Source organism: Panthera uncia, chromosome E1, assembly GCF_023721935.1.
Source record: "Panthera uncia isolate 11264 chromosome E1, Puncia_PCG_1.0, whole genome shotgun sequence".
NCBI classification, from domain to species: domain Eukaryota; kingdom Metazoa; phylum Chordata; class Mammalia; order Carnivora; family Felidae; genus Panthera; species Panthera uncia.
The window spans coordinates 732,735-802,484 of NC_064814.1; the positions used below are offsets into that span (position 1 = coordinate 732,735).

General features: G+C 56.5%; 2 protein-coding genes and 1 long non-coding RNA gene across 7 annotated transcripts in view; 2 read left to right on the forward strand and 1 right to left on the reverse strand.

Annotated features, from left to right (window-relative positions):
- Window positions 1-19,773: 19,773 nt before the first annotated feature.
- Window positions 19,774-22,756, forward strand: CD7 (CD7 molecule). The gene is given in 5 exon segments (XM_049635416.1): window positions 19,774-19,938; window positions 20,877-20,890; window positions 20,892-21,192; window positions 21,438-21,571; window positions 22,237-22,756. Coding segments are annotated over 5 exon segments (633 nt in total). The 5' UTR covers window positions 19,774-19,862; the 3' UTR covers window positions 22,345-22,756.
- A 21,643-nt stretch (window positions 22,757-44,399) lies between these two features.
- LOC125927624 (uncharacterized) lies at window positions 44,400-45,832 on the reverse strand. The gene is made up of 3 exons (XR_007459386.1): window positions 45,287-45,832; window positions 44,690-44,788; window positions 44,400-44,489 (listed from the first exon to the last, which is right to left on the reverse strand). It is a non-coding gene; the product is annotated as an uncharacterized LOC125927624 (long non-coding RNA).
- Window positions 45,833-54,827: 8,995 nt separating this feature from the next.
- The window catches only part of CSNK1D (casein kinase 1 delta), a 32,800-nt gene continuing 17,877 nt past the window's right edge, over window positions 54,828-69,750 (forward strand). For 2 of the 5 annotated variants that reach the window (XM_049635438.1, XM_049635437.1), the window contains exons 1-2: window positions 54,831-55,134; window positions 61,937-62,047. In XM_049635438.1, coding sequence (XP_049491395.1) covers window positions 55,059-55,134; window positions 61,937-62,047 — 187 coding nt within the window. In that variant the 5' untranslated portion in view covers window positions 54,831-55,058. Of the gene's footprint in view, window positions 55,135-55,379; window positions 55,910-60,226; window positions 60,656-61,936; window positions 62,048-69,750 lie in introns of those variants that run through there. The other 3 variants (XM_049635434.1, XM_049635435.1, XM_049635439.1) reach the window with 3 other exon arrangements.

Genomic DNA, 69,750 nt, shown 5'->3' on the forward strand with positions numbered 1-69,750 from the left:
GAGTGGGGCTGCCACATTTGATTTCAGAAAATGAGTCCTTTTTTACGTGTAAGCACGTCCCAAATATTGCACGGAACACATACTCCAAAATGGGGGGTTGCGTATCCGAGGTTCAAGTGTGACGGGGGGTCCATATTGTGCCTGGCAAGCCCAGAGAGCTGCCTGTCTCACCAGGGAGAAGTTTCTCCGGGTAAATTCCCCGGAACGACCGAACGTTCCTGCGCACGGGGCGGCACCACCGATGCCACAAAACCCGGGCCTGGCTGCTCTTGCACCAAATGCACAACGGCCACCGGGGGTTGGGTCAGTCAGGGGCCGGAGGAAGAGGGCACAGCCACCACTGGGCAGGAGGAGCTCGGCCCAGGGACTGCGGCTGCCCTCGGGGGCCTCCAGGACCCGGTCACTGAAGCCTGGAGGCCCAGATGGCCTCCCCAGTGGCGAGTTTTGCTGGCCGGGGTGCCGCTCTCGCTCTGGGTAAGGGCTGCTGTCCAGAGATGGCCAGGCCTGGGCTCCGCTCCTCACACGAGTGGACAAACGGGCAGAGCCAGCATACCAGGGGGCAGGAGTTAGAAATGGCATTGTTCAGTAGGTTAAGCGTCCGACTTCAGCTCAGGTCACGATCTTGCAGTTCATGAGTTCAAGCCCCCCTTCTGCTGTCAGCACAGAGCCCGCTTTGCATCCTCTGTCTTCCTCTCTCTCTGCCCCTCCCAGCTGGTGCTCTCTTTCTCTCTCTTTCAAAAAATAAATAAACATAAAAAAACAAAAAGCAACAGCATTCTGTGGGGCCTCTGCTGCCTTTGGCTCTGTGCCCAGAGGGCAGCCCGCTGTGATCGTGGCCTGAAGTGCAAAGTCCCCAGAAGCACATCCAAACTGCACTCAGATGACCCCTGACCTCCCAGTAGAGACGGGATTCCCCGGAGCAGGAGTGCCAGGAGGGGTTCAGCGGTGCAATGAACGGCGAGGGGGACCCCTGCCTGCCAGACCCGGCTCCCTGCCCTGCCCTCTGACCGCTGGACTGTTCTGAGGGTAGGCAGCCGAGACGGGCACTGTCCTCACAGATAAGCCTGAGGTTCAGCGTTGGCATCCGTGCCTTGAGCCTGGCTCAGATCTATGCCCAGGTCCAAAAGGAAGGGGCAATGATCAGTAGAAAAAGTCAGGTGGGGCCCAGGACAGCTGTGGGACCCCAGAAGGTTCAGGGTGGCAGGATGTGCAAGAGAACAATGGAAGCTTCCCCCTCCTCCGGTCCAGCTCTTTTTTTCTTTTCTTTTCTTTTAAAAAAATGTTTTTTAACGTTTATTTATTTTTGAGACATAGACACAGCATGAACGGGGGAGGGTCAGAGAGAGAGGGAGACACAGAATCTGAAACAGGCTCCAGGCTCCGAGCTGTCAGCACAGAGCCCGACGCGGGGCTCGAACTCACAGATCGCGAGATCATGACCTGAGCCGAAGTCGGACACGTACCCGACTGAGCCACCCAGGCGCCCCTCTTTTCTTTTTTTTGAATCGGCTCCACACCCAACATGGGGCTTGAACTCACGCCCCTGAGTATGATAGTTGCAGCTCTACCAACTGAGCCAGCCAGGCGTCCCTAGTCCGGCTCTTTTCTGGCAGGTTTTCCTGTGCTCCTATAAGGTGGAAGTTTGTGTCTGTTTTTCAGATTTAGTTCGAGTATATTAAGACTTGTCCATGGTCCTGGAGGTCTGCCCCAAAGCTGGAGGGCTCCTGATCCCCCGGCTCTGTCCCCTGGTGTCAGGGCCCAGCAGAGCTCTGCAGCCACTCGAGGGATCGCTCTGCACCACTGAAGGACCCTGACCCTCCAGGCACCTGGCCTGGATGGGGGTGGGAGCGGGGAGGACAGGCCCTCTCGTTCTGAACGACACTCGCTGACACGTAGCCCCGGCCTAGCGGGAAGCCGCCACCTCTTCCGGTCCACGCTCTTTCCCGCCAGGGATTGGAGGTGCCCTAAGCAGCTGTTCTCAGCCCAGAGCACGCAGACCACCCACAGCCCAGCCATGCCCAACTGGTCTCCCCCAGCCCCTCGGCTCTGCTCCCAGGCCCAAGCCCTCTTAGACCAATAACCCAGGACCCGTAGGGCAGGCCTGGGTACTGATGATTATTTTTGACCCTCTGGTGGCTCCAACGTACTCCCAGGTAGAAACCTGGCTCTGAGTGTCACTGGGGGTGGGGATCGGGGGGTCATTGAGGGGACTGCTCAGGACAGTCACAGCCTAGATGATCCCCTGCCTGCCTCAGTAGCAGATGAGACTGCCCCAGCTCAAGTCCAGCACCAGCTCAGGGACAAAGGCCTTGGGAGCGAAGCAGGCACTGTGCCTTCTTCTTCACCAGGAGGGGCCTGGTCTGTCTCATGTGTTGACCCACAGACTGTCACAGCGACATCTGGGCTGGCTCAGACACTGCCACCCAGCGCCACAGGGGTTGTGACAGAGGACATGACACCAGTCAAGGTGGGCACAGTTTGGAGGTGAAAAGGGGTGCGGCTCAAGTGTCCCCTTCTCCCCTGCCTGGAACCAGGGGATTTCATGGGGAGTCAGGACCTCTCCCAGCAAAAGGAGAGTGTGAAGAGTGGCTAAGAGGTGACTGCGGGTGAGGGAGGGCCCCCAGAGCCTGGGGGAGGGGTCACAGGTCACAGGAGCGGGGGCTGGGCCCCAGGAAGAGAAGCCTGGAGCCCCAGCCAGTGCCCATCTGGGAGCCTTGCCCTCTGGGGGCACAAGCTCCAGCCTCCCCGGAGGACACAACAGAGGACGCCAGGTGCTGGTAGGGAATCCGTGATGCTTCCTGGCTTGTCTTGTAACCGGTTAATTGTGATTAGAAAACACATGTGTAAATAGCACACCTAATGATGATGTGTGTTTCTCAAGGTGAGGCTAAAATAGATAAGATTTTAAAATTAGTCAATGTAAAGTGATTGTTAGGATTTGAGAGTACGAAGTGCATTAAAAACGGCAGAGGCTGGCGGGGTCGGCCCTGGCTGGTGGGCTTCCCTCGGTGCTTCCCAGGGTGGCCAGGCGGGGACTGCACCCCATGTCCCCAGGAGGCCGTGCCCTGGGGGCGGGAGGTCACCACCCCCCACCCCAGCTGGCTCATGTGACCGGGACAGCCGCCTGCCTTTCACTTTCCTTCTGCTTGTCAACATGCCCACTCCCTTCCAAAGTCCAGTGTGGCAGGCAGCACGTTTTACACGAACACGCCTTTGTTGAGGTGACCCCCTCTCCACGCCACCTGGTCCAAGCGAGGACCAGAAGGGAGGCCGGGGGCAGGCCGCTCAGGCCCATGGGGACTGAGCACCTCCTGTGTGCAGAGCACGTCCGAGGACCTGAGGGAACCGCAGAGGGGGTGTGTGTGCCCGTGTGGGCCTGCGTGTGCATGTGTGTGGGTGTGGGGGTGTCACGGGGTGCCGGGGTGACATCACAGCAGACCCCGCGGAGGCGGCGGCTTAGCCGGGCTGGGTGGCCCTGGTTCTGCGTGGAGGGAGGCCCTGGAAGGTGCAGGATTGTGAAAGAAGTTATTTACTTATTCTCAGTCAGCATCCCAGGGAGTTTTCTTACAACTCGAAACGTGACTCTAAACGTATTGGGAAGGATAAACCCCGACAAGAGTCAGGAAGATGTGTGGTGAGGAAGGTTTCGAGGGGAAGGGTCTCCTCCCGGCTACTGCAGACCCTTGGGCACCTCCCGCCTTCCCTGCTAAGTGCTGCAGTCACGCTTGAGCGTGGTGGACGCAAATGCACGTCTGGACAGAGGGCTCAGCGCCATGTCTGTGCTCCGGACATCGGGTGACCACCAGGCCACCAACGGGAGACCCTGCTGCTTGCTCAGCCGCCAAAACGTGGCGCTGGCTTCCGTGTTCTGGGACTGGTTCCGTGTGAATCGTCCACACTGCGTTCAGGACACCTGCCCGCTAGCTCGGGTGCGCCTTCACTTATCCCTGCGGGGTCAGAGCCGGGATCAAGGAGCTGTCCTCCCCTGGAGTGCGTCCTCTCACCTGCAGCCAGAGGAGAGCACGGCCTGCCGCCTCCCACCCCCAAGACAGGGACCCCGACCCACAAGGAGCACCAGGGAAGGGTGGGCACTAAAGTCCATGCTGAGGTCAGCCAGTGGCAGCAGAGAGCCGTGTGGGTCCACCGATGGCCGAGAGGCAAACGTGGTGTCCCCTGAGGCCGGGGGATCGTCTGGAGGCCACTGGGAGGGAAGCTCAGTCCCCACGGACTGTAGTTAAAAATGGAAACCCTGGGGGCCTGAGGCTTCCTGCAAGCTTGGGCCACAGGCCACACAACAGGGGTGACTCTCCTGCTGGCTCCCTGTGGCGCAGCCTGGTGTCAGGGATCAGACAGGGCCCAGGCAGAGGTCTCCCTCGGGAGACACAGAGGGCTCTGGCTAGGGGACCCGGACAGACCACCGGGACCAGCAAGCACACCCGTGGCCCATTGGGCACCATTTTGTGTCTCCTAATTTAAGAAAATCCATGTCGGGTGGAGGGGAAGGAAAAAGAAGGAAAATTTGTGTTCTGCAATTCAAGAAAAGTTATTTTGTAGAATTACTAGAGGGCCGCCTGGGGGGCTCAGGCGGTAAAGTTGTCAGCTCAGGTCCTGATCTCACGGATCATGGAGCCCCGAGTGGGCTCTGTGCTGACAGCTCAGAGCCTGGAGCCTGCTTCCCGCTTCCCATTCTGTGTCTCCCTCTCTGCCCCTCCCCCGCTCACACTCTGTCTCTTTCTCTCTCCCAAAAGTAAATAAACGTTAAAAAAAAAAAAATACTCGGGGAAAACTTTCGCAGATCTTATCTGAGGTGCCTGGAAAAAGCCCCAGCATGCGAAGTTTCGACGCCTCTTTCTAAAACCTTCCATTCACACAAGCAACATGTGACGGTAATGAGCTGTTCAAGCCTGATCACCACGATTGCTGACGGACAGCAAAACCAAAAAAGGACCGCCCCTGGATAGTTTCCAGCGGTGAAATCTCCACGTCTGTCACGTTACGCAGAGCAGATTCGGGCAGGTTTGGGACGGCCACCCTTATGCACCCATCAACAAATTCCAGTTCCAAGAAGACAGCTGATCACGTTATGCTAATGGACTTGTGGGGGACAGACCCGTAAGGAAAAATACAGAGAGAGCAGGACAGAAACCGCCTTCCAGCGTGACATCAGCTGACAAAGCACCCGGAAACTTGTGGGTTGGTAGTGTCGTGGCCCGAGGGCAGATGCTGGATGGAGGAGACGGGTGTGCCCCTCAATGGACGCCTCGGGCACAGCCCACTGTCCTGCAAGAAAGCAGAGTTGGACCCAGTCACGTGTCACTTGCAAAACGGCTTTGAGATGATTCATGATTCAAACGTGGAAGTCGGTCCAGTTTGGCCATCCATGGATCCCCCCACCTGGGAGGCCTCTGTAAGAGGACACTTCAAACACATAACACTTAAAAAAAATTTTTTTTAACGTTTATTTATTTTTGAGAGCGAGAGCTTGAATAGGGAAGAGGCAGAGAGTGAGGGAGACACAGAATCCGAAGCAGGCTCCAGGCTCCGAGCTGCCAGCACAGAGCCCGATGCGGGGCTCGAACCCACGAACCGTGAGATCATGACCTGAGCTGAAATCAGACGCTTAACTGACTGAGCCACCCAGGCGCCCCCAGGCAACACTTTTTAAATGAAACCTTGAAGCTTTCAAGGAAAGGACAGAATGACATAAACTCGTGGCATCCCGTTATTCCAGAAATAACCAAGGGAGAAGTAATCAAGCAGGAACACCTTTGCCTCACAGATGACAGTTTGTTTCCTTAAAACACAAGTCTTGCAAACGCATAAAGAGAAGACCCCGAGGAAGATGGGCAGAGTTTGCTAAGGTGGTGGCACCACGGAAACCCAGAGGGGAGCCGGGCTGGGGTGGTCCCGGCAGCAGGGGCCCCAGCGGGGGTGGGGCGGGGGGTGTGCCTCACAGAGCCCTGAAATCCAGGGCGGAGGCCTGGGGGAGCGTGAGCCGAGGCCTCCCCAAAGGGCCCTGCTGGGTGAGACCCAGATGCAGAGTAATGGACATGACCCCACACGCTCCCCCCGCACCCTGGTTTGTGCAGGATTGTCGGGGTCGGGAGAAAGCAGGGCGCGTGCGGCTGCGGGCTCGGGGCAGGGGACGGTGGGAGTGTCCTGGGGTGACCGTGATGGTGAAATTATGAAGCGTGGAAGTTTGGGGTTCGAGAGCGAACGGCTAAGAAAGAATTCTTGAGATATTTTTGGTGCAAAAAGGTGGTTTTACTGAAGCACGGGGACAGGACCCGTGGACAGAAAGAGCTGCATTGGGTTGTGAGGAGTGACTGATTCTACACTTTTTAATCGGGGCGGGGGGGTGGGTAGGGACAGCGTCTGTCCTCCAAGAATTTGGAGCAAGGCTTTCGGGACCTTGCGGGGCTACTGTTAAGGTTACTGTTAGTGTTTAATGAAACATGAACGTTAAGGCACAGGCCAGCCTCGAGCTTCTGTGTCTCAGGGATCAGTGGCCGTAAGGAGATTTAATTCTGGCTCCCTTCCTCTTGCCTTCGTTTCCCTCATCAGTAACAAAGGACTACAAACTGGGGGTTCAAGGCAACACAAGTTTATTTTCTCACAGTGCTGGAGATCGGAAACCCAAAACCCACACTCCCTCCTGGGCTCCAGTCGAGGATCCTTCCTGGTCTCTTCCAGCTTCTGGTGGCCCCGGGGGTTCCCGGGCCAGCGGCTGCACTCGTCTCTGCCCCCGTCGTCCTGCTGTGTTCTCCCTGCGCGTCTCTGTCTCTGTCCAGATTTTCCTCATCTTCTGAGGACACGAATCATACTGGATTCAGAGCTCACCCGACTCCAGTGCGCTCTCATCCTACGTAATTAGGTCTGCAGAGACCCTATATCCAAACAAGGTCACGTTCACAGGTTGTGGGCAGACGTGACTTTTGGGGGCCGCCATTCACCCGGTCCCCACAGTGAGAGGGGGGTCGGGGAGGGAGGGCCGGGGCAGGAGCCGTCTATGAGGAAGGATCTCCTCCAACAGGATTCCGCCTACGCGAAGTCGTGCGTGTGTGCTCGTACACGCACGAGAGCACACGCGGATGATGGGCTCGGAGACACCACGGCTCCTCCCGGGGCGAGTCTTTCAGGGGTTCTTTCTTCCTCACCTTCTCTCTGCCGCTTGCTCTTGTGTTGCGAACGTGGTGTGTGTGTAATGACTTGAAGAGAAGCCCTTCTTGCCACGAAAGTTAAACTGGAAATGAGTTTGGAAAAATCACACGCAGGTAGCCAGAGAGGCAGCACCAGCCCGCACCCAGGCCGCCTGGAAAGGGACCTCTCCTGGTGAGGCCTGCAGGACCCGGCTCCCGGGGAGCCACACCCCTACTGTCCCGGGGCTGGGGCCCAGCCACCAGAAACTGTAGCCTGTTGAACCGTCAGAAAGCACTGAAATAAAGCTTCTCTACGTGTGAGGGATGCACAGAGGGGCAAAACAGTGCATCAAAGAGCCAGGGAGCGATGCCCGGGGGCTGGGGAAGGGGACGCAGAACGTGGGGCTGAAGGTGCAGATCAGGGTCAAGGTCCAGGTCAGAGCCGGGTGTGAGCCTTCTGGCACAGCCTGCACCGGTGGTGAGAACGGTGTGCGAGGACCACAGGCAGTTCTGGGCCCTGAACGCTGTTACGTTAAACCGATGCCTGCCCACGGACGGGACACTGCCCGTTGGGTGTTGAGCGGTTGCCTCTAGTTCGTGAAACTTAGGAACATGGCTACTAGAACATTCATAAGATGCCAGGCCCCTACAGCACATTAGCCAAAACCCTCCGTCCAGGAGACTCGGGGTCCGTGTCCTCACAGAGGCCGCTCTGGGCTTGGCACGGGCTCCTGCTCACCGGAGACCAGAGCGCCGGGACTTAAGGGCAGGGGGCTTTGTTGTTGCCGACACATCACACTCGACGCGACCCACCCCAGTGCGGTGTCTGAACGGGGTGTCGGATGGGGGTCCCCAAAGGTGGGTCGGCGGAAGCGGGTGGAAAGAACTCACTGGAGGCGGAACAAAGGAGATGGAGGTTTAGTGAATACGCCGCAGGGGAGCGGCAGGCAGGGCAGGACTGCAGAGGTGAGGCTGTCTGCCGCCAGGCGCCAGGCGGTGGGAGGGGGCCGCTTTTAAAAGGGGAGGGTGAGGAGGCGTGGTGACACACGGGATTCTCCCTCTTTCGGTAACAGTGTCTGGCTGTAAGTAGCCCGTCGGTCAGTCAGGGCCTGTGGATGTTTCGGGGGGGTCGCCTGGCAGGCAGGTCTGAATTCAGCCAGGCAGTCGCCACGGCCCTTTCTGCATCCCACCCCTCAAGGCTCTTTCCTGAAAGCGACCTCCACATTCCCTCCAGACACATCGACAGTGACAGATCTTTGCACATGGGTGGCCGTCGCATCCTCAGCAGCTTCTTCCTGCTGAGCAAGGGGCAGAGAGATGTCCCCACCTACGCTTGTCTCCGCGCCAGGGGTTGGCGCAGTTATAGACCAGATCATGGTATTATATGATGTGCTGATAGGCGGTTAGGCGGCCAGGCCCGTGGGATGTGGGGGAGGGGACCCTCCGATGGTGTGGCCTGTTGAACTTTCGTTCGTATATGGAATTGCTGGATTCTAGAAGAGACCAGTTTAACAAAGAGACTGACGAGAGGGGGACCGGTAATTAGGAGTCCTAAGAAGGAAAGAAGCCACGAACAGATTTGTTTCCAGGAAAACCATCCTGGTGTTACCCGGTCCCAGAAGGGGTGAGGATTGTCTTGTGACAGCAGGACATCAAGGGGGGAGTGGCTCCAGGTAAGTTCTGATTTCTGACCAAGTAAAATTCAGAGAGGTCACCCTGAAGAAAAGGTCGAGAATGAAGCCTTGGAATTGGGAGGGAGAAGTCGTGAGAGTTTCGAGAGGAAAGCATTCAGGGAGTTTTCTAAGATAATATCACAGGATGACTGATTGCCAGGGAATGAGGATTGGCAGTGGGCCAGATTCATGGGCCTCGAGGCTCAGGTGTGAAGAGGCAGAGATCTCCACCCAGCTCCGGGCTGGACCTGGCAAGAGCTCCTCCTCGTCTGGGGCCAAGGCCGTCTCGATTCTGGGAAGATGGGCCCGTGGGGAGAAGCCGTGGAATGTTACCGCTGACGGAGTGGTCAGGAGAGCCTGATGGGGCCCCGTCCGGACGGCCTGAGTGGCTTTCTGTCCTGCGGGAGACGAATTCGTCAGAAAAACAAGTCCAGTTTTAACAAACTTGGTCTAATCATTTACATAAGCTCAGCAAGAATAGGGATTGATCGTATAGATCTCTTAAAATCTGCTTTGCTGGAACCTTTCATAAGGAGTCTGGATTGAACTCTTTTTTTTTTTTTAATTTTTTTTTTTTTCAACGCTTTTTTATTTATTTTTGGGACAGAGAGAGACAGAGCATGAATGGGGGAGGGGCAGAGAGAGAGGGAGACACAGAATCGGAAACAGGCTCCAGGCTCCGAGCCATAAGCCCAGAGCCTGACGCGGGGCTCGAACTCACGGACCGCGAGATCGTGACCTGGCTGAAGTCGGACGCTTAACCGACTGCGCCACCCAGGCGCCCCTGGATTGAACTCTTAGTAGCCTCTCCAGGCCAGAAGCCAAGCCAAATACTTGCCATCAGACCTGCCTACAATCCCTGAAGATTTGGGCAGATTCCTCTCCACGAGGTCCCCAAAGTGTCCTGAGGTTCCTGCACCTTCCAGGAGTGACCTTCTTTGCTCACCTGGCGAGGCTGCTGGGAACTCTGTCAGCAGGTATCTGGCCAACATTTCCAAGGGGCTTGATGGCTCCATGTTTCATAAAGTCCACCTTAGTTCCTTAGAGCTCTTTGGTCATATGTGAGTCTATGAATGTCACTCTCAAATATGACGTTCCAGTCGAAGCCTTGGTAAAATAACCAGTGTTCCCAGTGGTGTCCTGTTACAAGGAGACCAGAATCTTATCAAACCTCTGCAGAGATTATTAGTGCCAAGGAAGAAAGAATGCCCACTGAGAGTTTCTGAGTTTCAGAGGGTTCAGGTAGACAGAAAAGTTAAATGCCTCAGTCTGTTCACAAATGAATACTTTATCACATTTCTGTAAGTCATAAGTATCTTAGGAGAAAGTTTCTTTAATCTAGAAGAACAAACATTAGAGAACCAGCAATGTTTCCCGTAAGGGTCAGAAAACCATAATCATCTTCTTCAGCTCATTTAGTCCCATATTTCTAATTCTTATTCCATTTGAATGCAGCTTTTTAGTTCTGGAAACTCTTAACCCCGTTCAAGTTTCGTGAAAGATATTGACTACCTGTGTTTGTCAAAAGCCCTTTTTATGAATCTCCTAGAAGACGAAATGTGTTTTGTAAGAGCATCAGAACAACAGCCGTAAAAGACAACACTCAGAAATGGACATTGTTAACCATCTGATATGAGGTTCATTATGATGTAACTCATGAGAAAAGTCAGTTATTTCTGTGACACATAACATTTCAATAATCAGAATATCAAGTGATGACCTTCTACCAGAATGTAAAATGCCAAACAAGGCTAAATAGGATTACAGACCAGCAAAGACCTGATAAAGACAAAACTAGAAACTTTGGTTTTCCGGGCAGATAAAGAGAAAACAATGTTGTTTGCATTTTGTTATCAAGAACAGACCAACAATCCAAGGAAACTTGGTCTTTTCACCAGAAAGCAGAATAGCAACAGAGTTTTAAAATCCATTCATTTCAACCTTAGTCCATCCTGACCACACATAAAATTCCTTTCCAAGATTTCCCTTCATGAACCTTCTACAACTTTCTTCCATATTCAGATTTTGTCCCAAGACATTTCCCTCCAAACAACCAGTCTCATTTAGGACAAAACTACCTTTTTCCTTCAACAAAAATGTATTTCCATTCCTTAGATCTTTCTTACATGGCTCCTACTTTCCTACATACAGAGTCGTTTCCCTTGTTCCCATGAGTCTTAATTACATTTAGCAGAATTCTGCACTCTTAGAAACCTTAGTCTCCAGTGAAAACTAAATAGCAACCAGTTGTGAACTGTTATACCAGAATTCTTCAGATGACAAATTTATGGATACATTTAAGCACAAAGCATGTTTTCCAACAGACCCAAATATCCTTAGTTTCTTTGCAATAAGAAGTCAAAAGCAGATAAATCTTATGTTCAGTAATCAATGCTTTCGCACTTTATCCTATTTGGAAAAGACCTAGATGTCCAATGAATTCAATCCAATTTAGCATCCAAACAAAACTTGAAAATGTTCAGATTGCCAAGACTTTGAAAGTTATCTTAACAGTTACCCATGGGGGCACCTGGGTCACTCAGTCTGTTGAGTGTCTGACTTTGGCTCAGGTCATGATCTCGCGGTTCGTGGGTTTGAGCCCCATGTTGGGCTCTGTGCTGACAGCTCAGAGCCTGGAGCCTGCTTCAGATTCTGTGTCTCCCTCTCTCTTTGCCCCTCCCTTGCTCATGCTCATGCTCCCTCTCTCTCTCAAAAATAAATAAGCATTAAAAAAAATTAAAAACAAAAAAACAAAAACAAACAAAAAAACACAATTACCCATGAAAACTTTGAGACAGACAAAATTAACCATCATTTTCAGTCATCTTTTTGCTGACAAATTGTGATGGAGATAACATAGACGTACTTGACCCAAGTAGACCTTGGTAGAATAAAAGTTTCATATTTAATGCTGATAGCTCTAAAGACATGCTCTATCTTAATTAAACCAACAACATTAGTTTCAATACTGAACTGAGTTCCACCTGGGTCCACTTAAAAGTCAATCTGTTTGCTCCCCCTTGTCAGTTTTTGCCTGGGGCACCGGTGGGGAAGTCTGAAGGGGGTGGTCTTCACCCCTTGACAGGGAGGGTGGGAGGAGGAGCTGATCTGGGGCCAAGAAGGCGAGCAAGACCCATTCCACAGTTTTTGTGGAGGTCGGAGTTTGGGGACAGTGCCGTGAAGGCATGTATGGGACTCCCACCCATTTGGAGGAGTTCTGGCAGAGGACAAGCTGGAAAATAGCATGATAAGAAAGAGCTCCGTGGAGGGGCCACACCTCTTCATCTGGGAGTTTGTACTCAGGCCAGGAAGCAAAACGAGGAGATGTTCTTTCCCCAGACGTTGGGGTCAAATGTGTTCCCGTTTTTAAGAACACAGCCCGAGGGTGAGTCCGAAGAAAGAGAGGGGGTCCCGCGGCGGGAAAGACTGGCTGCCTGTTCCAAAGGGGGGTCCCGCCAAAGGGAATGGAGCCCCAGCTCGTGATTTCGGTCAAGGCATCTGCTGACCTGGGAAAGCACGGGACCTATACGAGCTGAGCGAGTCTGCTGGAGGCACCCCACCTCGGAAGGGGGCACAGCAGAGGGTACACCACTGCCTGTCGGGGCGTCTCCCGGCAACGGGGAGGCCCGGGCACCGTTCGGCCGGAACCGGTTGGGAAAACGAGGGGAGGACGCACCACTCAGAGACCTGGGAACAGGCGTGCGCACAGGTCCAGGTGGCGGCCGAGAGCGTCAGCAAAGAGCTCCCACGGAGTCCGTGACGCGCGTGGGTTCTCCCTGGGCAAGCTGCCAATTGTGCTGGACTTTGGGAACAGACCCGTGGACAGAGTGAGAAAGCAGAGGAAGCGGCCCTTTGCCCTCGTGGGCCCGGGCAGTTCGGCTTGTTCGCCCTCAGACCTTCAGACCACTTGGGGCCCCCTCCCCCCCGCCCCGAGGCCTTCGGTTGTCTGGGCCGTCTTAGGATCAGGCTGCCAAAGGCCTAAAAGAACGAGGAGAGGAAGGCAGAGGTCCCTCCAAAGGACAAAAGGAAACCCTTCTCCCTTTCAGGCAAGGTGGGGGAGGGTCCGGTTGGTTCCTCTGGGGGTTCGGATCCTCATCAAGGGGTAGCCTCGGCCACAGGTGGTCAGTTCCCCAAGGACCTAGAGTCCATCCACCAGGGAAAGTCCGGAGAGAAAATCCAGGGAGAGTCCTGGACTGGCAAAGTCTCCTCATGCAAGGTTCCCCCAAATGTGGGGGGCACAAAGGCTCCCCGTATGGGCCCCCAAATGTGGGGCGACATCAGCTGGAAGCGGGTGGCTGTTCGGGAAGGAGGGGGAAGAATTCACCCGAGGCAGAACAAAGGAGATGGAAGTTTCCTGCACACACCGCAGGGGAGCAGCGGTCAGGGCAGGACCGCAGAGGAGAGGCCGTCTGCCGCCAGGCAGTGGGAAGGGACTGCTTGTAAAGGGGGAAGGTGAGGGGCACCTGGTGGCTTAGTCGGTTAAGCGTCCAACTCTTGATTTCCAGTCCGGTCATGATCTTGTGGTTGTGAGATTGAGCCCTGAGTCCGGCTCTGTGCCCTGCACTCAGCGAGGAGCCTGCTTGGAGAATTCTCTCTCTCTCTCTCTCTCTCTCTCCCTCTCTCCCTCTCTCCCTCTCTCCCTCTCTCTCTCTCCCTCTCTCTCCCTCTCTCTCCCTCTCTCTCTCTGTCTCTCTCTTTCTCTCTCTCTCTCTCCCTCCCTCCCTCTCTCAATAAATAAATAAATAAATAAATAAATAAAGGCGGAAGGTGAGGAGGTATGGTGACATATGGAATTCTCTCTCTTTTGGTAACTGTGCCTAGTCCATTGGTCAGTTGGGGCCTGGGGATATTTCGGGGCGGGTCGCCTGGCGGGCAGGTCTGAATTCAACGGTGTGGTTGCTGTGGTCTTTTCTGTATCCCGTCCCTCAAGCCTGTTTCCTGAAAGCAGCCTCCACGGCCAGGACCCCAGAACCCTGTGTGGATGGAGAGAGAAGGAGCATCCGTCCATCAACCTGGCCCTCTGTCTGTTTCTCCTTGTCTGCCTCTGTGGAGGACAAGCCAGCTCGGGCCAGCCCTGGGCCCATGGGCACACCAGTGACAGGGTCCAACCCCCCCCCCAAGAGACAGCTCTGTACAGGTCATGACGATGGGTGACCCACCTTATACTCAGCACATGAGTGAGCCCTGAAGTTCGCAAAGTGCGAGACAGTATTTGGCTCACTGGTTGTAAAAAGTACACGTGACACTAACACGTGAACTCTGCGTGTTCTGCCCATTTCTCTGTAACCCTAAAACCGCTCAAAGACAAATCAGAAAGTCTATTTTTTTTGATCAAAAGGTCAACAAATACTCTGGCAAGCGATGTTAAAATACCTTTTTTTTTTTTTTTAAACGTTTATTCATTTTTGAGAGAGAGAACACAAGCGGCAGAGGGGCAGAGAGAGAGACCGGGGGTCTGAAGCGGGCTCTGCACTGACAGCAGTGAGCCCCACGCGGGGAGCCGTGAGGTCACGACCTGAGCCAAAGTCGGACGCTCAACCGACTGAGCCACCCACGTGCCCCTTAACATACTTTTAACTGGGGGCACACGGCTGGCTTGGCCAGTGGACCGTGTGACACTTGATCTTGGGGTTGTGAGTTCGAGCCCCACGTCGGGTGTAGAGATTACTCAAAAATAAAACCTTTAAATAAGTACTTTTAAACAGTTTAAACTGATCAGGAAAAAGGTCACATTTGATGGAGGCCAGGAGTGTCCACCGTGGACACTGGCATGATGGGACATGTGAGCCCCGCGTACCAATGGGGATGTGCCGGTCCCACAGGAGGGCTCCTTGGGCCCTTGTTGACAAGAGCACGCCCCCTGAGGGGCTCCCAAAAGGAAGCGGCCGCACCCAGCCACGGAAAGCACAAGGGTGGGGGGGGGGGGCAGGGGCGTCGGAAGCGGTCTCGGGACGGCGTCCGATCCCAGCGCGGTAGCAGACTTTCCGAGACATCACCCGTTTCCGCAGGGACGCGATTGGGCAGGTTTGCACATTTTGTTATAATTATGACGGTGACAGCAGGGCTGTCTCCCAGTGACTTCCCTCCTGGCTTGTCCGTGTTGCTCGCGTGTGTGACCGTGGCCAGCACTGCGTGTGTGATAAGGGTACAGAGAAAGGCAGGCTGCGTGGAGAAGATTCAGGCAGGGGCTCTGGCATCGGGGCACAGTGGGTCCCGAAGGAGCTCGGGACCCCTGTCTGTCCCTGGCCAGGCTGCAGCCCGAGAGACCTCTGACCCCGTGTCTTTCCTTCCTCTAAGGAGTGTCCCAAGAACCAATGAGGTTCCCTGCCTCCCTGTGCTGCCTGCCATGCTGTCCTTGACCTTCCTCCTCCTGGTTACCAGGATGCTCTGGCCCATCCTCCCGGCCACCGCCCTGAGTGCTCAGGATGGAAGTAAGTCTCAGGATCCCGTCTTCTGGGGGGCCTGGCAGGGGCAGGGGGAGCAGATCTCCGTCAGGCCCAGGTGGTGACCTACCCCCGAGGCGAGCGCCCCTGGGCCGTAATGGGACGAGCCAAGCCCTCCCCCGCCTCCACGGACAGCACACAGTGGTTGCCCGCCCCAGCGCCCAGTGACGACCGTCAGAGCACTGGGCAGATGTCCGAGAGCCCGTCCAGTATCCAGGGAAAGAGCGCCCTGCTCAGTCAGCGACAAGTGCTATGGCCGGAGGAGGGACAGCGGGGTGAGGATTTTCTGTCCCAGCTCTGGTCCCCGATCCCCCCTTGGGCCAGCAGCTCCGTTACCACCTGGGAGCTCGTTAGAAATGCAGACTCTCGGGACACGGGCGGCCCTGCAGACTCGGAGCCGTGGGTCCTGCGGGACCTCCCAGCGAGTCCCACCCCACGGCCCCAGGTCAGGGCTGTGCGGCGAAATCACCGGAAGGGGCTCGTCAAAGATGCCGGGCCCCAGGCACATCCCACACCTGTGAAACAGAGTCCCCGGCCGCCCCCTGTTCCCCTGACGGTCCTCGAGTCAGCCCCCCATGTGGGCATGGTGATTATTCCTGCAACCTGGACTCCCGGCCTGGGATCCCCCCCAACCAGCAGCCTCTCTGTCGGTGTAGGGGGGGGGGGGGCCCTTTCCAGTTGTTCGAATGTTTATCACAGGCGTGTGTCTATGCAGCCCTTTGGTGGTTTTGTAAAGATGGAGAGGAATCATTTTCAAACCCTTCTGGGGCAAGCACTCTGACGACTGAAGGGACAGCAGGGGTTTTCCAGTCGGGTTCCCGCCACGGACACGCTTGCGGAGGCCCCACTAGCCCCCGCTGGGACACGGGGGGTTTCCTGCTGGCTCCCTCATCCTCTCCCTTGGCCTAGCTGCCCTCACGAGGTACACCTCTGTGACTGTGGCCTGTGAGGACCCCACTGGCCCCAAACGTGCCTGCCTCGCACGAACTCCCACCTCACACACCCTCTCTCTTGTGGGCACCCGAGGCCCCGGGCACACACCCACACGTGGCACCCGCCACGCCGTGTTGTACTCGGTTAACGGCGCGTCACCGTCTGCTGTCTGTCCATCTGTGTCCGGTCCCTAGAGGGAACTGGCGTGGCGGGAAGGGGGGCCTGGCTCATCGCCCTGTGCTGGCACTTAGGGCCCCCCGGGGTCAGAGTTCACCCAGATTGCAGGGTGAGGCCGGCGACGAGTGAGTTCATTCCGGGACTCAGCCTTCCCCAGATTGTGGGCTGGTTGCACCGCCGGCAGGGGTGGGGCAGCTGGGGGTCCAACATGGCTGGGCGGGTGTCCCGCAGGAGCTGGGGACCTTCCTTGTGGAGAGGAGTGTGCCGACTGCGCACTCCTGGCCCAGGTGCTGGGGACTCCGAGGCGGGCCCCAGGGGACACGGCGGCAGACTTGCACAGGGCCACCACTTCCCAACACTCAGGTGAGTCGGCAGAGCAGTGACACCTGCCTCCCCCTCCCCCTGAATCTGCCCGCCAGGCCTCAGGCCAGGTGACTCAGCACCCACATGGCCCTCCCCTCGTTTTCGTCTCTGTCTTGTTTTCCCACTTGAGACCCACGTATTGATTCTCTCCTCTTCGATGTGTCCTCCGCCCCAGCAGGGCTCCCGTGTCCCCAGGGGCCCTGTCCTGTCACTGACTGCCCCCCACCGGCCCCAGGGAGGGTGGTCAGGAACGTCCTGAGGCCCAGCCGTGACCCACGTGTGACCTGTCCCCTGCTCACAGACTGGGACAACCCCTCCTGCACCGAAGGCGTGGTTTCCGTGTCGAGGGGTGAGCGGGTCGTGATGTCCTGCAACATCTCCAACCCCTTCTTGGGCGTCACCGTCTACCTGATTGCCCTTGGGGAGGATTCCCAGCCCCTCTTCAGGGTGACGCCCCCAGGCTGCTTCTGCCGGGGTGAGTGGCAGCTGCAGGTATGCGGAGGTGTGGCACAGCTGGTGATTCCGAAGGCGAGCGATGCCCAGGCTGGGTGTTACAAGTGGCATCTCGAAGGTCTGCAGAGGAATATTAAAGTCACCACGCTGAACGTTTTAGGTGAGCTGTGCTCCTGTTTGGGAGGGCTGTGCTCCCCTTCAGGAGGGCTGTGCTCCTGTTTGGGAGGGCAGTTCAGGGGAGGAATGGCTCTCTCCCGGGGGGGGGGGGGGGGCCCAGGAAGGGCAGGCCAAGGTTCCAACAAAACAAAGTGAAACAACACAAGCCCCTGCCCCCAAAGGCACTGGGCACCTGATCCTGAAGGGGGCTCGGTGTGGGGGGCTGCCCTGTCCAGGGAGCAGGTGGGGCCCCCGATCCCTCCGCTTCTCCAGCCAGACCAGACCCTCCTCTCCCACCACCCCCTTCCCAACACCGCCCCTGCCCCCCCCAACCCTGTTCCACTCCTTCTCCTCACGTTGCTCAAAGTTCGCAGGGCACCGCACCCCTAGCCGGCTCGGATCCAATCACAGCCACCTGAGCTCTGGGGACAGGGGCGGTGAGGGGGCTGGGAACGGTGCCCCCAGCCCGGCCGGCCCCTCCTGGACTCATCTGATACTTGGGGCTGGGGGGGCAGCATCAGGCGCAGAGGCCCGGGACCTGAACCAGACAGGAGTCCTACCCCTCACCTCTTCCTGCGGTAAGTGTTCTTACCTGCGCCCGGGGAGCACCCTCGGGTCCCCCGGGCTGTCCCCGCCCTCTGAGCCTGGCACCCATGCCACCTCCTGCCTACAGGGGTGGTGTCCCCCTTGAGGGTGCACTCCTGGCGGGAGAATAAGTGACGACCCCGACTGCTCCCACAGGCCCGCAGATGCCGTGCCCGGGGGGGGGCCGAACGCCAGTTCCAGGTGGTGCTCGTGGTCACCGGTGTCAGTGTCGCCCTCGCCATCCTGGTGGCCATCGTGTTAGCCTGGCGCCGACGGCACAGTCCCCTGTACTTGAAGCCCCCAGGGGTCTGAGGCCACCGGCACCGAAACTCACCCCCCAGCAACGGAGCCCCGCGTGTCCCACACCCATCTGGTTGACAGAAGCCCGTGAACCTCGCAGAGGTGGCAGACAGGCGCAGGCCCCCGTCCTTGTCTGCTGGCCCAGGACACCTGCTCGGCCCTACGGCCCAGGGGCCAGCTCCCTGCCCGGGCAGAGGGTGGCCCCAGGTCAATTCTCTGGCTCCCCACCCCAGCCGCAGGCTCTTCTCCACCTGGGCCCCCGCAGCTCTCTTGGCTCCCCGACTCTGTGGTCAAAGATGGGAAAAATCTCAAGTTCCAAAACATTCGACCTCAGAGGACCTCTCCCTCCTCTGCCCCATCGGGGCCGGTGGGGTGGGGTTGGGGGTGTACTTCCGGCCTCGGGTGCACAAGGGGCTGCTGTAGCCTCGGAGACACCCCGCTTTGGGTCTTAGGTTGATCTTGGGCACACCCCTGTCTTTGACCAGGAGCAAGAACAGCTTTGGGGGACCGTCCTGCCGGCAGTCCTGGGGTCAAGCTGAGGGCATAGAGGCCTGAGGTGGGGAACCAGCCCCGCCTCCACCACTAGGGGGCTCGCCAGTGGGGGCGGGCGACAGGTGGCGGCTGGCCGTGGCACATGGCTCCCCCCTTCTCTCCCCCGCAGCCACAGGGCCCCTCCCCCACCGCCCCCCGCTGACCCTTCCCCACCCCAAACCCCTTTATATCAGATGTCTTTCTCATCACAACTGTATGACTCCATTCAGTGTGTTCTTAAGAGGGACATATAGGCTTTTTCTAAAGTACACGTTCAGTGCTTTGGAAAACACCCATAACGCCAATCCTTAAGATGAATAAAACAAACCAATCGAGAAACCATGAAATGACCTGGGAAATACACATTTTTTAAGTGGGGAAAAACAAGTCTAAAAGAAGCTGCTTCCTGTCTTCAGGCACTAAAAAGTCCTAGAACATTCAAAAGAAGCAGATATTCGGGTTCCTCCCTCACTGCGGAGAGCCCCACACGGAGGAGGGCCCTGCATGGCGCCTTGACTGGGCCCAGACCTACAAGGAAATTCTGGGTCCGGGTCTTTGTATTCATCTCCTCCTTGCTGCTTGTATTTTCAAGGGTTTCTCTGTGGGATTCTCTCTCCCTCTCTCTTCCCCTCCTCTGTTGTTGCACATAGGTTCTCTCTCTCTCTCTCTCTCTCTCAAATAAATAAACTTTAAAAAAAAAAAAGAAAAAAGTGACCAGGGCAATTGGAGCCTGAACCCCAACCCACCCAGGGCACCCCCTTGGCTTTCCCCTCCTCCTGCCCTGAACCCCGAGCCTGTGGAGACAGGAGTGGGTGACCAGTTGTCTGTGAGCACTCAGCAGGACGGTGCCGAAGGGGGAAGGGAGTAAGGACCGCCCCTCCCAGCCTGGCTCTCAGCACCTCCCCTTGCCCATGGCACTGCCTCCAGAAAGCCCTCCCAGAATGCCTGGACCACCAGTCACAGCCTCCTGGCCTGGCATTGGGGCTTTTGAGGCGGTGCCTCAGAGGTGATAGCAGGCAGTTGGGTGCTGCAGACAGGAAGAGAGCCGAGAGAGGGGGCCCTGCCTTTCCCTTGTCGCTGGGTCTGTGGTGGGCACGGCGGCGGCAAGCATGGCCCCAGAGCTCCCACTGCTCTTTGAGCTCCTTACGCTGGCCTGCACCCTGCTCAGGGCCCTGGCCACCCAAGGTAAGCCCTCCCTCTATCTCCCACTGCGCTCCCCCCCCCCCCCCCCCCCCCCCCCCCCCCCCCCCCCCGGAGGGCTCAGTACCCCCCACCTGGGGATGCTCCTTCCTGGGAAGGGGGTGGTCTGAGGACGCTGAGCATGACCTCCCCACCGAGCCCCCCACCCCACTGTTGGTGCCGTCTCGGTGCAGAATCACCGAGGCTTTGGTCTTTTTCTTTACCTAAATGTCTTGGGGATTCTCTTTTTCATAATTAGCAAGGCTGCCTTTGTTATGGGAGGATTTTGTCTATTAGTTTGCTTTTTAAAACAGATACATGTGCAAAGTTCTGCAATAGGATGGAAAGATCCAGCACACACGGCAGGGTGGGGAGATTCATTAGAAAAAAAAAAGAATCTCCAGAATTTAGTTTGCTGAGAAACTGATGTTTGGATTACATCAAAACGGCTCGTGTTTGCACCAGGAAGCTGGTCCTGCTGGGCCCCAGCTGCACAGATGGGGACATTTCTGGGTGTCCCACAGACAAGCAAAGATGCCACCAGGTCTAGGTGCCTGGAAGTGATGGGGAAACTGAGGCAGCCAGAAAGGAAAGAGGAGGAGACGGGACAGTCTCTCTGCTGTCTCCACTGTCAGTCAAGAGAGGGAGAAGGCGTAGGGACAGGAGATGCGGTCAGAGCTGCCCACGGCCCAAAGGTCCCCTAGGCCCCTGGGTGGGGAGAGGTCACAGGCAGCCCAGCCCCCCGGGGCCCCTTCAGCCCTCGAGGACAGCCACGGGGGTGCAGTTACCCCGGAGCTGCTCCGGGGCAAGATGCCTGGCTGTGGTGACATGACAGCCATGGGCTGCCCCGGGGGCACCTCTGTCCCTCCAGCATCCCCTGCGGTGAGGAGGGTCCCTGCCCTTCTGGCCAGGCCAGCGGTGACAGCAGGGGGTCCTTCCTGCAGAGGTGCGGCAGTACCCCCCCCTACGCGATTGCCCCCGAGGGGGGCTCCGTCGACATCACCTGCCTCACCAGCGGGTCCCTGTTCGGGGTCTACCTGAAGCAGAGGTGGCCGAGGCCTAGCAGTGTGATTTACTACGAAGACGAGAAGCAGCCCACGGTGGATGAGCAGTTTCGGGGACGCGTTGTCTTCTCGGGGCGGCAGCACAACCTGACGGTCACCGTGCACCGCCTGCAGCCGGCCGACACCGGGGCTTATGCCTGCCAGGCGGTCATGAAGGACGAGGTCTGGGGCCCCGGCACCTTGGTCGTGGTGACAGGTAGGGGACGTGCCTACCCCAGGACCCACTTCCCCTGCCTGCCGGTTAGACCTGGCCCCCCCCTGCCTTCGTCTGGGGGCCTTTCCCCGCTGGCGTGAGTTATTCCTTCCGGCGTGAGCCCGCTGCCTCCAGGAAGGCCCCGGGTTGCCCATCCCCCCACCCCAGAGCCCCTCAGTGAGCCCCGAAGGCTCTCTCGATCTCGAAACCCGCAGCCCGCCCAGTGCCGCTCTCCGCTCCTTCCTCAGACAAGCCGCCCGAGGCAGCGGACACGAGCCGGGAGGCCCAGCTGATACGCTTTTCCTTCCCTGTGGCCCTGGCCATGGGCTGCTTCTTCATCGGGCTGGCGCTGGGGGCGACGTGTGTGCTGAGGAGGACACAGGTCAGTATGAACCCCCGGCTTTCACCTGTGTCGCTGTCAGCTGGCTCCTCTGAGAAGCCCCAGGGAAACCCCAGGACCCTGCAGCCCGTCCACCAGGGTCCCTGGGAGGCCCGAGGGCCTAGACGGCAGGGTCAAGGGGGGGGGGGGGGGGGGGGGGGGCCAAGAACGGGACCACGAGCAGGGATGGGCGTGGGCCCAGGAGGAAAACACAGCTGCAAGAGGAGGGCGGGGGAAGAGGCTCAGAGAGACGGGCGGGCACGCGTGTGAGCGCGTGCAGTGTGTGTGTGAGCCTGCGGGTTGAGATCAGCGTGGGCGGGTGTGAAAGTGCACCTCAGGGGTGCCAGGTGCCAGGAAGGGGTCAGCTCTGCCCTGGTCACTCAGCTCTTCACGGCCGGCGCGCCTTTGCCCCGTCCACACCTGGGGACAGCACACCCCCTCCCCAGGCCTCTGAAGCAAAGTCCACTGCCCCCCCCACCCCCCGGCCGGGGGCAGCTCCAGGGACCTGGGGGGCTGGCGGGGGCGCCTTGGGAGCTGGCCTCATGCCTGGAAGCCCAGCAGCACCTCCAGGGTCAATCAAACAGTCCCCGAAGGGGGGGCGCACTGGAGACAGGGGACGCCCCAGAACGAGCAGGACCCCGGACAGAGAGGAGGGGCTTGTCTTTCAGATCAAGAAACTCTGCTGCCTGAAGGATAAGAACTCTGCGTGCGTGGTGTACGAGGACATGTCCTATGGCAACCAGAACATGGTGTCCATCCCCAACGTGTACCACTGAGCCCCGCGGACCCCCCAGGCTGCCTAGGTGCAGCTCGCGGAGGGCCGCCTGACCCGGCGAGGTCGCTCAGGCAGATCCCTGCGGCCGTCGGGCTCCCGGCACCTCCTCCAGGAGGCCTTCCTTGCTTACTTCCTGCCTTGCGGGCTGCCCTGCTCTGCTGGTTCTGGCACCTCGGGGCCACCAGGGAGGAAGCCTCTCTGACCTGCTGCTTGCTGCCCTTGCCCTTGAATGGCGGGAGGGAGGGGGAGCTCCTCTGCAGGATGGACCTGGGCCCTGGGCCTGGGAGAGGGGCAAGAGGGAGGGGGCGCCCAGCCCCCGAAATAAAGCACTTCTTCTCCCCCGTCCCCGACTCCAGCATCTATTCTCAACCAGCTGACAGCCCAGGAGGGGCTGACACCCTCCCCAAACACCTTCTGGGACTTCCGCAGCCTGTGTGATTCTGTGTGACACCTTGAGGAAGGACGTGAGCAAGGGGGCCCTTCCCCACTCCAGGCCCAAGGGGGCCCCGTCACCCTGGATGGGCTGCAGAAGGGGCAGATCAACCAGGGCCCTCACCCACCTCCTCAGCCCCCTTCACCTGGCCTCACCTGCCTCCATCGCACAATGAGGTGGGGGTGGAGGAGGGGCCCGGCAGCAGTGACTCGGGGTCTTAACTAAGAGCCCTTCCCTATGTGCCCTCGTGTTGGGGGGCGATGGGAACTTGGGTGTCTATGTTTGCTCTCGGGTGGGAAACAAGGCACCCCCAGTGTGGGTGCGGACCGTGACGTGTCCTCTTAGACTCTGAGCTGAGAAACAGCAGACCGTGCTGCGCCCCCCGCCCCCCGTCCTGTGCCCTCAAACCCCTATCAGAGTCGGAAAGGCAACCCTGATATGGTTGACTATACTGGTCGAAAACCTCGCTCTATAAAAACCCTACACACATAAATACATGACGAGCATCTACAAACTTGGGGGGGGGAGAAAGATTACCAAACAAAGGTTAATATGCTTAATTTATGAAGACCCTTATCAATTGATGGAAAGAAAACAAACATTCAGATAAAAATGAGCAAAGAGCGGGGCGCCTGGGTGGTGCAGTCGGTTGGGCGTCCGACTTCAGCCAGGTCACGATCTCGCAGTCTGTGAGTTCGAGCCCTGCGTCAGGCTCTGGGCTGATGGCTCGGAGCCTGGAGCCTGTTTCCGATTCTGTGTCTCCCTCTCTCTCTGCCCCTCCCCCGTTCATGCTCTGTCTCTCTCTGTCCCAAAAATAAATAAAAAACGTTGAAAAAAAAAATTTTTTTAAAAAAATGAGCAAAGAGCAAAAATGAGTGATGAACATAGGAAACCATTCAAATTGCTAGTTGTCCATGAAATATCAGCAGAAATTAAATAACCCGCCACCCCCTACGTTGGCAAAGATTAAAACGTCATTAAGGTATGATGTTCCTTTTACTTGGAAACCCTGCTTCTGGAATTGTGTCTTTGGCTGGTGGGACGTGTGCTCCCCAGGCGGGAAGTTACCAGGACACCTCGGGCCAGGGCGGGCAGCCTGGGACACAAATTCAGCAATTTTTCTGGAGGCCACCAGGGACCTGCCCCTGGGATGCAGATGGCAGCCAGGAAGACCGGCAAAGAGACACCAGGTCCTGGTGTCCCAGCCTCCCAGGGACCCCGGAGGAAGTGCAGACTGCCCTACAGACCCGGGCATACAACAGGTATCTATTGGTTGTCCCCACTCCTGACCACTCGGCAAGTCCTACCCCTCTGGGCCTCAGTGTCCCCTCTGTAAATGAGGGGAGCAGGGTCCATGCTCTCTTCCAGAGCTGGACTCTGTGGGGTCCAGGCCAGGCTGGACATGCTTCCCACTGCCCCCCACCCCTGCAGCTCCCAGGTGCCTGCACCCTTTCCCTGCTCCCCGCCCTTCAGAAGCAACTTCCTGGAGGTGGAAATCATCACCTCCAGCCAGCCTCCGGAGGCCCTTGTCACCTGAAGAGATCTCAGCCTGACCTCACCCCAGCAATCAGAGGCTGTGCCTGAGTCACAGCCCCACCGTCCTCCTCCTGGCAAGAACCCCTCCTGGTGACTCCCCTCTGTGCTCAGGGCCATGTTCCCACATCCTCCACCCTCCTCGTGATTGTCCCAAGACCGGCTGCTCCTCTGTCCACCCTCCAGACCATGGCGATTGCAGGGCAGGGCTGAGTTCCTCTTCCATGTCACCCACTCCCCCAGTCCTTCCCGAGCATTCCTGTGTGCCGGGCATGTTGTGAAATACAGATGATAGATAGAAAGATGATAGATAGATAGATAGATGATAGATAAGTAGATGATAGATAGATAATAGATAAATGATAGATGATAGATAAGTAGATAGATGATAGATAGATAGATAGATAGATAATAGATAAGTGATAGTTAGATGATAGATAAGTAGATAGCTGATAGATAGATAGATAGATGATAGATACTTAAACATGATGTGCCTGGTTTATTCCTCTCATGACAAATAACCAGAGCACTATCCAAGTCCTGGTTCCCCACTGTCTACCTCTGTGCCTGAACCTCTCAGGCTTCAAATTCCTCACCCGTAAAATGGGGACAAGGACTGCCCCATGTGGTGAGGTGCCACGAGAACCAAACACCACAGTAAACCCTCAGAACGGGCCTCTGCAGAGCAAATGCTCTGTCCACCACACAGGTGTGGGCTCAGACCACAGAAGCTCAGGCCACGGAGGCGGAGGCCTGGACGGCAAGAGGCAGCACTACAGCTCCCACCCCCAGGCCACTGCTGGGGGCAGTGGGGAGCAGTGAGAACAGGCACCACAGGGTGTCGACTCCTTCCCACACTGGCCTTCAAAGCCAGATGATGGCCACTCACGCTCCCCAGAGAGCCTATTTCCCAATGCAGGGGCTAGCCAGGGAGGGCAGCCAGAGGGCGGTGATGGGCATGGCAGGAAGAGGGTCTTGAGGGGTGGGGTCTCAGCCTGTCCAGGGCCTCACCCCTCCACACTCCAGGTTGGCTGGCCCTGTAAGGGTTAAATTGTAGTGTAGGGCTAACCTGTAGCCTTAAGAAATAACAGCTTTGTTTTAACACTGTAGATTAAGATAACAGCCTTGTCCTATCAATCAAGGGAACAAAAGTTTAAGGAAAATCAACTGGTTTAGTGTTTGATTGGATTGGGGCAAGGGCATGTCTGAACTGTTTCCACCCCCATCTGGGAACTATTTCTTTGTTCTGTTCCCAGGTGATGGTAAGACGATGTGGTCGGCTATAAAAACTCTGTACCCCGGCTGTTCCAGACCGCACTCCGGTCAAGAGTGTCGGTCCCGATCTGTTGGCCTTGCCTCTCATTGTAATAAGCTTTGTTGTGAGTGTCACTGGTACCTGTAACATTCTGTTTCAGGAGTCGTGTGGATGCAACAGGCCCCACAACCCTGGACCAGACTTGGCCCCCTCAAGACTCATGGCCCGATACCTCACATCCTCAGGGGACAGCTGGCCAACTGGGCCTTGTCCACACCTCTTGGGACAGGGCCAAACACACCAGAGTCAAGGCTAGAGTAACAGACACCCTTGGAGGACAGTCATCAAGTCATCCACTCAGGAAGGTCAGGAATAATACCATAATCATTGACCCAATGATACCAGAGGGAACAAGCAGCAGGAGAGGGAGGGGAGATCTGACAGAGGAAATCTCCCAAAAGGAGAAGAGAAGTAAGGGAACCCTCAGAGATAAGGGTGGTAGAGGAGAAACTTCTTCGAGGAAGGCCTGAGAAAGGGAGACAGGACAGTGAGAGCCCCAGAGGCAGACTGTGTGATGAGGAGGGAGTGTGGGGCAGGCTGAGGACAAAGTAGAAGCTAGCAACCCCCCTCCCTTGCCCTCAGGGAATGTGTGTGACATTCCTCAGGCACTCCCAGCTGCCCAAGGACAAAGGAAAGGACAGAAAACCAATGGTTAACTGATAGAGATCACAGTCACAGGCCATGAGTCTCCATCAGTTTACAAATATCTTCATATATTACAAGAAAAAGGCAATCTTATCAATAACCCAATCTCCAGAAACCTGTAGACTCAGTTTCCTGGAGCACCAACATCACCTTCCCCTCCATAGATGTGGGGAACAAAGGCAAGAAGGAAATGGCAGGTAAAATTACATTTCTTTGTAACCTGCAGCCCGTTGAATGGATACTTGAGGCAAACACCCGTTTCTCCAAGAACCTCCTACTGTCTAATGCTAATACCTTCCTGGAGGGAAAACAACCTCAGCTTGACAATAGCAAGGCCTCAGTTGTCTTAGGCATCTTCTTTAGCACATCGCAGTCCTTCTGGAGGCCCCCCTTTTGACTCTACCTCCTGAACTCCGGAGTATATAATCACTCAGTCTTCACAACCCCTGTGCAGCAATTTCTGCCACGGGCCCTGTCCCTGTGCTTTAATAAAATCACCTTTTTGCACCTAAGACGTCTTCAAGAATTCTTTATTGGCCATAGGCTCTGAAGCCCACCATCACCCCAAACCCCATCATGTGAGACTCTCAGTAAAGGGGCAGCAGATGACCCACCAGCAGAGGGAGGGCAGAGAAGGCGAGCCCACACCCATGCATTCTGGGGGCGAGAAAGAAATCCCAAATTTCAGGTGGCATCAGATTTCCCAGAGACAACTCCGCATTCAAGAAAGCAAGGGAGGGCCGCCTGGGTGACTTGGTCGGTTAAGCGTCCGAGTTTGGCTCAGGTCATGATCTCATGGTTCGCGAGTTCGAGCCCCACATCAGGCTCTGTGCTGACAGCTTGGAGCCTGGAGCCTGCTTCCAATTCTGTGTCTCCCTCTCTGCCTCTCTCCACTCACATTCTGTCTCTGTCTCTCTCTCACACACAAAAAATGAGTAAGCATTAAAAAAACAAACAAACAAACAAACAAAAAACCCCAGAAGACAGTGGAATAATACTTAAGTATTAATTACTGAAAGAATGACTTTGTACTTGAAACATTAAGTTATCATCTCAGTGTAAGGGTGTAATAAAGATATTCTGGGGTACATAAGAGTTTGAAATCACTCTTGGAGTCAGTGTTCAAATAAAGCATACCCAAACATAGGAGACATCACAGGTGAAAAAAGACACCAATAACGACAGAGTTTACTTTTGCCAGAAAACAATGACTAAAGAAAAGAAACATACAACCTACAATCTACATAACAATCTAGAACTAAAATTCTAGATAACACCAGCACAACGGAGAGGGGGAGGGGAAGAAAATGCTGAGACATCTATCTGGTCAGAAGGAAGACACAGACCAAGATAAGGTTAAGAAATCAATCCGAAAAATAAGTAGGAAGGGGTCCAAGGGCAGCCACAGTAAGAACCCAAACAGAACATACTACAAAAACCAGCAGAAAGAGCTGCCCAGTGGAAACAGGAAAAGAAAAAATAATAATAAATGCAAAAGACTACACAGTGAATGGAAAATATGAAATGAGGTGACAAAATGTACTGATTTAACAGTTAAGTACAATTAGTCCTAATAACAGGAATTACAACTGCAGTAATCATACAATAAATACTTTCACAATAAGTGTAAATGGGTCAAACTCACCAATTAAAAGACAGTGTCAAACTGGGTTTAAAAGAAAAAATTCAACAATAGGTGGTCTGTAAGACAAAACGCTTTAAACAAAGAAACATCAATAGGCTGGAAATAAGAGGGTGGAAAACATAAAAAGCAAGCACAAACCAAAAGAAAGCTGGAGTTACTGATCCTATTTTCTGACAGAATAGTAGTGTTGGTAAAAGCAACGATAGAACAAAAATATAGAACCAATGTAAATACATATGAACCTAAAAATAAACAGGTAAAATACATAAAGCCAGGAATGACAGAGGCACTTGGAAAATCAATAAAACAACCGCTTCAACCTAAGGTTTTAGTGCGTCCCTTCAGATCTGAATCATGCCATTAATTAACACGGACTTCTACATGCACCAAACAGAAACCATAGGTGAAACTTTTTTTTTTTTTTATTTTTTTTTTATTTTTGGGACAGAGAGAGACAGAGCATGAACGGGGGAGGGGCAGAGAGAGAGGGAGACACAGAATCGGAAACAGGCTCCAGGCTCCGAGCCATCAGCCCAGAGCCTGACGCGGGGCTCGAACTCACGGACCGTGAGATCATGACCTGGCTGAAGTCGGACGCTTAACCGACTGCGCCACCCAGGCGCCCCTGGTGAAACTTTTTTTTAACGATCACTTACTGTTATCCGGTTCTGAGCAAAAAACAGAAGCAGAATGAGGTCTACAGGCCCAATGCCATCTACATGAATTACAAACATGCCTCCACAGAGTACTAGTGCACATTTTACTTTAACTAGACACATGGGCTGGCCCACCTGAAATTAGAGAGGCCACCATGGGAGAGCGGCGGGGCAGTGGGGGGCGGGGAACAGGTACAACACAGGACAGCGTGGCCCTCATGAGCCAGCGCTGTGCAATGAGGAGAGGCAGAGAGGGTCATGAGTTCCTCTGGACAGTCTAAGGGCTATGGCTGTGTGGCCACATCTCTGCAACCCCTCACAGGACCCAAGTCCTCGCCCTGCCCCCATACCCCAGGTGTGGTCTGGGAGACAGCCTTACAGACGGTCGGGGGTAAATTCAGAAAACACAAGGGCAGTGGAGGCATTTGGAGGGAAAAGCAGCAGGTCCGGCGCAGTGGAAACTGAGCCTCTGAAGACTGACAGAGGCTCCCTCTGGAAATAAACCCAATTTCAAAGGTAGAAATCAGGTACAAAAGTGGATATTCAGGATGGGAAAAGAAATCACGAATTTCAAAAAGCATCCAAAATATCTGGAAAATAGTATTTTTAAATTAACAGGCAACCCCAACCATTCTATTTTTTGTTACATGATGTCGCTGCCTGCTTTTTGGCCTCCTCTTCAGATGACCAGGATTTTGTGGTGCCGTTTTCTAGAGAGAACACAGAGTTTGAATGCCATTTCATCTAAGCACAGTGTGGGCCAGGATGTGCGTGGCTGGCTAGACATGCACAGAACGTGAGCCGTGGCTCCTACCATCACAGGGATTCCAGGGAATTCTATTTTCTGAGACTCTGATCAAAAAAGAATAAAAGAGGGGCCCTTGGGGGCTCAGTCGGTTAGGCATCCGACTTCGGCTTAGGTCATGATCTCGCAGTTTGTGGGTTCGAGCCCCCGGTCGGGCTCTGTGCCGACAGCTCGGAGCCTGGAGCCTGCTTCGGATTCTGGGTCTCCCTCTCTCTCTGCCCCTCCCCCTGCTCATGCTCTGTCTCTCTCTCTCTCTCAAAAAAGAAACTCTTAAAAAGAGCTAAACTCTTAAAAAGAAACTCTTTAAAAAAAACTTAAAAAAAAAAAGAATAAAAGAGGGACAGCATAGTTATAACTGTGCCGGGCTCCTCATGGAGGATGGTCCTGGAGGCGAAAATGTCCCAACAGGCATGGACCTCGCCAACAATGTCCGCTCCGTATACACCTCACACCTTGCTCCTCGGCCACGGGGGCCACGCTCTGGAGGACACGGGCACCTCTTGGTTGCTGTTCTGCCCACACCTTCCTGTGATGAGGTGAGAGAGCCGGCCCAGGAGCAGTGGGTGAGCCCAGAAGAAACTGTAATTTGTTTCCTGCGGCTGCCGTAACACATTACTACAAATCTGGGAGCTTAAAATAATAGAAGTTGAGGTGTGTGGGTGGCTTAGTCGGTTGAGCGCCTGACTTGACTTTGGCTCAGGTCACGATCTCGCACAGTCATGAGATCAAGCCGCACGTCAGGCTGCACGCTGGGCACGGAGGCTGCGTAAAGGTTCTCTCTCTCCCTCCCTCTTCCCTCCTTTTCCCTTTTGTCTGTTTGTTTGTTTTCTCACAATTCTGGAGGCCGGAAGTTCAAAGTCGAGGCAGGGTCGGATCTCCCTGGAGGATCTGAGGAAGAATCTGCTCCAGGCCTCTCCCACATGCTGGCGGCCGCCTGCAGTCTGCGTTCCTCGGTCTGCAGCCTAGGTCATCACGTGGACTTCTCCCTGGTGCCACCTGTCTGTGTCCAAATTTCTCTCTTCTTGCAAGGACACCGTCTTATTGGATTTAGGGCCATCTTGGATGGCCTCATCCTAACTTGGCCATGCCTGCAAAGACTAATCTCCACATAAGGCCCGGTCACAGGTTCTGTGCGGGCATGAACTTTGGTTGGGGAGGGCCCTGTTCACCCCTGCGCACCATCCCTCTCCCAGACAGAGAGCAAAAACTCGTCGCTCTTGGGGAGACCGCACACCCATAAACAGACTCGACTAAAGGCAAGTAGTGTGTGCCCAGAGTAACTCGTCCCTGGCCAGCCCAAAGCCACCCGCCCGACACACAGGTGTGGTGGCAGGAGACGAGGGTCTACACCACCGTGGTTAGAGCACCTTTAGCAAAGCGTACAGCACGCCTGACCTGGGGGCACCGAGGGCGCAAACACGCCTGGGGGCAGATGCCGCCCCACCACAGCCTTCCTTTACGGGAGGTGGGGCCCCAGAGGGTTGAGGAGCAGCACTGACCCCAACGTCCGGAAGTTTCCCTGAGGGTCTACCGTGGGCCTCATGAACTGCCCCCACCGCTTCTGAATTGGCTGGGACAGGGACACCCAGGGGGGCGGTGGGTGCTCATCTGGGGGAACAGGCTGGGCCATACCCGGTGGATGACCCCGTGGCTGAGACCAGTTTGGGGCTCCAAGAGGGAGGGTTCCTCTCCCTGAGTGACTTTCACACGCATCCCGCAGATGCTGACCGAGTGGCCACCCTTCCCAGGGCTTAGATCCAGTGCTGGGGGTTCGGTGGAAAGTCAACAAGCTGGCCCCCCGGTGGGGGGGCAGAAGGGAGATCCAAACGAGAGGAGCTGACGTGTCGCGGGCAAGGGTGCAGGAAGAGACTCGGGCGGCTGGCGGCAGGGCAGGGCTGCAAGGCTGACGGGGCTAGTGTGGGCACACTGGGGACAATGTCCGGGGGCAGGACGGCAGATGGGCAGACGGGCTGGGCGGGAGGTCCTGGCGTGAGCGCCGGGAGCGCACGACCTGACGGAGAGGACGACAGCGTCCCCGTGGCTGGGGACGGGGCAGCGGGCTGTGAACCTGCCCAAACAGCAGCGTGTGGAGCAGATGCAAGCTGGGGACGGTGACAACGGTCCCTTCTGGACACCGTGACGCTCCGCGCTGGCCAAGGGCTCAGGGCCGTGGCCAAGTCCACCCGCCCCGACCCCACTGTCCTCGCGGGCACAGAGCTGAGATGTTGCAGAGACACCTGACCGCCCCCCTCCGAGGCTGCGGGGGCTGGCGCCGGGGAGCAGGAAGGAGCCGTGGGCCTGCAGTGCCCCCCTCCCCGGCCTCGCCGCGGCCCCCAGCCCTGCTCAGGCCTCACAGCACCTGCAGCACAAACCCTGCAGCACCCCGACACCCACAGAGCAACAGCTTAAGGGGCGCCCGCATCCGGGTGTCTGCGTCTCTCATAGTCAGATCAGGTGACCGGTGGGTAAATAAAGTATCATCTCCCCACCGCCACCACCGCCACCTTGGCAAACAGACGCCCACAGACCCCTGAAAGCCAGGCCCAACCTCCAGTCCCCTGCCTGTGAGAGCTCAGCCCCAGCGCAGGCCAGGGGTTCCCGCGCATGTGGTCGTGGCCCCGCCCCGCCACCGGTGCGGCTGGGGTCCCCACACTGGCTGCTGCTCCCACGCCCCCAAGCCCCCGGGGCCCTTCGCCAGCCCTCCCCCTCTGCCACTTGTGTCCTGACCGGCTGCTGCCCCTTCTTCCCCCTTTTCCTTTCCTGTCCTCCGTCCCCTGGCTGAGGGGCGCCGTCACTTTCCAGATCCTCTGATCACCCTGCTGTCGGGTGGACCTTGTCCAGGGCTTCCCCAAGCCTCCCAGGGGATGGGCTGGCCACGGGAAGGTGGTCTGCCTGCTCCGGCCGGGGCTCCCCCAGTTCCTCAGACCCACGCCCCGGCCTGCGCTCCACATCTGCCCCCCTCTGTCAGTCACTTAACGCCCTTAGTCCTCGCAAGACCGCGGGTTCTGCCTCCCCTCCAACAGAACCAGCCAGCTGACTGGATGGATGGCCCGGCAAGGAGGGTCCCCTTCAGGGGAGACCCCCCCCAAACCCTGTAGAAGTGCGGAGTTGCCGGCAGGTCCTCTGGCCCCAGCTGAACGAGCATATGAGAGCAACGCCAAAACCACGGCCCCCACCGTTCAGACAAGAGCAGCTCCGGGAGCTGTCTGGGCGGGGGATGGGGGGGCCCTCCGCTTCGCTGAGAGACCTACGAGAGGGTGGCCTCTCCTTGTTTGACAGAAGGGAGACGGGAACCCAGAAAGCCAACGACACAGCAAATGGCGGAGGCAGTCCACACCCTGGGCCTCAGGCCCCAAGGCCTGCAAACGAACTGCCGTCTGCTCCCCCCTCTGTGCATCCAGCACGGTCTTTGGGCCTCCCTGGAGACCACAGAGGAAGATGCCAGAAAACTGGTGGCGGAGTGGGGAAGAGACCCCACTGTGGGCTCCTAGGAGTCATCTTGTGCCCGAAGCTGGTGCGGTGGGGCCGAGGGAATGTTTGCTGTTGACAAGAGATCCCCAGATGCTCCGGGTAAGATGTGGCTACCCAGGTGCCAGGGGGTGTTTGAGGAGCCTTCCAGGCCCCAGCCCAGCCAAGCCCAGGAGGTACCGGCTGCCCTAAGCCCCAGGCCTGCTGAGCCCTGCCCAAGAGCCGCCATGCTGGCCGTTACCCACAGGCGTGGGGAGGCCAGCCTCAGGGTCTGGGAACAGTTCCCAGAGGCTGAGGGACAAGGCCTGCCTAGTCTGTGACCCTGCAGGGCACCCTATGGCGCTGGGGCACTGCCACAGGGAGACAGCTGCACCCACAGCTCCTCAAGGCCAGGTCCACCCTGCAAGGCCGGCAGGTTGACACTGCAGGAGGCTGGGCTTCCTGTCTCTCTCCTGTTTATAGAAGGTGGGCAGGGAGACCACATCCTGCCTCTCCTGGGGTGTTCTTTCTTCTGTGAAAACACTCGGCTCTGGGACAGTGTTCTCTGAATCCCCCAAACTATCTATCACTTGCCTGGGGCCTACACCAAGTGCCCCTGGTGCTTAAGACACCCTCTACCCCCTCTAGGACTCCCCATCCGGTAAGACCCCACCCCATCATGGTGGAATGGAACTTTCTGGGCCTTCTAAAGGAACAACCACCCGACAGCTGCTCCCTGCAGTCCAGGCCAGGAGAGCAAGGCCCAGAGGGCACCCCATGTGCTCAAGGTCACTTGATCCCCACCTGGCAGAAGACCTAGGAAGGCCCTCGCAACCCCAAGCCCCACAGAAGTGACTTCACCAGGCGAGGTAGAGCGGTTGAAAAGCAGGCACACTGCCACAGTCTGAGAGACAAGGAGGCATGGGGACCACAGGAGTGACCCTCAGCTCTGCTGTAGGCACGGGGCGAGTCACATGACCTCTGGCAAGGGGATTCCTGGGGGAGAGGTGGAGGGCCTCGAGGGCAACCCCACGTTCTTTCCCGGACATGATACATGGCAGGAAGGTCCGGCCGTACTCAGCATGTTCAAAGACAGACCGCCTTGACCGCGAGTCCTCTACCTGCCCTTCTCACTCCCCACATCTCTTCCCCAGTGGCTCCCTTCCCAACTGGGCCCCTGGGCTGCAGCCTCCCAAGGGACCAGGCTGAGGTTGGAAAGACCCCTGCCTATTTCAACACCTCCATCGCCTTAACCTCCCCGTGCCAAGGGGCTGTCACCTGCCAGGCTTCGGGGCCCGAGTGCAGTGCCAGACCCCAAAGTTGGCTGCGGTCCTGTGATCCCCTGGCCCTGGGATCCCGGGACATACTGACGCCTCTCACTTGGTCCTCATCAGCATCGTCAGAAAAGACATCCGGTCCTGGCCACTGAGCTTGGGCAGGCAGCTCTGATGACAAGGCTGGTCACATCGTGTCGTCTGCAGCTGGGCCACTTAGAGGCAGGGTCACCCTTTGCATCCCCTCCCTAGGACATCGTATGTCCCCCAGGTCAGTTCTCAAGATACAGGACCCCTGCCCAGATCCCTCTGTTGGCTCCAGTGCCATTGTCACATGCTGTCCCCCCCCCCCCCAACACACACACACACACAACTCGTCCGTCTCTCTTCAGAGTTCCCTGCTGCCTCCAGCACCAGACTGAGAAGCCTGGTCATCTCCTCCCTCCTCACCCAAGGCGCCCACCCTGAGCTCAGATCTCCCCTCAAGATGCTGCATTATCCCTGCTCCCCGGTGTCTGGGCTGAGACCTGATGGTTCCATCCCATCCATTTTTCTTTAAGTTTACTTATTTATTTTGAGAGAGAGAGAGAACCAGCAGGGAAGGGGCAGAGAGAGAGGGAGACAGAGGATCTGAAGTAGGCTCTTCCCTGACAGCAGAGAGCCTGGGGTGGGGTGGGGTGGGGTCAAACTCACAAACCCTGAGATCATGACCTGACCCAAGTAGGATGCTCAAACCACTGAGCCACGCAGGTGCCCACCACTCATTTTGTGCACCCGCGCCTGGGTGGTCCCGGCGGAACACCTGCTTGCACATGGTCCAGTCCTGCCCACACGTCCTGGCCCCTTCCTTCCTGCCATCTCTGCCCAGCACCCTGGGTTTCAGCCGTCTCAGCCAGCCACCCTCCCTGGCCTCTAGACCCTCTGCCAGGAAGAGCTGGTTTTTTGTTTTTTTTTTAATTTTTTTTAACGTTTTATTTATTTTTGAGACATAGAGAGACACAGCATGAACGGGGGAGGGTCAGAGAGAGAGGGAGACACAGAATCTGAAACAGGCTCCAGGCTCTGAGCTGTCAGCACAGAGCCTGACCTGGGGCTTGAACCCACGGATGGCGAGATCATGACCTGAGCCGAAGTCGGCCGCTTAACCAACTGAGCCACCCAGGCGCCCCCAGGAAGAGCTGGTTTTGTGGGGACTCTACTTGGAGCCAGAGGAAGGTTCTGAGCAAGGGAGGGGCCTTGAGGCGTCCACAGCCTCCCTGCACACCCTCCACATCTCTGCTGTGCCCTGCCCCACCTGCGACTCGCTCTTGTCCGCCTGCGTCTGAGGACTTGACTGCCTGGAGGGACAATCAGCCCCTGGCCTCGCAGACGATGGCCAACGGGGGTCCCCAGCCTCCCCCGCGCGCGCCGTGGAGCCCTAACCCCTCCGGGCCCGCACAGCCTTGCTGCGCACTGAGCTCTGGCGGCCGCGGTCCTGGAGGAGGGCCGCACGCCCCCTGGCGGCAAACTCAGGCAGCGGCGGGGAGTCACCCCAGCTAGCGTCCTAGGCTGGAGGGGAGCTCTTGGACCCCGCTGGCGGATGGAGAAACTGAGGCCTGCAGGTGGCAGGGCCTCAGGGCGGATACCCCAGTTTGCCGGGCGTGGGTTGTGGACCTATGAGGGGGTCTCACAGACAAATGAGCACCCCCCCCCCCCAACAGCTGTCCACGGTGGTCCACAGCTTGGCTTCCCTGGGCCGTTTGACCTGGTGGCAGTCCACCCCCTGAGGCCACTCCAGGCATCCCGTCCCTGGGGCCTCAGGTTTGGCCTTGAAAACTCCTGCAATTGTCAAGTCCTGGGCTTTCAACCCAGTCACAAATGTCCGTGTGGGAGGCCTCCCTCTTTCCACCCATATTCAGTCCCATCTCGGAGGTGGGGATCTGATAGCCAGGAGGCCTCGGCTGGGAAAGAATCCCCCTGAGGCAGAACAGAGGCGATGACAGAAGACGGTAGAAGGTTATTGAAAACAGCGCAAGGGAGAGACTGTCTGCTAGAGGCGTGGGGGGTGGGGGGGTGGTGGCTGCGGTTCAGCCGGGCGGTGAGGAGGTATAGGAACGTTTGGGATTTTCCTTTTCTGGTACCTGTGCCTGGTTGCAAAGCCCATGGGTCAGCTGGTGCGCATGGCCATTTCGAGGTGGGTGGCCTAGTGGGCCTGTTTGCACCCAGCCGGGTGGTCACTGCGGGCCCTTCTGCCTGACAGCTTTCCATCGCTCAGGCCTGCTGCCTAAAGCGGCCTCTACATCCTAGACCTCCAGCTTGCCCCCCAGGCCTGTCACCCTTTGGCAATAAAGGCCTTTCCCCACCGCAACTGTCTCCCAGACCACAGCCGGCATTCTCCAGAATGGAGGTTTGCCCACCCTTCCTAGACACCCCTTCCGGGGCTCCAGGGACCCCTGCCCCTTGTCTCTAATCGCCTCTGATAGGGGTTCTGGCCACACCCAAAGATGGGGCCCTGTCTCCCAGCCTCTCTGACTCTACTGCACCATCCCCCTCCCCACCCTCCTTCTCCCCTCCTGACGCACTCACTCTGCACAAATCTGGATCAGAACTCAGCACTGCCCTCACCCCCTAGAGTCACTGGATAAAACTGGTTTTCAGTGCTGTGACTCCTGTCAGGCTGTGTTGATCTTTAGAGGCCCTGGGTGCCTCTCACACACTCATAGGGCCTCAAACGTAGCTCTCACTCCTGCTCGCAGACCGGCCTGCCTACTGCTCCCCTCTGGGGGTGGGGGGACGCCACCCTAGACAGTTGGGGGTCACACTGGGCAGAGTCGCCCAAAGAAGCCACCCCTACCTGGGCCGGGAAGGGGATCCTGCGGACGCTGCCTGGCTGAAACTCCCTGCCAGCCCCAGCAGTGGCCCTGCACGGGAGCAGAGGCTTGGGGCACAGCGGGCTGAGCACAGTTCTCAGACACGGTGGCCCGCTGCCATCGGCTGCGAGTCGGGGTTACGGCAGATTCAATGCTGCCGGGCTTGGAGTCGTGTCACCCTCTCGTGCAGAGGGCTGAGCGTTCCCAGTGCTCCCCTTCCCTGAGCTGCGTCATCACGGCCAGCCCACGACTTCCAGGCAGGCGCTGGCCCGTGTTTGTGGACCCACATCCGCCAGGCCAGGGAACCTCCTTGTCGAAATGAGCACCCCCAGGTGATGAATCAGCACACACTGGGAACACAGTACAGGGACCATTAGCGGTGGGAGACCCCTGTCCCAGCACATGCAAAAGCCCCTGCAAGGTCTCAGGCCCAGGTAAGCCGGCTCCCTGCCACACGCACGGCCCGCTCCCCCACAATCTGCTCTCCACACACAGCCTGGGCCCCCCCCACACACACACACAGTGTGCCTCTCCCCTACACAAGGCTGTTGCACACACGCCTGCTCCCCTCCCTTGGTGCCCCCCCAGTCCTGCGGGGCTCTCCCCTCATACCTCACCCGTTCAGCTGTCCCAGGCCAACACTCACCATCACCCCCACTGTGGTCCCAAAGGGAAGGGACCTGGAAGGTCAGGTGTTTCCCATGCTCAGCACAGCACACACTCCTGAGGGCCGTCCTCACCCCCGCCCATGAGGAAACAGAGTAGGCCTCTTCTTATTTTGTACACTTTAATTCAGATTACAAATACTTTAGAAAAGTGAAAATAAAAGGATAATAAAAGTCTTTTTTAGAAACTTTAATAAGAATTTAAACAGAGAAAGCCTCATTGTGTTTGTATCAACTATGATCTGAAGCGCAGACATCATAAAAAATGAAAGAATACTGTCCTGGGTCCTTTTAGGCCCTTGAGACGGTCCAGGTGCTGGTCACAAAGCCCTGGGATCACATCATCCCGCTGAAGGACTAACTGGGTGAGAAATCACCATTCACTCATTGATCCTTACGTCTGGGACATTTTGTCTGGAACCCGACCATCTGAGGACAACTGCTTTCCCACCATCAACAGGGCCGAGAGCTCTCCTGTCCCTTTCGTCTTCCGAATTGTCTTCTGTCAGGTAAGAGCGCACAGCGGCGGAGGCGTGTACAGACGCCTCCTGACAGGTCAGCCTGTACAGGTCAGCTGTAGCACAGGCGGGACATCGCCCTCCCCCCTCCAGGTGATGCCCTCATTGTTTTCTACTGGTTTTGTCATCGTGGGCAGAGCCAGAAAGAGCTGATGAGTAATGACAGAGTAATTCCTGGGACGATGAAGTAGCAAAATGTCTCAACATATAGGAAAGGACGACCACTGACATGGCCTCATGGGACCAGGGGGCCTGGTGCGGGGGTCTGCAAACCAGGATGCACTTTATTCTTTGTAAACACAGAAGTCTTAAAAAGGGGGTTCTCTCTGTACTTTGGGAGGCCTGTCAGAACAGAAGTCATGAAATGCCAACCCTCACGAGAGCTGGTGCCACAAGGCCCACATTGGTCCCGGGCAGACGGTAGTGGAGGGTGACCCAGGGTGGCCAAGGCTGGCAGAGAGCAGGTGCGGATGGGGACTGAGGGTGGCCAAGGGCCGGTACAAAGTGGCTGAGGGCCGGTGCAGACGAAGCCTGGCCCCCGGGGGCCGGCGTTTTCTGGCTCACGGGTGAACCCACGCAGGCCCGTCTGCACCCGCACCTGTCACCACGTGTGCAGGGGCCCGACGACCAGACAGACTGAGGGGCGCGCGCGCTAAGGCGGAATCTGGGCGGCGCTTGCGCGTGTTTGAAATTTTTCACGGAGCAAAACCCTGAAGGGCAGACGGCAGGATCTTTAGCCTTTCTGGGCCGTCCACACCGCATGACCGGTCTCCTCCGGGCGAGGAGTCCCAGCAGCAGAGGCTTCCCACTGCCCGGGCACGCCCACCGGGCCTGAGCCCTCCGGGCCGCCAGACTGGACCCGGCCACTCACAATACAAGCTGCGGCCTCGACGATTGGGCCAGGGTGGACACATGATGCTAACTAGCCAATCATAGCCCAGGGGCGTCTATTTAGGGCGGAGCCGGTTCTGGGGAGGGCACACGGCTCTACGGGTTTGGTCTGGTGGTAGCTGCACGGGGTCTCCTTTCTTCCTCTCCCAGAAGGGCGGCCTCCGACGAGTGTCCCGAATGGGCACGTGCGGGCCCGAGACGGTCCCGCGTCTCGGGAGGGAGGCTTGGGAACGTGAGTCCGAGCCTGGAGCGGGGTCGTTGCCGGTGTCCGGGCGATGAGGCCAGGTGTGGGTCTGGGGGCCTGACTCGCCAGTCACGAAAAGCGCCGTCGTGTGGCCCCGCCGCGCGTTCGTCCCGCGCGTCCCGCGCGACAGGACAAGGACGCGGCCCCGGAGGGAGCGCAGGGGCTGCCGGATGAAGGACAGGGTCACAATTGGGAGGATGCACCTGCCGTAGAATTCACCTGTTGAAGTGCAGGGGCAGAGGCTGTTCGGGCGCTCGCAGGGCTGCAGCCACCGGGACAGGGTTTCCATCACCCCGCAGAGAAACCCGGTCCCCAGCCGTCGGCAGCCAGTGTGGTCCCTGTACATTTACTTATGTCACATGGGACATACTTACACTAAGACATTATTCCTTGTGCATTTCAAGTTTAAGTGGGTGTCTTGTATTTTTATTTGCTAAATTTGGCCTCTCTAAGGGGGGTTTCCAATCACCCTCACCCAGGGAGGGCAACCCTGACAGTGACCCAATCCCAGCATGGTCTGCCCATAGGACATCCCCCACCCCGACACTACCTCCAGATCTCCAAGACAGTGAACTCCAAAGCAGCAGGCTGGTCTGGGGAGGCTCCTTGGGGCTGCCCCTGGTCTGGCCCTCTGCACAGGATGCAGGGGCTCAGGGTGCAATGCTGGCACAGAGACAGGCAGAGCGATGGTAAGTCTCACAGGTCCCAAAGATCTTTCACGAGTGTGCGTTTTCTGAAAGCTCCCTCTTTGCATACTTTCTACCTGTCCCAATATATTTTAAAACAGTTCTATTTGCTTGTTTCTTAAAACATTTCAGTTTTAAAACATTTAACCATTCCCCACAATGATGCGACAGCGGTCTTCTCTGTGGGCAGCTCTGCTCTTCCTTTCACCTGACAGGCCCCCTGGGGCACTGTGCTTGGTGCCTCCCCTCCCTGCCCCTGTAACAGAAGAGTAAACGGAGGCTGGGAGGCTTCCCCACGCTCACCAGAAAGTAAGGGAGGCTCTGCCAGTTTCCTTCTTACCCTGAGGGTCAAGTTCATCATACACCTGGGGTCATGGAATAAAATCATGGCTCCTAAGTGTAGGGCCCTCTCTTGTTTCAGCTGTTTATATTGTATTCTTCTTCATTCCCCGGCCCCTGGCCCCATACGCAATCCCTTCAGATGTGTTTTGTGTGATGTGTTTTTTTCACGTCAAAGGATTATAGGTTTAAAAATTTTTAAATATTTGTTTATTTTTTTGAGAGCACGCACGCACGAGTGGGGGAAGGACAGAGGGAGAGGGAGACACAGGATCCGAGACGGGCTCCAGGCTCTGAGCTGTCAGCACAGAGCCCGATGCGGGGCCCGAACTCGAGAACCACAAGATCGTGACCTGAGCCGAAGTCAGACGCTTAACCGACTGAGCTACCCAGACGCCCCATTCTTTTCTTTTTTAAATCAGCTTTTTATTTTAGTACAGATTTAGATTTACAGAAAAGTATGAAGATAGTACAGAGTTCCCATACACCCTCCATCCTCACAATTCATAAGCCAATGTTGATACGTTAACTAAAGTCCACACTTTATTCAAATTTCCTTAGTTTTTACCAATGTCTTTTTACTGTACGGGACCCCACATTACATCTAGGGGTCACGTCTCCTTGGGCACCTCTTGGCTGTGACACGTCTCTGCCTTTCCTGGCTCCAGGTGAGCCAGCAGTTCTGGAAAGTGCTGGGCAGAGACTTTGTGGACTGTCCCTCTGTTGGAATGTGTCTGATGTTTCCTCACGATTAGTCTGTGGGTCTGGGGAGAAGACCACAGGGACAAAGTGCCCTTCTTGCCACCTCACATCAGGGCTCCGTGCTCTCAGGGTGGCACCTCACCACGGATGCGACCTTGGCAACCTGGCTGAGGTGTTTTTCTCCTCCTTTGCGACCTGTGCTTTCCGGGGAGGACCACGTGGGGCCCACACTTACGGGGGGTGGGCGGGGGGGGGAGCCTCTCCACACGCTACTCTGATTCTTGTGCCCAGATTTGTCTCCTGTCCCCATTGACTCACTCATTTTATGTCAGTATAGACTCACGGGTGTCTATCGTTCCAATGCTGTTTTTTATGTTGTTGCTCAAATTATTCTAGCTTTAGCCGTTGGGGGTCCCTTCAGTTTGTGTCCCTCTAACATAATCCCCCTCGTGTAGGATTTTTTTTTAAGTTTATTTTATTTTTTGGGGGGGAGGGAAGGGGCAGAGGGAGAGGGAGAGGGAGAGGGAGAGGGAGGGAGAATCCCCAGTAGGCTCCTTGCTATCAGCACAGAGCCCGATGTGGGCCTCGAACTCACAAACGATGAGGGCACAACCTGAACCCAAACCAAGAGTCAGATGCTTCACTGACTCAGCCACCCAGGCGCCCCAGTTTTGTTTTGGTTTTGAGCACTTTTTTACTTTCGAGCTGTATTAGGGAGGGATACCATTAACCAAGTGCCGCAGCCTGGGGCCTTAAACAACAGGCATTTACTCCTCACGGCTCTGGAGGCTGGGAGTCCAAGATCAAGGTCCCAACAGAACTCATCCCTCCTGAGGCCTCTCTCCATGGCTTGTAGACAGCTGCCATCTCCCGTATCCTCCCCAGTGTCCCTTCCTCTTCCTGCAAGGACACCAGTCCCATTGGATCAGGGTGCACCCTTATGACCTCATTTAACCTTAATTACCTCCTGAAAGGCCCCACCACTAAGTACAGTCACATTGAGGATTAGGGTTTCACCTACGAAATTTTTTCTTGGCGGGGGGAACACAATTCAGTCCATAACACTAGCACTACAAGATACCCCACAAGCATCTTTTTTTTTTTAATGCTTATTTATTTTTGAGATGGGGCAGCGCACCAAGGATCTGAAGCGGGCTCTGTGCTGACAGCAGCGAGCCCGACGCGGGGCTCGAACTCACAAACCGTGAGATCATGACCTGAGCTGAAGTCAGACGCTTAACTGACTGAGCCCCCCAGGCTCCCCCCACCCCCGCCCCACCAGGATCATCCTGTACGTGCAATGTCCCCGTCCTTAAATCAGCCATTTCCCCAAGTAGCAGCCCTCGTTCCTTTTATTGGCGAATGGCGTGAGGAGCCAAGACGTGGGTCTGGACGTGCCTGTTGGCGCTTGGTATCATTGCTTCTCTGCTGACAGAGCAAGATGGGTATGTGTGTGCCGGACCCGCGTCCGTACGCACGTCTATAAACACTTCTGCATGTCCCCCTAAGTATCTATGTTAAGCATGCGTTTCACATCGAACCCCACCACGTGGATCAGCCCACCCTGCCCCTTGCTCATCTGCCCACGCCCACCCCAATGGCGGGAGACCTGGCTCCCAGCCCCACCGCCCCTCCACTCAATCACTCCGTCCCAGCGCGCACGCCGTGGTTTCAGAACTGCTGACGGGCACCCAGCCGAAACAGCTTTACCGACCACAGTGCAGGTCTTGTGACAGTCCTTCTGCCCTTACAGACCCCGCTCGTTTCCCAAGTGACCTGGGTCAGCATCGTTTCCCCACCGCCTCAGGCAGGCGGCTTCAGGCTTTGGTAATGCGGCCGGGTTCCTTTGTCATTCCACGCTGAGACCCCCACCCCTGTATGATTCTCTCATACAGTAGGGGGTACGCTCTGTGGGTTTTAACCAATGAGTCGTTTCACCTGTCCGGCGTTACGGTATCACACAGAACAGTTTCCCTGTCCTAAGAATCCCCTGTGCACACCTATTCATTCCCTCTCCCCTTCCACCCTCGACAACCGCGGATCTTCTCACTGTCTCGGCAGCTTTGCTTCTTCCGGAATGTCCAATAAAGGGAACCACACGGTCTGCAGCCACTGCAAACTTCTTTCACTTAGCAATAGGCGTTTGTAATCCATCCATGCCTTCGTGTCTCTGGGCAGTTACTCCTCACTGCTGAGAACATTCCACGCGTGAGTGTCCCACCTTGTCCACCCGTTCACCTACTGGAGAACATCTTGGTGACTTCCAGTGCGGAGCCATTATGAAAAAACCTGCCGTAAACATTCACGTGAAGGTTTGTGTGTGGACATAAATTTTTAACTCCTTTGGGTAAATACCTGGGCGCACGTCTTAATTCAACAAATATTTATCTCTCACAGTTGCGGAGGCTGGAAGTCCAAAGTCAAGGTGCTTGCGGCCCGTGTCTGACGAGAGCCCAGTGCCTGACTCGCAGACTGCCGTCTTCTTGCTGTGTCCTCAAGTGGCGTGGCGGGGGGCAGAGAGGGCAGGCTGTGACGCATCTTCGTACGAGGGCACGGATCCCATCAGGGGCTCGGCTCTCAAGACCTCAGCACCTCCCACAGGCCCACCTGCTAACACTATCATATCGGGGGTTGGGGTTTCAACGTGGGAACAGGGGAGGCACTGAGATTTAGTCAGTTGCAGAGCACGATTGCCGGGTCACATGGCGTCTGGGACTGTGTGAACATCAGCGTCACAAGGTGGCTCACCCCGGGCACGATCTCGGCCACCGGTTTCCCCACCGCATACACGGGTGCTATAGATTTGGGCGTCTGACCCCCACCACGGAAAGGAAATGCTGTTCTATTCTTATTGCGCTAAGAGCTTTTTAATCAGTAACAAAATACCGTGTTCGATACAGGTGTCAAAGGCTTTCCTGTAGCTACTGAGTTAACCACAGGATCTTCTTTAACGGATGCATTGCACTGATGCTGTTTGACGCGAAATGAGAGACACCCAGACCACGAGGTCTACTCCTCACTTGTACTTGAGTCTAGTTACTTAGTATTTTATTTCAGATTTTTTGCACCTAAATTCCTCAAGGAAACAGACCTCTTGTGTTTTCTTTTTGTTTGTCCTTGTCTGGGTAGGAGCCACGGTCCCCCTTGCCTCTTTTCCACTTTCTGGAACATTCTGTCCAGGACAGGAAGTACGGGTTCCTGGAATCAGGGTAGGACTCTCTCATACAGCAGCCTGGACTCTGGGCTGGGGGAGGGAAGGGCTCTGACAGCCACGTTTCGGTCTCTTCCTGTTCTTTTTGCCCTTCTTTTCGTCATTTTCGATTTTTCCAGGAATCTGTGTACCTCATTTAGGCTTCTCAATGTTACTAGTGTTTAGGTGTTCCCAATTGTGTTACTTTTAAGTCTGCCTTGTGTCTCTTCTTTCCCCTCCTGCACACTTTATTTGCACTGTCTTATGTTTTCCCTTCCTTCTGGCCAGGACGCCTTCATGTGATGGTTCCTGTCAATGAACGAGAGAGAGTTTTGTCCACCTTTGCTCCTCCCTCTCTCCCCCTCCCTCCTCCACTGATTTCTGCCCTTTTAAATTTCTTCTTTTATTTTTTTCTGGGGGGGGGGGGGTGGAAAGTTGCTCTGAATTAAACTGCGTTTATGGAATCCGTTCTTAGTTGGAGCAGAGCCCAGCTGCCGTTACCACCTCACCCGTTTCTTGATGTCGCCGCGGTCATCTCTCAGGGTCACAACAGATGACCTTTCCCGGGGCCTCGAGCTTCCTGCACAGCTGCCTCCTCAACCTGCATCCTGTGCCCCCAGGAAGGTTTTGTCAGCTCCCAGTCTCACCTTGACTTGACCCCAGTACCCTCAGCTCCTGCCCAGCACCCAGGGCACCACCCAGAGGAAGCAGGCTGACAGCCGGCCAGGGTCACCCGTCCCGACCACCTTCTGCCGACTGAGTTCATGAGGTGTCCTGGCTGGAGGAGACTGCTGTGGGGCGCGGGGGCGGGGGAGGGTGTCCCTCTTTCTTCAGAGGCCTCGACTCCCACCCTTCCGGGACTGCCCCACGGGGCTTTCAGGGTGGGGGGCAGGAGCCCTAAGCCTGCCTGGGTGGACAGCCCTGGGAGGCCTCAGGGGAAGGGGTGCTTCGTTGGGTGGCACATACAGAGGCCCTGCTCCCCTGGGGCAGGTGGGGGACCCCATAGGTCTTGGAGCCAGAGAAGCCAGGCCCAGTGACGTAACACAGCTGGGGATGCAGAGGTGTGCGGGAGATCAAGGGTGTGAGCAGGATGCTGGGGGCCAGACCTGAATTCTCCCAGCCAGCCCGGCTGCAGGACACACGGTGGGCCGCGAGAGAGGCCAGACTGCTCTGGGGATGGGGACAGGCATGACCCTCCTGGCCTTGCCCTGGCAGGCTAGTGGCCTGGTCCATCAGGCAGGGAAAGCTGGGGTCATCATAACTTCCTTCAGGCCAGGCCAGAACCACAGGTCTTCCAGTTGTGTGGGCCTCACCTCCTGCCTGCAGGCTGCTCCCCCAGCACTGGGAAGCCCTCTACAACCCTGCCTGTCTTCAGGGCCATGGGAAAGGGCTCTCTGGGGAGCGGTGTGGGCGGGGAGGGGCAGGAGCAGGTCTAGACCCCCACCCCACCTGGCGGAAATGACAATGGACAGAGGCTGGCAGGGCTTGGGGTTTGGGCCAGAATCATCCCTGAAGGACAAAGGGGAGAGGTGATGGGGCGAGGTGACGCTTAAGGAGGGGCTGGGCAGGGTCACCAATCTGGGTGCGGAACAGGGTTAGAGGGCAAAGGGGAGCCACCCTTGGACTCCAGAAGAGCTACAAGGGCCTTCTTCCCAGCCAGGAACAAGGTGTGGGGCCACTCTGGGGCCTCCCGAGTCCACAGGCAGTGGGTGACAGCAGGGCCAGCCCCCAAAACACCTGCTGTATACGGACTACCTGAGCCAGGCTGGGGACCAGCTCCCTGAGGCTGGGAAGTAAACAGGGACCCCACAAAGGGGGCAGGAGCTTGGGTTCCCAGGTCAGGGTTGGCAAGCTTTCATGGCGAGATCCTGCCCTTCCCTCTCTGCTAGGGGGAGCTGGGGTTCCAGTGGGCCAGCCCCTCTGTCCGTTCTCTCTGAATGCTGAGGCCCTACCTGTGTGCTGTGGGAGCAGGGCCTCTGCCCTCCTGGGAGGCCGGGCGTGGTGGTGAGAGCGCTCCTGAGCTGGGTAACCTGGTGACACCAGAGACCCCCGCCATGCACAACTCAGATGGTCAGTTGCCTCGTGGCTCCCAGCAGGTGGGGGAAGGTCCATGTGTCCAGTTATGGGAGATGGCCCTCAACCCCACGGCTCCGGGGCTCAGGACTCCAAATGTCAGATCTGAACAGCCCCACTCGGGAAGTCCGGCCCCCATCCCGCAGAGGGACAGGTGACACTGACACTTGTGGACCTCTGTCCCTGCACAGAGGAGCCCTTCCATCCTCCCGGGCTCCTCTGGGTCACACCCTCACCTGATCTAGGGAGATGACTGTTTAGGAGTCAGGCTTACCTAGGCCTCCATCGAGTGGGCAGGGAAGTTGACCAGGTGTGGCTTGGTCTAGGGTGGGGGTCTCCTCTTGGTCGCATGGATGCTTGGGGCTGGAGCATTGTCTGTCAGGGGGCTACCCTGTGCTCTGTAAGATGTTGACCAGCGTCCCCAACCTCCACCCTCCAGGTGCCAGTAAGCCCCAAACTGTGACAACCAGACATTACCAGATGGCCTTCCCCCACCCCTCAGCCCAGCGGGGACCCCTGGTCTCCAGGAGGCCTGCCCAGGAGAGCTTTCTAGAATGACAGAAATGCTCTGTTCTGTGCTATCCAATCCAGGTACCCACTGAGCACTTGGGACATGGCTGGTGAGACCGAGGAAGTAGACTCGTCTCATTTTAATGAACTTAACCAGCCACTCGCGGTTGGTGCCTGCTCTTAGAGCAGACGCCGGCCAGGGCTGGAATCCCAGCCAGAGTCGGGCCTCGCGCCTGCCCTGGGCTGATCCCGGGAGGCTGGCTGGGGTCATGAACTGACCTCCTCTTCCCTGTCGGCGTGGGTGGGCGCTGGGACCTGCATGGAACACCTAGGATCTGCTCCTCCTGGGCCCTCCCAGTGCTCCTGTCCAGCCGGGGCCCAGTGAGCCCAGCATTTCCCGGAGTTTTCCTCACTAGCGCCTGGGCACTAGCTGTGTGGGGCACATACATGCACGCACGCAGCCTCTCACCCCCGGGAGACCCCTCAGCTCCCACCACAGACCTTCCCTGCTGGCACCCCGCCCCGGGCCAAGGTCGCTCCTTCAGATCTCTGGGAAAGGTCACGGAAGCTGCCGGAAGCTATAAATCACAGCCTGTGGCTGTCTGGGGCTCCCGGTCCTGTTGGTAATTGCAGTCCAACTTTACAACCGTTGGCTCGTCCCTCCTCGTCCACTCAGACAGGGACCCAGTTGGCGAATTTTGTTAATTAAATGAGGATAATCATTAGTTCTGGGCCCAGGTCCAAGGGCGAGGGGTGGACACAGGTCCTGACTCGCTCCCTGGATCTGAGCAGGAGGCAAGCGTCGGGCCTGAGCACCATCCACGGCCGAGCTGGCGCACGCTACCACCGCTGCCCGCGTGGTAAACGGCTCATTTCCCCGGGTAAATGGTGACTCTATGAACAGCTAGCGTTTATACGGCCCTTACTTGAATCTGGGCCCTCTTCTAAGCTGCGCGTGTGCTAACCTTATTCACCGTCTCCACAGCCCTAGGGGTCTGGTGCTATGAGTGTCTCCATTTCACAGAGGAGGAGAGGCACAGGGGGGTTGAGTTGCCTGCCCAAGTTTCCACAGCCGGTGGGAGAGCAGGGACCGGAGCTTGGGCACCTGACCTCCAAGTGCGGCTTCCCAGCCACTGCCCTTAAGGGTGGTGGCTCCTCTGCTCCTGTTTAGTTGTTTGCCACTCACGCCTACCAGGGGCACCGGATCAGAATCATTCACTGGGGAGAGGGGAGACAGAGGGAGCTTCGTGGAGCAATGGTCAGAGACAAAAACATTACAATAGAAAGGGCAGTGCGTGCCAATGCCCTGGGGCAAGAGACACTGATGTCTCTGGGAACAGCAAGTCCTTCCTGGGGGTCAGGAAGGGGGCACGGTGAGGACCATCTAAATGCCAGCCAAGAATCTAAGTTCAGTCCCCGGGGCTAATCTATGCTATCTTAAGGTAAACTTCATGTAACAGAAAATTCACTATTCTAACCATGTCAGAGTGTACAATTAAGTGGTTTTTATACATTCATGATGTTGCACAATCACAACCGCTACCTAGTTCTGAAATGTTTCCTCGTCCCAGAGAAGGGGCAGACCGCATGCCCATCAGCAGTCTCTCCCGGGCCCCCTCCCCAGCCCCCAATCCACTCCCTGCCTCTGCGGTTTGCCAATTCTGGACATTTCCTATAAACAGAATCCTACACCATGTGGCCCTCTGAGTCTGGCTTCTTTTACTCAGTGCAGTGTTTTCAAGGTTCATCCACACCATACCATGTGTCAGTGCCCCATGCCTTTTTATGGCTGAACAATAAATCATTCCATCGTACGGGTAGACCACATTTTATCCATTTGTCCAGTGTGGACATCCGGTGGCCGCATCACTCGCTGTTCCCACTGGGAGCGCGCTGGCTTTACGCAGGGCAGTGCCTGCGGGGGACTAGAAGTCCTCAACGGAGTCTGTGGCCATGCCATAGACACTGGGCAGAAGGAGAGAGCCCGGTCTTTGGGAAAGAGCTCTGATCAGATGGGGGAGTTTGAGTTCTTGCTGCCAACCATGGGGACACCTCAGGAGTCACTGAGAAGGTGCAAAACCAGTACAGGTGCCCTGGCAGCACGGAGCTTCTGAGAAGCTCTTCTCCTCACCACCCCGCCCCCCCGCCCCGAACAAGATGAAATGTCTAGAAGACATTCATTCCCCTCTTCTCCTCTCCTCCCCACCTATAATGAGACTCCTGGAAACATTCTACTCCCCTCAGTCCCTGCCCCCAACTTCCAATTCTTTCAGAAGCCCTCACAGCGGTCCTTTCCATGTCGAGAACATTCATATAGCACTTACTTTCCCCAGTTCCAGAGAGATGGTCATTCCTATCTCCCACCACACGTCAGCGTGCACGCAAGTACGTGCACACGCAATGTGTGTGCACTCGCATGGATACATACACACCTGCACGCATACACGTGCACGGCGCTAACTCGCAGGTGCGGACATGTGTGCACAAGTATATGTGTGGTGGTGCTTATCTGTGTGGTGCACATCCATGCATGCACACACGTGCACATACACGTGCAGGCGTGCACACATACGCTCACGGCGTGCACACGTGCCCACGTACAGACACAGGGGGGCTGGCAGAGGACTCCCATCCCTTCGCCTCCCTGTCCTGGGGAGTATCATTCTTGTTTTCCAAGAAGCCTCTCTGGGCCCTTCCTGGGTGGCCGGCTCCAGCGTCCCCCTGTCCTTCCCCTGCTCTGCCAGCAGGTGGTGTTCCCACCGCCTCCTCGGGCAGCTCTTGCTCTGTGAAGCGCCGGGTCTGGCGGGGCAGGAGCCTGTGGCCCCACTGGGGATGACACAAAAGTGATCACCCCGCCCTTGGGCTGGGCTGCACTGGGCTCACCTAAGCCAGCACCTTCCCATCTCCATGGCGCCGGTCGCTCCTCCCTCCCGTCTAGGTCACAGAGTCAACACACAAACACACAAATAAGACCTGGACAGACAGCACAGTCCTGCTGCCTCTGTAGGAAGTTCTTGCCACCCAGGGTGAGGAAATCGCCCTCCCCTCTCCTGCCCCCCTCCCCTCCCCTCCCCTCCATGGATTGGCCCATGGATTTTTTTATTTTTATTTATTTATTAAAAAAATTTTTTTTAATGTTTATTTTTGAGAGACAGAGAGAGACAGAGCACGAGTGGGGAAGGAGCAGAGAGAGAGGGAGACACAGAATCCGAAGCAGGCTCCAGGCTCCGAGCTGTCAGCACAGAGCCCGACGTGGGGCTCGAACCCACGACCCTGAGATTAAGATCTGAGGTGGGATCAAGAGTCAGATGTTTAACCACTGAGCCACCCAGGCGCCCCAGTCCATGGATTTTTTTTAAAGTTGTGGTAAAGTATACCTAACATACAATTCACTATTTTTACCATTAAACGTGCAGTCCTACGGCACTAAGCACACTCGTCTTGTGCAGCCGTCACCACCATCCATCTCCAGGATCTTCTCAATGTCCCAAACCGAAACTCCGTCCCCACTAAATACTAACTCCCCCTCCCTTCCCCCAGCCCCATAACTTCTACTCAGTTTTCTGTCCCCACGAGTTTGCCTGCTCTAGGGACCTCATACAAGTGGAATCCCACGGTCTTTGTCTTTTTGCGTCTGCTTGTTTCACTCGGCATCGTGTCCTCAAGGCCCATCCACGTTGTAGCAGGTGTCAGGACTTTAGTCCCTTTGCGAGGCTTAATAATATGTTCTGTGGATAAACTACATTTTATTTATCGGCTCATCTGTCCTTGGAGACTTGGGCCGCTTCCGTCTTCTGGCTATCCCATTCCGTCTTGAACCTCTCTTTGTGTTGCCTTTTTGTTAAAATCATACAGAATATTTTAAATGGCAGCTGCCCTGGAAAAGGTAGAAATTTTAGCCAGACATGTCCGGACCACAGTGTCTGCATCTAGCAATGATGATCTCTAAGGGAACGATGCCGGTCAGTGTCACTATACTTCGTCAACATGCAGCAGGAGCAAAACAAGAAGACCATTCACCTCTGGGTGCTCATGTGGTCATGTGGGAGCCAGGTGAGGAAGGTGGCAGCTGGGGTGACCTTCTCTCCAGGGGGTGAGTCTGGGGCACAAAGCTTCTCCTCAGTGACCCTGAGCTGCCCCAAGCTCTGGCCAAGAGGGGAACCACAGGTCCTCATGATTTGTGCAAATGACTCTGTCACCCCTGCCCCCATTAATTAGCTCTAGGGTGTCATCCTCGGGTTTTCCAGTGAGCTGTGACCTGGGGCAGAAAAAAAACTACCTGGCCGGTCAGGACCAGCTAGTTACCTTCTTTCCAGAAGCTGAAGAGGCACAGTAGAGAGGTCAGGAGAGCTCCCGGGGCAGAAGCCACCAAAAGCCGGAGCACAGCTGCCAGAGGAAGCAGGAGAACTGAGCCCAGTGGCAGGAGGTGGTGCAGTGCCACCATGAAGTGACCCCAGTCCCAGGTCAGGTACCCCTCCAAGGACACAGGCGCATGCACACACCAGCCCACCTGTTTGCTGAGACCCCACAGAGTCGGACAAGAGCCCATGGTGCGAGGCCAGGATGGGAGAAGGGAGCTGTGCCCCCACAGAGGACAGGAAAACACAAAGCTTTGCAGCCTGGCCTCACCAGTGAGAGCACACAGCTTCCTTTCTTCGTGGGGTGTGGGTGGCAGAGCTCAAGGTCCCTGCTTCCTTTCGGGGTGATGAAAATGTAAACTTGCTGGCGGTAATGGTTGCGCACTAAAACCTACCGAATCGTAGCCTCTAAATGCGTGAATTGAGCGGTATGTGAACTGTCAACAGAGCTGCTCACACACACACGCACCCACGCGGGACGGCGAGCCTGGGAAATCCCCCACCGCCCCGGACGGACACGTTCTGAGTTTGCTTCCACTGGAGGACGGCGGACAGGCTGGCCCTGCTCTCCTTCCAGGCTTCCTGGCCGGCCCAAGAGGTCAGAGGGAGTTTGGGCTAAGGGGAAGGGGACAGGGACTTTGGCAGGGCGTCGAAACCGCAGCGCCAGGTGCAGTGGGAATGGTGCGGGGACACACGCGACCCTCACAGCGACCCTCACAGCCGCGCGCCGCGGACGGATGGGGGCGGAGCGTGGCTGCTCCCGGGGAGCGGGCCGTGGGGGCGGGGCCTGTAGGGGGCGGTGTCTGGCCGGAGAGGCGCCCCGCCCCCCCTCCTTTTGGGTGAGCCGCTTCTACCGCCGCTCTGGACCAATGGGACGCCCGGGGGGGGGGCTCCGTCGGTTAGGAGCCTGACTCCCGACTTCGCCTGTGGTCACGATCTCACGGTTCCTGGTTGGAGCCCCCGCGTGGGGCTCCTCGCTGGCAGGCTCGCCGACAGTGCCAAGCCTGCTTGGGATTCTCTCTCTCTGCCCCTTCCCCATTCTCTCTCGTTCTCTTTCTGTCTCAAAATAAATAAACTATACATACACAAACAAACCAATAAAGGCCCCAGGTGGAGGGGGAACACACCCTGGGAGATCCGGGCATGAGTGAGTTTTTGAGGGAGGAGACCGCACAGGCCAGAGCTGGGAAGGGTGCGGTGAAACCCAGCTGGAGGTGAGGCCCAGGGAGGTCGCCCCAGCTGCAAAGGCCTGGCCTGGGAGCTGGGCATTCATCCACGTGTCATTCGTAAAACCGGTGTTTGCTGAGTGCCTATGATGTGCCGGGGGCTGCTGAGGTTAGTGTGAGGGGGACACTGAGAAGACTGTTTCCAGCAACAAGAATCCACCCGTGCCAGCCTTCTCACTCACTGTATTATTCCCGGTCCTCTTGCTGACACTCTGAGGGAGGGTCTGGGGGCGTTGACCTTGGCCCTTCTCAAGGCCGCACAACAAGTCAATGGCAGAGCAGGATTAGACAGCAGCATGCGAGCGGAGAGAGGGTTCTGGAGAATCCACGCCGGCCCACTCTGAGCCGTTCCGGACTCTGGAGGCTGCAGGTGGGGAAGCAGCCATCATAGCACAGCTTCAGCAAGCCTCCACCCTGCAAGGTGCTTCACAAATGGGAAAGTGAGGGGGCACCTGGGGGACTCAGTTAAGCGTCTGACTTTTGTTCCGGGCTTAGGTCATGATCTCATGGTTCTTGTGTTTGAGCCCTGCATCAGGCTCTGTGCTGACAGGGCAGAGCCTGCTTGGGATTCTCTCACTCTCTCTCTCTCTCTCTCTCTCTCTGCCCCTCCCCAGCTCACACTGTCTTTGTCGCTCTCAAAAACCAAAACCAAAACCAAAACAAAAACAAATGGGAAAGTGAGGACTACACAGGGCACCTGCAACGTGGTGCTGGGGTAACCGGGCCTCGGACCTTGGCACAGGCCCCTGGTAAGTGGCTCCTCAAAGAAGCTGCCTCTGCTCCTGCATATGCTTCTTGCGGGCACGCCCTCACTACGGCCATGGATTAAAACACAAGCAAGGCCTTTGGCCCTGCTGTTGGCTGATTATCCTGACCAATTCCAAGCATAAATGGGTGTAGTGGGCAGAACCCTGGAGCCTGGGGGAGGCCCAAAGAATTGCAACTTCTTTTTGAGGGAAGACACTTAGTCCCCAGGATGAGACTGCTGGCCAGTGATCAGCCCAGGGCAGCTAAGGGAGTGGCGGTCTGTCCTTCTAGGTCCCTTTGTGTTCCCAGTTTGTACTCATGGCTTTCTCAGGAGGGGAAACAGGGCACACCGTTCATCAGGAAATTCTGCCAACAAGGCTATTTGTACTAGTTTGGCAATGCCCCTTCCCTCCCCCCATCCCATAAGACTGAGGAACCAGGCTGACACACAGCCATGGGGCATTTCCAATTGCCCACCATTCACTAGCGGCAGACAGATCATGATTTACCTGGTGACCTCTCCTGTCTCCAGGCACTGTTTCGCAATACTCAGGAATTGACAGCAGTCTCCCAACCTGACCCCCAACTGTTTTGTGGCAGGGGCTGCACTCCTGAGACCCCGGAGCCTCTGGAGCAAGCGCGCTCGCTCAGCACTGCTTTCTTCCTCTGCCTCCTGCAGAGGCGGTCCCTGCCCCTCAACTTGTCCTGCCATCTCGCTCAGAGTAGTAGATACTTGCTAAATGTTCAAAAGTATGTATTAACATTATGTACTATGGTTCTTCCTTTTGAGCTGGGGCAGGGCATGGGCCTCTAGAGGCAACGACCTGAAAGTCATTCTTTATTGGTTTGGGTGCCTCTCTGGAGGATTGCCTTCCCACTGATCCCAATCAAGGCTCCAGCTCTTGAAGCCCGCCATCATTTTGAAGTTTACCATTCTTCTGAAAGGAAGAACATTCAGACCCAACACAAATTAGAGAGAAAAGTTGATTCAGTCTTCAGGAAGATGGGACTCAGAGGCAGGCCGGTGGGCCTCGCCCATTGAAACCCCGGCAGCAGGCGCCAGGCTTGGGTGCGAGCATGGGCGGGCAGCAGCGGGCAGTGCCACGTGGAGGTGCACGGTAGGACCGGGGCGGGGGCGGGGGGGTGGGGGGTGGGGGGGGGACAGGGGAATCCTGAGCAGACTACCAGACAGTCCGAGAGGCCCTGCACACCTGTGTCCCAGCCCGTATCCCAGCCCGTGTCCCAGCCTGTGTCCTGTGCGTCCCAGCGCCTAGAGGGACGGGCTCGGCCCCTTCTTTCCCTCTCGTAAAAAGCACTGCCTGGGGCCTGTCCCAGGTCTACTGCGGGGAGCCGCTGGCTTCCGAGACACCTGCGAGGACAAACGAAGTCCCCTGCGCCAGCACGTGGAGCCTGCATGTGGGAACAGGCCGAGAGGGGTCCCCCTTGCTGCAGCGGCGAAGCAAAGAGTGTGGAGGGGACCAGCCGGGCGTCCCGGGGTCTCCAGGTCTCCGGCGAGCGCAGGCCGCGGCCCCTGCCCGGCCCCGGCCGGCTCCGCCCCCTCCTCGTCGCCCGTAGCCCCGGCCCCGCCCCTCGGGCAGCGCGGTCCCGCCCCTCCGGGTTGCTAGGGGAAGTGACGTCACAGCGCGATGGCGGCGGCTCCTTCAGGCAGCTGAAGGGGGATTTAGGCCCGGAAGATCCGAGTCCATCCGCGGCGGGGAGAGGGCGAGCGGGGCCGGCGGGGGCCGGAGCAGGGGCGGCGGCGCTCGGACTGTCCCATCCGCCCCGTATTGAGGCGCTGGGAGCAGCCGGGCGGCCGGAAAGCGATGGTGAAAGCGGGGCCGTGAGGGGGGCGGAGCCGGCAGCCCGACCCGCCGTAGCGGCAGCAGCGGCGCCGCCTCCCCGAGCTCAGACCCAGGAAGCGGCCGGGAGGGCAAGAGCGAGCCGGATCCGCCGCCGTCGCCACCATGGAGCTCAGAGTCGGGAACAGGTACCGGCTGGGCCGGAAGATCGGTAGCGGCTCCTTCGGAGACATCTATCTCGGTGAGGCGCCCCTCCCCCTCCCGAGCTCGGGCCGCCCCTCGACCAGCGTCCGCCCGGCCCACCCCCACCCCCACCCCCACCCCGGTCCCCGGCCCGGGATCCCGGACACCTCCGGATCCCGGAGCTCGCCCCGAGGACCCCAGGGCCCAGGACCGGCCACCTCCGGCCCTCGTCCAGCTCCCGCCCCGGGGACCCCACCCCAGACCCCGCCCCGGGGACTCCCCTCTCCGGCCTGCGGCTGTGACCGGGACCCCTGTCCCCTCCCACCCGTCCGGTTCGTGCCCCCGCAGCTCCCCAGGCGGGTGTGGAGCGGCTGGAACTCTCGGCCTTCCGGTGGGGTCCGGCCCGTGCCCCCGGGGGCACCTGCCCAAACGTGCGCCCGGGGCCGCCGGGGAGTGGCCCTGGGCCTCGGCCCGAGCCCGTGGCCGCTCGCTGCGGCCCGCCCGCCCGGTGTCGCGCCTGGGTGTCCCCCGCAGGCAGACAAAGGCCGCCGGGCGGGTGCGCGGCCCCCTGTGTCGTGTACACGTTGGGGTGGGCACGGCGAAAGTCCAGGGCGCCGGTCCGAGGCTTCCGCGTCCCTCGGTGCCCTTTGCGACGACGCAGCCCTAGCCAACCGGCTCCTCTGGGTCTGGACCTTGGGCTACTCGGCCGCAGCACCGAGCGCGGGGTCGCCCCGGTGGGTCGGGTCCTCTGCCTGGTCCAGTGGTAGTGGAGTACATGTTGCGCATCCGAGTTCTGCCCAGGGTACCTGGACATAAACCAGAGTGGGATTCAGGTGAGTGTAGACGAAGTCGGTGTTAAGATGCTGGCAGAATTAGAGGCAAATAAAGTGGCAGAGCTCTCTGTACTCGTGAGGTCGTCCTCTGGGCTGTTAAAAATCTCAAGATGGATTTGAAGAACATGTATGGGATTAGAAAGTTCTGGATCGCTTCAGATTTACAGTGGGGGAGTACACACATACACGTGTAGAATAGAAGGTTGGCCTCAGTCCGAAAGTCGGGAATTTAAACACGACTTCCCTGCATCTCTCAGAGGAAGCGGGTGAGTGAACCCATGCCCCCTGGACGTGGCAGAGGAGCGCGTGCAGAGGGGTGTTGGTGTTGCGCAAGTTTGGGGTAAACACGTCCTGTTGTGCAGCCCCTGCCCGTGTACCTGTCAGAGGGGTCAGGCGTAGCTTCCGTCAGTCACGCTTCTGGTTCTGCTCTTCAGCAGCTGGTCCCATCCCTCCCTCTTGTCACCTGGAGAGGGTGCACCCCTAGGTTGTCAAGTGTCAGGAGGCCACGCGTTTGTGCGCTTCATGACTGCTTGGGGTGCCTCCCTGCCCCACGCGGTACGGACGCCTTCCCGTCTGCCCTACTGGAGAAAAGACCCTTTGGGGACGTTGCTCTCCAGCAGTCAGCCGGCCGCCTTCTCGGCAGTGTTCATTTAGGGAGAATTGCTGGGTGAACGTGGGCCGTTTGCATCATTTATAGCTCAGTGAACTTTGGCCAAAGTTTTCACCTAGGACCTAGGAGCCGTACTGAAGTCGTCCATCAGCGGCCCGTACCCAGCATCGAGAAGTAGGTATCTGGAAACCGTGTGTCCTCTGGTTGAGACCTTGCTAGGCAGCTCTGTGCTTTGTGCAGCTGGGTTCAGACCGTCAGAGCTCAGTGGGGAGCCCCGCTGCTTATTGCCCGTGGCGTCCCTCTGGGCCTCACCGTGTGTGGGCCACACCAGTAGCCCTTGATGCACGGGTGAGGCTGACCCGTCCCAGAGGGGTCTGTCCTCGGTCTCCTCCGTGTGCCTTCTGAGACCGATGGACTGCGCCTCTCACACCCTTGCTCCCAGCGCCCAAATGGCCCATCCGTGAGGTACACTTAGGAGTTGTGTGCGTGGGGTTGGACACGACTGATCGTTGCCACCAGCCTCGGCCTTCGGCCCACACGGGTCCATTGAGGCTAAGCGCTCCTCCACCATGGAAAAGCGAGGCGGTCTCGCATGTGAGTGAGTGATTCGTGGCTGGAAAGGCGGGTCTGAGGAAGCCCGCCCTCTGCCGGAGTTGGGGGTCACAGATGGCTGCTCCAAGGACCACGGGGTGGGTTGCGCCATCCATACGTGGTTTCTTCCTGTTGAGGTAACTGATTAGGCATGACTTAAGGAATCAGGTCTTCACGTCTCAAAAACCATCATGGCCCACGGATTCTGGTGTGATTATAATTTAAATCATTTCTCCTGTCATTTTGCTATGGATCAGAACATTCTCGACTCCTCCCTGTGGGTTCCTCTTGTTGTTAGCCTGGCGTGTGGGGTCTTGGATTTCCGCCTGGGACTTTCTGTGCTTTCAGATGTTTGAAACCGTGAGGAGGGGAGGCCGGCCATCTCTGCGCCTGCTGAGGTGACGTGCTCACGCAGCACTGCGCCCTGTCAGTTCTTCGGGTCCTTCCCACGGTTGCCCCTTTAAAGAGAGGCGGTATCTCGGGGCTGTTTCTCTGACGCCCGGCCTTCAGAAACTGTATGTACTTGAGCCGCCGAGGACCTCCAAATGTGCAGCCGGGTCCTCAGTCGACCTCTCCGGGCTTGCCACATCCCAGAGGCTCTTGGGAAGGGCGGGCCGGGAAGGCCTCCCCGGCACCGCACTTCCCTCAGCTTTAGCCTCCACACGCTTTGGCCCCTCGCTGCTGGAGGTGATGTTTCTGAGGCACTGGACACCAGAAGCCCTTTCACTTGCTGGCAGTGCTCCCTTCTACCTCTGTTAGCATCTGCGAACAGAGGGGAACCGTGTTCTTAACGTGGACCACCTGTTCTCGGGGTGACCGGCAGAGCTCGGGGACGAAGGGCGTGCGTGCAGGGACGTGCTAAAGCCAGGCTGCGTTCTGTTTGGCCAGTGTTCCACAGTGTCTGCGAGCCCCCTGTTCTGGACCGCGTTTGTCTTCGGGAGGCTGGCGGAAGGGTCCTCGGACCCCTCCCACCTCCTCCCCCTGCCATTCACGATTGGTGGAATGGAAGTTGTCTTCCTGCCTGTGTTGGCCTTTGTGTTCTACCCTGTCACTCCCATCAGTTTATCAGAGGACGGCCTCTCCTGCCTGTGTTACCTGTGTTACCCAGATGGGCTGTGCGGTCAGAATCTTCGTGTACAGAAGCACCTTTCGAGAGCTAAAGCTTAATAGGCAGTCTTTGCATACGTGATTTTCATGTGTTCCCTCTTACTCTCCTTTCTCTTCAGGAGCACCGTGCAAGGATGTCTGGCACGCAGTAGGGGTTCCAGAGTGGTGGCTAGCTGGCCAGGAGAGAAGACCAGTTGTCTGCACTGGCTGAAGCTTTCCTGGTCACCGGCCTGCGTTCTTTAGGGTGGTGGCTTGAACTTGGGTGTCTCTGATGAGAAGCTGCGGTGCTGCATTGGCTGCCTTGTCAACATTTGCCCTGTGAGAGTGACCTTTGCCTGGCTGCCCAGAGGCCTCTCCCTATTTCTTCTTTGATAAGACCGTCCTCAGTGGGAGTTGGGCATAAGGACAGCTGTATCAGGACAGGGTCAGGCTTGGGGTTAGGTTCGCTTAATTCATCATCTGACTTTGCTCAACTTGAGAGACGTGATTTTGTTTCTTTATGACCACCGTTAAGCCAAGTCTAAGCCTGGAGAGGGGAAGTCTTGTCCCACTGGGTGGGGCTGTTTAGCTGCAGGAGTTGAGGTTGTTTGGGAGAGGAGACTGCTTAGTGTAAACAGACACCGCGGATTGCCTTGTGAATATGAAACACAGTGCTCAGTGACGTCTGTTAAATTCTTGTCCCCTTTCTAGAAGTACTTCTAAAAGTTAGTTGTGCTAAAGGACCAGGTTTTGTAATTTCCAGTCCTTCGTAGACCAGTACTTTTGTGAAGTAAGATTAAAATGTTGCAGGAATGTCACTTTGCCGTGAGAGCTCCTCAGGGTTCGCTCACTGCCTTGTATTGGTCCCTCACGGACTGGTGGTAGTTTGAGGACTAGACCTGGAGCAGCACTGCCAGTTGAAACAGGAAGTGTGCCATCAGCTGTAGGAGGTGGGACAGGACTGCAGGGCTTTGGGGCTGTGGACTGGTGGACGTTGGTTTCGCCTGTGACGTTTGTTTCCCTTGGAAGGCACAGAACTTGAAGCCGGACTGCTCAGTACTTCCCCCTCAATGGGCAGAGACCTCACAGGGAGGCAGCCGAGTGTATGCTGCTCTCACATTAATTGCAGAACCCAAGCCAAGCCTTTCTTTGGGCCATCAGACTCAGGGCGACTTTCACAGTTGTGATCCTGGGGGAGGCTGGTTCTGTTGCTGCCGTGATCCTGGGGGAGGACTGTGTCTGTTCACTGTGATCCTGGGGGAGTCTGGTTGTTCGCTGCTGTGATCCTGGAGGAGGCTGGCTCTATTACTGGTGTGATCCTGCAGGAAGGCTGGCACCATGTTAGGAGGATGGAATTCATACCGTATTCCAGAGTTGCCTACGGCCATTTGTCTCTGAGACTGTCAGTATTGCTGCGTTGATGGCCAGACGTTTGCATTATGAGCCACAGTAGAGCGGAGCTAGAATGTTCTCTGCCTTCTTGAAGGTGCTAGTCTGGTAGATAGCCCGTGTGGGTCCAGGCTGTCTCGTCATTGAATGCCTGCCGTGTGGCAAGGGTGACAGTGCTGATGGTTGGAGATACAAGAGTGCTCTCGCTAAAGGCCCCACTGCTTGTGCTTTGGGGAACAGCGTTGCTGATGTAACCAGCACGCTGAGTCATCTTCTCTGTGTCTCCTGGGCTGGCGGGTTCAGCTCTGAGTCCAGGTCCTCGCAGGAACTCCCAGCACATCTCCCATTTGCACGGTACATTTACAATGAAGTCATTTCTCTTGTAATCGGACAGATGTCGCAAATGTGGAAGAACGAAGCATATTACCTGTCTTCCTTCTGAGTGCCCAAAAGAGCGTCTGTGGAATAGTAAACGAAGTTCTTAAATCTACAAGGGTCACTTGCAGCGATCAGATGGTGGTTATTTCCCCGGTTTGGGATCCAGGCCCATCAGGAGCACTGCATTTCTTGCGGCCGTCTAAGCAGACGCAGGGGGACTTTGGGGACTCTTGGGCGTTACTGGACGCATGAACAGCAGCAGGCAGCATTCCTACAGGCCAGTCATGGCTTTAGTGCTTGCCGATCTTATTCTGCCTTTGTTTAGGGATCTCAAGGTGCTTTGTAACCAGTAGTCCATTCCTCTGTGCAACTTTCTCACGAGACAGACTGCACATCTTCCCACTAAACTCAGATGGAGAGAGAAACAGAGTCACTTGAGGACTGGCCAGATTCCTTTGTCCACCACCACGATCTCCGTGGGAGGAAAATGTCCCGGGTCTATTGAGCTGTTGGAACCAGTGCAGATAAACGTACTACTGGGAAGGATTTATACTATGGACCCCCTTATCCGCAGGGGACACATTCCAGGACCCCCAGGGGATGCCCGAAACGGCAGACAGTACCGAACACTACGCATTCCACGTTTTTTCCTAGACGTACGCGCCCACGATAACGTTTATAAGTTAAGCGCGGTAAGAGACTAGGATGATAGCTAATAAGAAAATAGAGCAATTAGAGCCATATATTGTAAATAAAGTCCCGTGACTGCGGTCTCAGCACAGCCTTACCGAGCTGTCTCCCCTTTCCTGTGATGCCGTGAGACAGAGAAATGCCTGCGTGAGGAGACGGAGGAGGTGGACGCTGTGGGTGTGTGACAGACAGTAGGTCAGGAGGGGGACCGTGGGTTTCCAGACCTGCAGGGAAAGGGGACACCTATACTTAGAAGGCACCTAGGGGAGAACCGGATGTGTTCTGTTTGAGACTCTCCCTTTCTTGCCAGCTGAAGCCCCTTGAGGAAGGTTCTGCAGGTGCAGCTTGGGGCCAGAATGCTGTCATATTCACAGTCCCTTAAGCGAAGTAGAGCAGAGAGAGAACTTTTTTTTTTTTTTTTTTTTTAGTTTTATTTAAGTAATCTCTGCACTCAATGTGGCGCTGGAACTCGGCGACACCAAGAGTCACACGCTACTCCTACTGAGCCAGCCAGGCACCCCAGATAGAGAACGTTTTTAGAGAAAAACTGAATTTGCCTTTAAACTCGTGGGCTGGTAATCAGGAGGTATTTGCAAATGTTTTGCCGGTTTTAGCATAAAACTAACAACAAGTATGTGACAAGTTCATGTTGCATAGGTGTAGTTTGGGCTCTGAGAACGAGTCTACCCTCTGGTATGGTGTCCATGTTCAGTGGACATCCTGTTCCCCAGGAAGGGAGAGGTTGCTGGGTTCCTTGTGGGAACCGAGCCCCCTGGAAAAGCGCCCGAGTGTTTGGAGGTGTGTGCGGTTCGAAGCCCGGTCTGGGTGGACTTAGCTAGGTGGGGGTTTGGTAAAAAGAAGGCTCACACCCACCTACTTGTCCATGCAGCACGGAGAAACGGGGAGCACACTGTCACCCTGGAACTCCCCCCACTGCCTGGCCTTGGGAATGCGAGGGCCGAGCAACAGATAGACAGGAAGGTTTGGGGCAGGAAAGATGGGAGCCCTGTGGACAGAAGTGCACTGCCCTGTCCCTGGCTTTCCCATTGACACGGTCAGGTGGAGACATGGAAATGAGCGATGAAACGCTAAGGGAGACTTTCCTGTACCCATCAAAAACTTCTGTTTAAACAGTGAAAGTAATGATTTTCCACAGGGGTTTGTTAACCACTGACCCCGTCTCATGGTAGAAAGCAGAGCAGAGGGTCTGTAGTGTGTTGTAGCATTGCTCTGGGTGGTGGACACCAGATTATTAATGTTTGTGATTTTCTTTCTTTGCCAAGGTACGGACATTGCTGCAGGAGAAGAAGTTGCCATCAAGCTTGAATGTGTCAAAACCAAACACCCTCAGCTCCACATTGAGAGCAAAATCTACAAAATGATGCAGGGAGGAGGTATGCCCTTTACCTGTTCAAAAGAAAACCAGGGTTGTATTTGATGAGGGAGAATGCGTCGTGAACCAGAGCCTCTGGTGTATTCGGGGAAGGGAGGAGAAGGGTCACGTGGCTTCCTTCAGACCCTGAGGCCTGCAGGGGGCCTCACTCAACGTAGAGCATGATTTTACGCTTTTCCTTAGCTTCACGTCAGCTGATGGTGTCTTCGGACTCCGGGTTCATGCGAATTGTGATTTTTCAGACACAGATTGTTGCGTGTACTGCCTCAGTCACATGCTTTGCCCCCAGTTTTGGGGGAGTCCCTTCAGACGCTCCTGAGTGAAGTGGAGTTTGAACTCAGTGAACTCTGTGATCCCCTCCAGCTCAATTACTGTCCCAATCCTGTGAAACCTCTCGGGCCTAAGGGTGCCCGATGTCTGGTTTCCGAGTCTTTTGGAATTCTCTGGACTTCAGAATAGTTTGGCTAATGGGGCAAGAGGGGATTTTATTGGGGGTCTCAGTCCCGAAGACACTGCAGCATTTGGAAGGACATAACCACGCTCGACCTTAAGGAGCCCCCCCCCCCCCCCCCATCCCTGGCAGCAGGGCTCTGTGTGTAGAGAGTGGAGGTGCTGCGTCCTCTTCGGAAATCCTTCACAGTGGATGCCTCTATGGTACTTTCATAGTTTGGGTGTTCTTGGCGCTTTGCCAAGTGAAAACTTTAGAGTCTGAATTTGCTTTTTTGTCAGGGGAACAGTGGGGGGTGGCGATTCCACTCTGGCATGTCCCCTCCCTCCCCCAAAATCTGTGCTGCTACGAGCAACCGACGTTTCTTGCTTTACGCAGGAGCAAGTGTCTCTTTAGCAGCAACACACATGGACCCGCAGGACCCATCGCAGATGGGGTCCTTTCTTGGGACCAGAGGAGGCTGTGGGCCCTTGACTGGCACCCGGGGGTGAAAATCACCCCTTGTTGGCCTCAGGGAGCGGTCAGCAGAGGACCCAGATGGCATGGCTGCTCCCTGGCCATCCTCAGCAGAGGGTAGGCTCCTCAGGTATCAGGGATGGTCTGTACCATTTCGAAGGTGGTGAGAATGAGGTGACTTGGGACGTGGCCTTCATGGCTGGGGTGAGTCTGGTGCTGGAGGTTGAATAAAGCCGCCTCCCAGCTTAAAAGCCTGGTTGAATGTTAAGGAGCAGTATCTCTGTGAGCTGGAGGGCCAGAGGGCAGCAGGGAAGAAATCAGTTGGCTGACGCCCCAGACAGGAGTCGGTGAAGGGGCTGAGACTGTAAACAGAGAAGAGCTCATTCTGTTTAGCATGGGCCTTCTCCATCCCCGCACCGTGGCCTCTGTCGTGGGACTAGGTGCCCAGGCTGCAGCGCTGCAGCTCATTTTGAAACCTGGACTTTAAGATTTAAAGGACCACTTGCTTTCTTAGTCTCCCTGTCCACCTTCTCTCGGGTCCTAGAAATCTGGGACCTTCCCCCATCTGGCCATCCCCCACACGTAGATGAGTTTTACTCCTTTTTTTGTTGTTGTTGTTAACTTATTTTGAGTGTGTGAGAGCATGAATGGGGGAGGGGCAGAGAGAGAGAGAGAGAGAGAGAGGCACACAATCAAGTAGGCTCCGCGATGTCAGCCAGAGCCCGATGCAGGGCTCAGTCTCACCAACCAAGAGATCATGACCTTGAGCTGGTATCGAAAGTCGGATGCTTAATGGATTGAGCCACCAGGCTCCCCTACTCCTTTTTCAAAAGTGCACTTGGTAGATATTATCAAGGTGTTTCAAAGACAAAACAAAGTGTAAAATGTCAGTTTTGGAAAACAGCTGATGTCCCGGAAGGCAGAGTGCATGGTGCCGGTGGTGTTCTGTGCCTCTCTCCTAAACAGGACGAAGCTAGGGCCGCATTGAGAAGATACAGGAATCCGCTTTGCTGCCAGTTAGCCTTCTGCGTCACCCCTCATGTGAGCGCACATCGCTTTGTCGTGGTGGAGGGACAGCAAGCGTCTCTGATTATGGCTCTTCTTACCTGCTTTGAACACTGCATTCTGGGCGTACTCGCACGTGGTCGATACTGACGGCATCATAGGAGGAAGCTCAAAGCTACGCGGCTGTCTTGCACTCTCCAGCTTGCTGTACAGGGTCGTCTGGACCCTGCCCGGACCACGGTGGTGGTGGTGTGCCTGGCTAGGGAGAGCTTAGGGACGGCTGCTTTCAGGCCGGCAGGCTGCCTGGGGGCGGAGTCGGCCTCACTTCAGACGCTGGCGCGTTTGCCACCACGACAGTCCTGTACGGTGGGTGTCACCAGCCTCGTGTCCCGAGTGAGGAAACATAGACCACTGCAGAACTTTCCAGAGGATAGAGATTTGAACCTGAGCGTTGTCGCACCCAGGCCACTGCCGCACAGCAGCTCTGCCTCTGGGGAGGTGTGCGCGGTCCTCCCTGGCAGTCAGCGGTCCGAGTGCGCCCCAGAGGCTTCCGCCTTCCCCACACCTGATCGCGGTGGTGGACTAAAAAGTTGCAGTGGCAGAAATCTTGATTAGTTGTGTTGGCAAATGACTTGGGTAGACACCAGGTTCTTCTCAAAATGCAGCAGACTGACTGCCTGGCAGAACCTAGACATTAACTGCTCTTTCCCGTCCCGATGGCCCCCAAGTGGCTTCAGACCGCTCCCTTCTTTGGTAACCCCTCAGCAGAGAACGTTCGTTTAGTCCCCAGCTGCTTCCGGTGAAGGCTCGGGAGGGTGTGGCGTGTGGGTGCGAAGCCTGGGCCGGCGGCGAGGGTGAGCAAGTACCCCGGCGCGGGACAGGCATGCGGCTTCCCCAAGTTCACTTCTCTTGTCTGCCCGTCCGCGTCCGGGCCGGTGCCTGTGCTTCGTTTTGGACAGTCGCCATCTTTCTATTAACGAGTGTTTCACAATCGCAGAGAGCACAGGGAACATGCGGGGATTGATACTAAAGTTAATGCCTGTAACTCCCACCTGCTCGAGAGGCAGCAGGGCCTCCCTGGGTACCGTACATGTGCCCACCCCCGGTGCACTCGGAGGGGAGGCCGCGGCCCAAGCTTCTCCCCCGACGTCCCTGCCTAGTTTGTTTCTAAATCTGTGTTTCTTTCACCCCACGAGAAATTTGTTTTTAAAAATCTAATAACCTTGTCTAGAAACGTGTGGCAATTTTGTTTACGGTTGTGTTGGGCTTGAGTTGCAAAAAACTTCGTGAAAATTTGTATTGGCATTAATGTCGAATACTGGAACTTCTCGCAGGTGGAAACAGAAGGCATTTACCTGTCCCTGTCCCCTCACTTTTCCCCCCGAGCGTATGTTCTGGTAGCTTTGGACCCCATCGAGTGTTGAAGACCACACATAGCTACACCAGGTGGCCCGTTTCCCATCCAGATGGCACAGGGGTGGGGGCAGCGTGTTCTGGCCCTGCTGTTCGAGCCCCACCGGCCTTGCTTGCTTGTGCGTGGGCTCCCAACAGCGGCACGCGATTTCAGATTTCTGATGTCACAGAGGAACAGCCTGTGGACACGCGGTGGGGACTTCCACGCGAATGGCTGTGTGGCTGACTGCTTCCTGGGGCCTCACCGCTCGGTTTGCAGTCTGCTCAGGACATAGCAGGCTACGTTTTCGGACCAGAGGACTCTTGAGAGCAAGGGTGCTCTGCTTTCCTACCGCATTTTTTCTGCTCCCTGATGCTGTGGTGGCAACTGCTAGTAAAGAAGAGTGCCGCCATTGGGACACCCCGTCGACGTGAACGGGCCGTGGGTCCTTGACACCCGTCTTCTAACCCACGCAGTCTTTGAATGTGCGCAGTCCGGTCGTCACGGGCTCTACAACTTGCCCTTGACCCCGCGTGCTCCCCAGACACCCCCGAGCCGCCACAGCCGCAGGTCGGTGAAGTCACGTCTCCGTAAGCTTCTCCTCTCCTGCTTTGGGCACCCTGCGCTTGGGGACGGTGCCTCGAGGACATTCAGTCCCTGTTTCCTGGGAATGGCATCATGCGTCGTGGAGCAGGCCTGCAGGGTGGCCCCAGGTGCCGCGTGTGCCCACGGGGATGTGCTCCTGGACGGTCGGGTGCTCAGGGCTCCCCTCCTGCCTGCCTGGCGTCTGGGCTTCTGTTGGAGCCATGTCGTCTTTGGTGTCCCCTTCCCCATTTCTCTCTGATGTGGTATGGCGTGTCCTACTAGCACAGAAGGCAAGGGGGACGTTAAAGAACGAGAATGGGAAAGGAAGAAATAAAACTTATTATTTGGAAAGGAAACCCAGAAAGACACGTTAGAGATAGGCTGGGTAACTCGCTTGCCCTGTAGGACTTACAGTCCAGCAGGTTCATTCCACCAACAGCAGTTACAAGATGTAACATTTTCCCCTACATGCCAGTAAGTCTTTTTTTATTCGTTGTGTTTTCCCAGGGGAAGGGGAGGGTCGGTGCCTGTGTTATGAAAAGGGGGAGGTACTGGTGTGGCAAAACCATCACATCCCTACCCTCTAGGGATGGGGTCACTGAACCTGGAGGCTCAGCCTCCTGCAATTCAGGAACAAGAGGAGGGAGCCTGGGAGAGGACAGGTAGGCACATATGTCCCTCCTTCCCCAGAAAGTCAAGATTCCGCAGAAAGCTTTGGTTTCCTGCATTAAACACGGAGTTACATTCACCCATCTCCTAAACAGTCTTGTGGCCCCTCTGACATACATGTCCTGACAGGGACACTCCTGAGGGACTTGGAAATCCAGTCGTCTTCCCTTCTTGGTCTCCCAGCCCCACTTTCTTCTTTCTTTCTTTTTCTTTTTTTTAATGTTTGTTTTAGAGACAGAGACAGACCATGAGTGAGGGAGGGGCAGAGAGAGAGGGAAACACGGAATCCGAAGCAGGCGGATTCAAACCCATGAACTGCCAGATCATGACCTGAGCTGAAGCCCGACCCCCAACCAGCTGAGCCACCCAGGTGCCCTTCCCAGCCCCACTTTCTGCATGGGAGCTCCTCCCCCCCCCCCCCCCCCCCCCCCCTGTGTCTTCCATAGGATTAGAGACTAAAGTAGGAAAGAAGGTTCAATCCATCTGAATACAGCAGTGTATTTGGCATGAATCACGTCAAAGATCAGTCTTGACTCGGGATTGGGAACAAGGAATAGCGTCTTCTGGCTTCTTCAGAATTTTGCATAAATCACTTAAGAGTTACGGAATCACCCCAGAAATTAAATGTGTGGGTGTTTAAGCTTTTTGGTGGGAGTGGGGTATAGAGGAAGGAATAGGGTAGGAGTCAAGTTTTCAGGACAGAAGATCTGGCCCAAAATAGGAAGTAGGGGAAGGGGACACCAAGAAAGGATGGATGGCTCAAGGCACCCCCCCCCCCCACCACCACCACGTGCACACATACTCTAAGAAGGGGTCCCTCAAGCCTGCGTTTGAGATCATTTGCCTGGTGCGGAGCCTTTTGTCAGATCATCTGGCTGTTTTTCTCTCAATACAAAAAGAAGTTTGTAAACCATAAAACCCCAGAAGAATATGGAGAAAGAGCAACTTGTCATGTTTACCCAAGTCAGGCCGCCTCTCGATCACTCAGCTGGCAGCTCGTGAGTCCTGCGGGCCTGGCAGACACAGCGATCTTAAGGGGGTGGCCAGGACCAGGATGACACGTGGCTCCCCCAGCGCGCTCCGTCGCACGCACCACCGTGGCCCTATCCACTGCTGCGCCAGGACAGGATGCCGGCCCTGGACACCACAGTCTCTGGAAGCCGAGGCAGGAAAGCCCGGCATTATTCAAGGATAAAGACTTGGGGCCTTCATCTGGCACCCCAGGGCAGCTCAGGCTCTCTTACGAGCTGTCATGACCAACTTGAATTTTTTCAAACACACATGAACTGTTGTGCTGGTAGGCCTGGCCTGAGCCAGTGAAGGATCTGGTAGGTGAAGGGAGTCGAGGTCCTATGATCGGAGGTCCCGAGTAGGAACCCTTCGTCACGGGTATAGACCAGCCTCCCCTAGCCTTGGCTTCCTCTCAGTGCCTTCTCCTGACCCCTCTGCATCGCCTTTCCTGTTCAGACTGATTGCTGATCATCTAGGAGGACGAGATCAAGTCATGGGGCAGCCCGGTTAAAAACTCGTCGCCCATGAAGGTGGAGGGGTTTCAAGAGGACCCTGGCAGAGGAGCCCACTCTAACTGGTAAAAGGAAGGTGGCTCCTGTGCTCTGCCAGCTGTTGTCCGTCCTGGTGGGACGGCAGAGTGCATTCCTGCTGCGCGATCCTGCGGCCGCTCCTGCCCGACATTGCTCTTTGCCCTGAGAGCCCGGCGCAGGAAGGAGGGCGTCACCTGGAAACACAAGACCGGAATGTTTACGTTAAGAGCGAAGTTAAAGTGCACAAGACCGTCTTGTGTACGGGGCCCAGGGCACAGTTCTCTAGGAGCGTGAGAAGTGACACGGTGCGTCCCGGACAGTGGCGTGTGTGAGCTCGCACCTCTGCCCCTCCTTTCCCACAGTGCACTGAGCGGTGTTCCCTGGGCGGGTACGCCCGGTTCTCGATCCCTTCACCTGTTCATGGCGTCCGGGCTGGTTCCAGGTATCGGGCATTCCAAAGATGCTGCAAACGTTTGTGTAGGTGCTCAGGTGGACAGTCACTTTTCTCATGGGTGAGTGTCTAGGAGTGGAGTGGCCGAATCAGAAGGAGGCGAGAGCTTTTCCTTTTGAATAAACCTCCAGCTGCTTTCCAGTGGCTGTTCCCTTACGCTCCCGCCAGCAGTAACTAGGCCTTTATGGTTGGTGTCTTTCAGTTTGCCTGGCTCATCTGTCGTCCGAGTTCCTGAATTTACTGGCATAAAGCTGTTTATGATAGTTCTCTATTAGCCTTTTCGTGTGTGCGGAGGCCTCTTGCTGATATTGGTAATTTGTGCCTTTTCTGTTTTTCCCTGAGCAGTCTGAGTAGAAGTTTATCAAAAATATTTTCAAAGAAACAGCTTTTGGTTCCAGTCGTCGCTCTCTCTGTGTTGTTTCGTTGACTACTACTCGATCATTTTTTACGTCATCTGCTGACTGTGGGTTTAATCTCCAATTCTCTGATGTCATTGATGTGTCTTTTTTTAATACAGGTGTTTAGTTGCTATAAATTTCCCCAAGCACTACAAGAGCACATGTCGTAAATCCTGCTGTGTTGGGTTTTCAGTTAGTGCAGAATGCTTTCTAATTCCTCTTCTGATCTCTCCCTTGATCCATGGGTTATTTTGAAGCATAGTATGTAGCTTCCAAATATTGGGGGTTTTCCAGAGAGCTCTTTGTTATTTCTGACTGGATTTCATGGTCTTCTGAGAGCACACTTTGTACGACTAGAATCCTTTTAACGCTAGGCCTGTTTTATGTCCAGCATTGGGTCTGTCTTGGTGACCGTCCCGTGTGCACTTGAGGACACTGTGCTCTGCTGCCCGAGGGGCTGCCGAGGACGCCGTCGATTTGTGGGTTTGCCGATCTCCTTGCGGCTTTGCTTTGTGTGTTTTGAAGCTGTGCTGTTAGCTGCATGAACGAGTGGAGTTGTTAACGCTCCCCTGATGAGCTGACACCTTTATCCTTACGAAATGACGGGCGTATCCCTGGGAACGCTCTGCACGGCAGCCTACTGTGTCCCATGCGGACCCGGCTCTTGTGCGCCCTTTGGTCTGAAGTTGATGTCGTGCGCTGGCCTTTCTACAACCCGTGTGTGTGTGTGTGTGTGTGTGTGTGTGTGTGTGTGTGTG